The following is a 72,089-nucleotide window of genomic DNA, read 5'->3' as shown; positions in this document are numbered from 1 at the left end:
GAAATATATTTCATACAGTTAATGACTTCTAAGCTGGAGAATTGCAGCAAAATACTATATACATAATTTACGTTCTGCATGCTTTTGAAATCAATGCTTCAAATTCTAGCAATATTAAAATGTACTGGATCTTTCTGCCAAAAGTCAAAGGTTCATTGTTTGGGATTTATGACATATAATGGTTTGGAGAATATAACTTCCTAGAGTTTCTGTCTAGCAATGGATGCTCCATATGATGGCGGTGAAGTAACTGTAGTCATGGAAGAGATAGAAAGCACATACACTTATTCATCCCCAGTGCCATCTAAAAAGAAGAAGAAATATAGAAGTCCTGGAGATCAAGGGGAAAAAACTAAAAAGCCCAGGTGAGTGATTTTTCTATATGAGCAATCAGTTGTCGTCAATTGTTGTTTAGGAATTACTATTCCTTATTTTGTCTTTTTGTAAATATTTTAAAATGCATGATGATACTTTCACACATATACATACTCAGCAAAAATCAACCTGCTCTGTGGCTAATGGCATTTATTACACAATTAATGGAGTTTGTTGTGAAATTATGATTGAGTTTTTGGATACACCCAGAGGCAACAAATAAATTTCATAAATGATACCCTGTTCAAAATGTTAAAATATTGAACTATAGTTCCATATCTGAGAAGTGAACAGCTTTTATTCTTACTCAGCAATAATGAGATTCTTTGAAGAGTTTCATTTTTTAAATTAATAATTTGGTTATGCTTTAAATTACTTAATAGCTTTAGCATTCCACATAAAAATTGTGGTTATAGTTTTTGCTTCTTAAGTAACTATGGAAATATATATGTATACTTTATGTATCTTTATTCTTATGAAGCTATGTATATGTGTTTGTACCTTTAAATTTATTTTTATTTATTGGATTTATGTGCTGCCCAACTCGTCTAGCAACAACATGGAGTTGCAGATTTCTAGGCAACATTTTTTGAAATTGTTTTGCAATTGCTTTTCTCTTATGGCTGAGAGTGAGTGACTGGCCTAAATGTATGCAGCTAGCTTCATGCTTAAGACAGACTTAGAATTCATGGTCACCCAGTACCTTTAACTGCTATACCTAATTGACTGTCTATGATTATGACGGTGTCCTGGGGTCAAGTGATCCCCTTTTGCAACTTTCAGAAAAGCAAAGTCAATGGGGAAACCAGATTCACTTAACCATTTTCCTGCAGTGATTCACTTAACAAATGTGGAAAGAAAAGTTGTAAAATGGGTAAAACTCACTTAACAAATTTCTTACTTAGCAACATAAATTTTGGGCTCAATTATGGTTGTAAATTGAGAACTACCTGTATATGGGATTCTCACAGAGTTTCCACTTTGGCACTGAATAGATTCAAATTAGCTCACAGAGCATGGTCATTGTCAAGAGTGGGAAAAACTACTGCAAAGCATATGGAAATCATCAGATTGCTTGCATCTGCAGTAATGACAGACATATTAATGGAATAGCATCTGTTTGTGACTTGAGTTGAAGTAGGTCAAGGTATACATATGAGAAATAAATCTTATTACATCTTTAGCAAAACTGCAGTAATAATACATTAAATATATAAAACTCTTCTGTGCTTTTATGATTCCCCAGATCAACTGTCTGGAGCAGCCACTATACTTTGTCAAATGACAGGGTTGGCTCTATAGCAAAATAATGGACTACTGTTGGACTGCTATATTAAAAAAGCACATTTTCTATGGACCTGACTTGCATGCAATTGTCTAAAGGTGCTCTAAAAGTTGCTGTTTCAGAGTAATTGCTTATTAACAAAGGCAAGATTAAAGACATAGTTAATAATAGAATTTAGGCCAGCTGACATTTTTGTTTAGAATGAGAATTAACCCAATAACTTTTATTGTCATTTTTTGTGAGCACTCTGGTCCACATTAAAAATAAAATTATGTTGCCTGCTCTCAAGAGAAATTATATATCTGCCCAAACACATTCAGAACACACATATAGATGCTATACACATATATAAATATCTGCCTGCAGCAATGGTGGGTTCCTACCAGTTTGGACTGGTTCGGCTGAACCGGATTTGACGGCCTGGGTTGCTGGAATTGGCAGTGAACCAAGCCTGCCATGCCCCTGAACTGGCCCATGGTGCCGCCATCTTGTTTTTCAGTTCTGCGCATGCGCAGAACAATTTTAATTGCACTGCACATGTGCACACAGCACATACAAGCAAAACAGCAGTAGTGCCTGCTGGAACCCACCCCTGACCTGCACCCATTTTTGTTTAGAATGAGAATACACACACACACAGACGTATTAATCACTGTCCATTTTGAATACATAGTGGAAAGAGGAAATTTGAGAGTTCATAAGCTTGATGCTATATGCAACAAAACTTTGACTCAATCTAGATGTTCTGTTTTGGATACTACGAAGCCTCCTCCCAGAAAATAACAAGGGAAACAGATCATGAAGAGAATATGTAGGGTCCCACCCAGACAAGCATCACTTATATGCCATATCCTGGATAGAAGAAACTGCCAATAAACTTTTTTGCCATCCTCATCACTCTCTGCACCTTCCTATCTGAAGCAGTAATGCTTCAAGAATGCTCTAGAGCAGTGTTTCTCAACCTTGGCAACTTGAAGTCCGGACATCTTCAAGTTACCAAGGTTGAGAAACACTGCTCTAGAGAGTCAATTTTTGTCTGTATTCAAGAACTCATTAAGAACTAACAGAAGAATTTGAATGATATGGGTGTTTTAAAAGTCCCATTCTTTTTCAAGAAATTCTGCTTAAGAGTTTCTCATTCTTATTGCTCTCAACAGTATCCTGAAAAGAGTCCACATCCCATGCTTTTCATTCTAGATAGCAAAACAAGCCATTATCATCTGTTTTATTATTTACAAGAATATATTAAAAGCAAAATCTCTGTTCCATGGACCATGGATTAAATAATGGTGCATGCCATTTACTTGTGTCTGTTTCAATTTATTTCATGCCATATTGTAATTCTTTTTTGAGGGGGAGGGGGGAGAAGATGTACCAATACTTTTGGTATAGTTGAAAATAAGACTTTCTGACATCAATAGGACTTGTAAGGGAATAAGGTTCTGTAGAATTTGCTTGCACACATAGTTTTGGGATGTTAATTGAACAAAGCTTGTAGTCCTAGTCTTGGTATAATTCTGTTAAAAACTTTTTATCATTGTTTATTGAAAATTCGTGTGAAAATGCAGACCAGGAGTAGATGAATAATTTGCTTACATTATAATTTGTGAGGAAACTAGAAAAGTATTTTGCTTGTTTTTCAGATCTGCATATCTTCTGTATTATTATGATATATATCTGAAAGTTCAGCAGGAGCTCCCACACCTTCCTCAGTCTGCAATTAACAAGAAGATCAGTGAGAGTTGGAGGCTGCTTAGTGTAGCAGAGAAAAGTTATTATTTGGAGAAAGCTAAGTTAGAAAAAGAAGGTCTAGACCCGGTAATTAATTTGTTTATAAATATGCTTGCAAGTCTGCAGGTCCTTTGTGTGCATGTATGTGTGTACCTGCATATTTTATATGATGTATGTATTGGAAGCTCAAAAACAAATAGAATGCTGTTCTTAGAGGTACTCAGGAGGATAATTAGATTTCCATTAATTTCTATTATAGATTTGTAGTCATAGGATGTTACTATATGGAAAATTCCAAGTTCATAGGAATCTAAATACCTGCAATATTGGACACTAGTATTCTTTATTATTGATTGCAATGTCAAAGAGCTAATTAATAGCAAACAGTAAACCCATTATAATATTTTATATTTTGAATTCAGTATTTATTGAAGATTGATTTTGGCAAATACATGTTCTCTATAGGAAGCTGCCAGATAGAAAAACTACTGCTGGAAGAATACTATGTATGAGATGACTAATATATCTCAGGAATTCCATCAGTTTCATAGTTTAAAGTGTTAATAACAGTAAATAGAATATAAGTTATTAAACATGTATGTTTAATACATGTATTAAGTATGATGCCTGATTCTTGACATCACTGGGTAGCTCACAAACAAATTACAATAAAAACAATAAAAAATTAAAAAAAAATAAAGGTGCCAATCACAATAAAATGACAGTTTATATTTATATTTATTTATCTGGCCTTCCTCACAGAAGGCCAGATAAATATAGTTAAAATTAGAGAAGATGTGAGGGTGAGATGAAACATTTGCTTAGAATAAGAGTGTGGGGGTGGAGGTTTGCCTTAGAAAGCTGGCAAAGAAACCACTGAAATAGAGCCAAGCTGATGACTCTATATTCTGTCTTATCTTTTTCCATAGAACTCAAAGTTGTCTTCCTTGACTGCTGTAGTTCCAGATATTCCAGGTTTTCGTAAAATCCTCCCTCGTTCTGATTACATAATTATTCCTAAAGGAAGTCTGCAGGATGAGAAAAATAAGCCACACGTGGAACTTCATGTGACCCAGGGCCAAACAGCACTGGAAGGACAAACAGCTGCTGCTAATGTCACAAGTGTTTCCCATAGTACTGTGCAGAACATACTTTCAGTGGACTCCAGCCAAATTGGCATTTCTGAGCAGTGCATTGCCATTGAAGGGGTATCTGAAGATTCCACCTCATTTGTTCAAGCAGATACAATAGAAGAAGTTGTCGCATCAGAGATCTTGTCTCGTTATGTCAGACCTGCTGCACATAAAGTGGCTGGCGATATCTTCCTGGATGAAGAGGCCCCTTTAGAAACAGGCGATGGATATCCCTGCCAAGCAACCAGTGTGGTTATTGAAGAAACTTTGGTTAACACCTCAGAGGCAGCAAATGGGAGCATGACTGTGGCACAGCCACAGGCTTCACATGGCCTTTCTGTGGTAACAGTGGTGACTAGGAGAGTAAGTAAAATGCTCCCTTTAAAAGAATTGCATTTGAGATCTTAATGAACTACTTGATGTGAGCTGTTTTGCCAGAAAGTGTCCTCGGAATTTTAAAATTGAGTACAATGTAGAAAACAAGCAGTTTCATTACCTCTATCTTTTATTTCTAGGATAGACAAGAAAATAATTCTGCAAGCCCCACTGCACAGTTCATTATGATGCCTCTTACAGCCCATTCTGTTTTGGAAAATCCAGCATCAATCAAACTGGTCAGTAAAAGAAATGCTGATACCAGGTGTTTTGGAACTGCATATTCAGTAACTGAATCATAATGTATCAGTAGATCGTTGAATATGTCTAGGATAAATTGAACACGATTCTAAATTGAAGCATTTTTCTGCGGTCTGAAACTTCCCCGTATATAAGTTCTGAAACCAAACTTTTACTTTCATCACTTTACAAAGAGGAGCACATTTGAATTTATATTGAAATATGTGTTTCCTGAATGTTTAATATAGGCCGCCTGGGTTGATTTTCTTCTGTTACTTCTACCTGAGGAGCTGACAGATCAGACAAACCAGGTGGACTGTGTCCTCTGATACTATATCCCACTTTATATAAAACCCTTCTCTTTAAACAGTTTAAATGGAAAATTGCTTTATGTTTTAAAGGTTTCCGAGGAGAGATATAGTTCAACCAATAAACAGGAATTCCATTTTCACTCTTATTAGGAATAATCATTCACAAATAAAATGAAAAAGGATTTTAAATGCATCATATGTACTATGTTAACAAAGGGGTAGGCAATATAGTTGGTCCAGGTAGTTTAGATTTTAACTCCCATGAGCTCCAGCAAGAAAAAAGAATGGAAATTTTAATCCTGAATATAATAATGATATTTAATTATTTCCCATTAGTTATGTACATGAGATCCTGAATGGACAATAGAATGAAAATGGTTTGGGACTAGCTTAATTTGAGTAAGATTCTTTAAATAACACCCAGTTATTGCAGTGCTACATATAAAGATGATCTTATATCATTCTGATACTGTGCACCAATATGATAATGAAGCAAAACCACAATAATTAAAAAAGTCTATATGATAACAATAAATCAAAGTGGGCAATTAATAAGAGTTTCTTTATGATCCAAGATTCATTCCTATTAATACCAGTGGTGCAAACTATAAAAAGAAGGGGAAGAAAAATTGTTAATATTCAGATATTAAATATAAACCCATTGCCCTCCATAATAAATGTGATTTGCATAGCTGATGCAATGTAATTTCTTTTTCCCCTTGGGGCTCAACAATAATCATGTCCTTTGCATTTGACTGCTTTACATGCAGAGCAAGTATACTGTCTCCCTTTCTCATGAATAAAATAATTTCAATTTACATTGCAGTTGCTGACTCAATATTTTGAGTTAAATATTCCTGATTTGTTTTTGTAAAAAATAAAATTCCAACAATATCTCTGATTTTAGATTCTCTTGTTAAAATTATACAACCATTTGAAAACATAACAAGAGACATTATAATACAACTGGAAATAAAATATGGATAATGAAAATCAGTCAGCATAATACAAGTATAAATAATAGGATATAATAAAAGCAGCTGTCTCAACTATTTGTTTATTCTGCTCCCAAATCTTAAAATTATAATTCCTGCTATATGCAAGGAGCAATGCAATACTTTAATATGAGATTATCCTAGATCATATAATATTTGTCTTGAGCAATAACTCACAACGACATTTGAAGTAGAAACAAAGCTACATATCTCTTCTGTTGGAGCAAAACTTCTTGTTGTGCCTTATGCCATTTAGTTTTGTAAAGTAATCTATATCCTTTCACTTCAGACAACTACTTACACTCGGAGGGGGCACGGAAATTGCACCAATCCTGGCTGTGCCTTTACTTACGTTACCAGACATAAGCCACCAAAATGCCCCATGTGTGGAAACTTTCTGGGAGGGAAGTGGATCCCTAAGGTATGTGAAATTAATTTTAAACATATGACATTGCATTGAGGGACTTTTGTTTGTTTTGGGTTGGGTCTGTAAAATGTTTATTTCTTACAACATTATTATTTGTACAAGTAATGTTTTTAAAATATACAATATACATTACATAAATATATGTAATGAATAGCATTGAAAATTTATTTGCTGTTTTAACTAATTTCCAAGGGAAAATGCTTTAGGATGTCTTCTACCTTAACTGAACTAAATTTAATTATGAAATAAATTATTGTTTTGAAATTCTAGATTTATTTTAAAATACAGCTTATTTTTTGGGTATTTTAATGGGTTATGAAGATGGATTTGATTTTTTTATTCAAAGTTTTGTATTTTACTCTTTAATGATTTACAAAATGATTAATTATTTAATATAAATTAAAATCAAAGTCATAACAATATAGAAAATCCTGTTTCAAAGTATAATTGTCATTGTTTGATTCTCAAAATTTAAGAGAATTCTGCCTCCCCCCCCGAAGATGACGTTAATTTTTCACAGGGTGCCATGTACAGTATCTGTAGCAGATTCAGATATTACATATTTAATGCTAAATTGAAATGTTAGAGAAGTTTAAAAAGCATGATCAGATCTACTTGTTTCTTATTTCTCTAACTTCTTGATTAAAAATAAGGAAGAGTGAATTGTTTTAATTTGTCATAATCTTAAGAATTCTGAAGAGTTCTGAGTTTGATGTTTTCATTGCACTATTGTTGATGTGGCCCAGTTTTTCTCATCTTTGGCAACTTTAACATGTGTGAATTTCAACTCCAGAACTAATTTGGAGAGCTGTTTGTTTTTGTTTTGCAGGAGAAACCTCTAAAAGGCAAATCTGAACCAGGTTCAGGGCTACCGATAAAAACCTTGGGCCTGAAAAAGAATCAACTACCATTAACCTTTGGACAAGCATTGGTTCAAGATAATTCTGCTAAATGTGTGCTAGAAAGTTCAGAAGCAGTTACCCAGCTTCTCAAAGCATCCCCCGTTGAGGGGCAAATGCAGGAGACTGAATGGGAAGAAGTGATAATCTCTGAGGCTCATATTCTTGCAAACAATGTACAGTCAGAAGAGCAAGGAGGTGCCACTACCATTATTCAGCTTCAGAAGAGCCTTGCACAGGTAGAGCCATCGTTAGAACAGAAGGAGAGAGAAAATGAGCCATCTGCTGAGACAACAAATGTTCCCAGTCCTATTTCACACCCAACTTCTACTGTGAAAAATACAACAGGGTAAGTCAAATTCATGTGGACCAAAATGGGGTATAGATTAACATTGTGTCAGAGTGCAACACATAACTTAGATTAAAATAAACCTATGTTTTATTCAGTGTTCTCCAAGAACTTTTGTTTTTCCAATGTTTTCAGATAAAATTTTAGTTCTGAATCTATACAGGTAAAGGTTTCCCTTGCACATATGTGCTAGTGGTTCCCAACTCTAGGGGGCGGTGCTCATCTCCGTTTCAAAGCTGAAGAGCCAGCGCTGTGAGAAGGTGTCTCTGTGGTCATGTGGCCGGCATGACTAAATGCCGAAGGCGCATGGAACGCTGTTACCTTCCCACCAAAGGTGGTTCTTATATTTCTATTTGCATTTTTACATGCTTTTGAACTGCTAGATTGGCAGAAGCTGGGACAAGTAACAGTAGCTCACTCAGTTACGCGGTGCTGGGGATTCAAACTGCCGAACTGCCGACAAGCACTGATCAACAAGCTCAGCGTCTTAGCCACTGAGCCACTGCGTCCCTTTCTGAAGCTATACTCAAGAGTTAAAGCTAGCTTTAAAAAAAAATGTTTTCCTGTGACTCGTAACAAAGTAGATTAAGAGTCAAAATGTTGTCTTTGTCCTTTAAGTAAGTTGTTATGTACTGTTATGGCAGGAATTTCCTGTGAGATTCTTAATTACATTTCTTTCCTTTTCAGCGGTGATGCGGTTGGTGCTGTACCTAAGGGTATGGAGCAGAAGAGCAAAGCAAAACCCAAGCCTTCCTTGCTGGCTGCTGCGAGACCCATGAGAGCCATTTTGCCCGCTCCTGTTAGATTGGCAAAAGAAACTAACCAAGAACAGATCTCTTGCGGACAATCATTTAGAAACAGTGGTAAAAAATAAGTCAAATTTATGCTACAGTTTCTGAATTGTAGGCTTTCATTGTATTTGATGGGTAAGCTTAGATGTAATTTAGATTTAAATTCTAAGTTATTTTTTAATTACTTCATCACTAGAGCTAATGAATAGTGCAACTGAAATTACAAAAATCAGTGTAACAAAATGAAACAGTCATAAAAAAATAAAAAAATTACAGTTGAGTTCTGTAAAAACATTAGTTAATTTACAGTTCAAAATGTGTGTCTAAATGCTTGAAGCAAAAAAAAAAAGTTTTGATTTGGTGTTGAAGAGAGCAGAAAATCAAATGAGATTTACAGATGATTTGTCCCATTCCATCTTTCCTGGAGCACTAATTGTAAAATTTGACGTAATCCAGTATGTTGCTTACTAATGTTAAAATGTCCATTTGCCTGTTTTTTCAAGAAGAAAGTTCCCCAATAAGAATCTCAGGATTAAAGCCAAATACTCTGAAGCAGCTGGGTCAGAATCCTATTCAAGCATCCAGTGCTGAAGATCAGAAGGTAATTTTAGATTTTGCCAAAATGCTGTTCTTCAATTTACTAGTTAATTAGTTTGAATTCAGCCTTCTAATGGCAAGCAGTTAGAACCAGTTCAGAGACTTTATACTGTAGATACTTCTCTACAGTACCAAATGGGAGAGGGCTGAATTGATTTCTCCACGCTTCATGGAATCTTGATCTAGTTTGGTGAAACCCCACACATATTGGAATTTAGCAGTTTTGAGTGGATCAAGTAATGTGAACTTTGACTGTGATGATGTATTTTTCTGTCAGAAAACTTCACACTACACCTCACTTCATGTTTATGTCTTGCCTTCTTGTTCTCTGTCTAAAGCTTCACTGCAGCACAAACAGCTCAACATCTCAGGTCAAAGTGGTGGAGGTCAAGCCAGATGTTTTCCCTTCTTATAAATATAGCTGCACTGTAACCTTGGTAAGAATAATTGACAATTGGAAATCTGTAATTGCAGTACCCAAATGCTGTGTGTGTGTATGTGTGTGTGTATGTATGTATGTGTGTGTGTGTATATATATATATATGTTATATTTATGCTGATAAATAAATAAAGGGAGACTAGTATAGATCTATTTCAAGCTATTTAGCTCTCATCAGCTAGCCACACCCTTACTGGGAATCGAACCTGTGCTCTATTGCCTCTAAGGCTGATATTTATTTATCAGCATAAATATAACAAATGTAATAAAAAGGCAACAGTAAAAAATATTGGGTTTCTGTCTGGATGGTCTCTTGTGACGAGCCGAAGACAGAGAGTGGAAGTGTGACCTTCCTCCCATATTTGGGCATACCAGGGGTTGTGACTTTATATATATATATATAAGTGATGCTTGGCCAGAGTCCGCAGTATTGTCTGGGACGCTACACATCCTCTTCATGACCTGTTTTCCTTGTTACTTTCTGGGAGGAGGCTTCATGGTATCCGAAGCAGAACGTATTATATATTTTTATATATATAAATATTATATTTATATATATAAAAATAATATTAATATATATAATATTATATATATAAAAATATATAATACGTTCTGCTTCGGATACCATGAAGCCTCCTCCCAGAAAGTAACAAGGAAAACAGGTCATGAAGAGGATGTGTAGCGTCCCAGACAATACTGCGGACTCTGGCCAAGCATCACTTATTTGCCATGTCCTGGATAGAAGGGAGTGACCTGCCAAATCATATTTTGTGCCATCCTCACCACTCTCTGAACCGCAGTAATGTTTCCAAACCTGACAGTAATGCTATTAATACGTCAGGATGCTCTCAATCATCCCTCTATAGAAAGTGGTAAGGACAGGGGAAGAAAGATGTACTTTCCTCATACAACACAGTAAATGCAGGAGCTGCTATACCTGCTTTTCCAATGTTTCACTGTTGAGCAACCAAGCCAGCCTAGCCAGCCTACCAAGCTCACTACCAAGAAAGCGAATAAGAAATAATAAACCAAAGAAATCAAAGGTGTAAAGCAAAAAAAAAAAAGGGGTGGGGTGGGGTGGGGGTAAGTGTAACAATCTAGTTCACCATTCACCAGTCCTCTTACAAAGAAAACCAGTTTAATGTGTTTTTCTTATCTTTCTGTGTGTCATAATAATGCAGTGAAATGGAAATTGTTATCTGACTTGATATTAATCCATAATAAATATGTTTTTTTTCTTGGCATTTTGGTGAAATTTTAATACTTCTCTATATTTATACCAATATTAATAATTTAGATTTGTTTGCATGACCCCTCCTGATTAACTACGTTTCGGATGAATAGCTTCCCCTGATTGACAGCATAGCAACCAATTCCATAGTTTTGTACTGCTGATATTTGAAAAGATATTCTGGAAAATGTAGTAAGTTAAAATAAGAGTGGATAAACATTTGAGTTTTCTTTATAGGATTTGGGATTGGCAACCTTACGTGGCAGAGGGAAATGCAAGAACCCTTCTTGCACTTATGTGTATACTAATCGGCACAAGCCAAGAGTCTGTCCCCGTTGTGGCTACAACCTTGCCAAAGACAGAACTGAGAAAGCAGCAAAATCTGTGGTGAGTTACGGTTACTTTAAGCTTTCTTCAACTGAGTCTGTGATTTTGAAGTCCATAGGACCTTATATCTGAATAAATCTGTATAGGATAGACCTAGAGGCAAAGCAAATCTCTGCCTCCCCGCAAGGTTTGACTTTGTTGTAAGCAAGAGCTTACAAACTCTTGCCAAAGAGGATGAGGCAAAGAAACAGGATGTTTTCTTCTGACTTTCTCATTTATTGTCCTGAAACAACCCTGCTCCCTTTTATTTTTCCCTTCATTTTTAATGATATCTTCTTTGATGGCATGTAATTTATGGCTAAAAAATGTAATGCATTTCTCAGACTAATTGTCCCCATGCAACAATGTTATGCCAGTTTTATTGGTTTAGAATTCTGTCCTTTTACAATAATAATTGACAGAAAGAATCAGGGGGATAACGCTGAGAAGTTACTGATTTAATGAAGATATTTCTGCTTCCATCCCCATCCATAAATTGAATGGAAATTTGCAGTTTATTGTAATAGGAATCATTGTGAATAGTAAAAGGTGACCATGTACAGGTAGTTCTCGACTTACTATCACAATTGACCCCAACATTTCTGTCGCTAAGTGAGACATTTGTTAAGTAAGTTTTGCCCCATTTTATGATTTTTCTTGCCACAGTTGTTAAATGAATCCCTAACTTGTTAAGATAATCTAGCTTCCCCATTGATTTTGCTTGTCAGAAGGTCGCAAAAGATGATCTCATGACTATGGGACATTGCGACCGTCATAAATATGAGTCAGTTGCCAAGCATCTGGATTTTGATCACATGACCATGGGGGAATACTGCAAAGGTTATAAGTGTGAAAAACAGTCACGAGTCACATTTTTCAGTGATGTTGTAACTTTGAACAGTCACTAAATGAACTGTTGTGAGTTGAGGACTAGCTGTATTTAGAATTTAGACTTGTATGTGAGCGATTTCACCTTTGGACTTTTCTTATCTGCATACCTCTTTTGTTCAAATGTTTCCAGTGACTCATTTTGATTTTTCAATACATAAGTTCAGAAATCTGTGACAAAATACAGATCATTGCCAAAATGGTCTAATATTGAGTGTTTTCAGACACTCTACTGAAGCAGTTCAGTTTGTGAAGTCTTTTTCCCTTGGGCTAACAGGAATTGGGAATTCAGTAGCAGTGCAGTTGTAGGACATTCTGATTTTCCAGCAACTGGATTTAAAACCTTATCTTTCTTAATTTATTTTTTAACTAGTTTTCCTTGAAAGGGAAGAGAATTGATATAGCCACACTATAGTGCAATAATTAGTTCCCTCTCTTTATCAAGCATACAGCCTGAGATCTTGTACACTAAGTCTTACAACTAAATAAAATAAAATTTAATTGTGATAAATGGTTTTTGTTATTCAATTTTTATCATTCTTTTGCACCACTGCCGGTGGATTGACTGTATTTTGTATCCATTAGCGGTTTTCTCTAAACATCAGAAAGATGGCAGAAATTTATCCTGCCAAGAGTAAGATAATTATTAACAAGTGGCTTGACAGATAATTAAGATGATATGTTTTTTTGTAGGAAGTAACTTCTAGCCCTGCACATGTACTAAATACCAATGAACCTCTAATTCAGTCTCAAAAAGAGATCCAGCGCCAGTCCACTCTGCAACTTCTACGCAAAGTAATTCAGATCCCTGAAAATGAATCTGAACTCTCAGATGTTTTTGCACTGATTCATGAGCTCAATAGCTCACGGCTCATCCTGTCTAACATGAACGAAGAAACAGTTACCATTGAGCAGACTTCCTGGTCAAACTATTATGAGTTTCCTTCTTCCCAATGCCTTCTCTGTAACAGCCCTTTATTCAAAGGAGGGCCAAAGTAAGTGAAATTACAATTATTGCCACCTTTCTGAACATTACCATGGTACATTTCCTTTTGAAAATTCTCCACAATGAAACTTAGAAACAATGGCTGTTGCATTTGTATTTTTGTCACATTAATGACTGAAATGAAATGAAACTGTAAGAAGAACAACTTGTCCATACCCATCAAGAATAGGCTATTATGTTTATTTGCTCTTTTCCCCATGTCTTTATCCCAGAACCTGATTAAATCTTTTTTTTATCCTGTAGCTTGAGAAAATTACTTGGCTAGTCTAATTTTGTTAATTGAGATTTAGAAAGCTTTTAAGAGCCATATAATCACAGTACAGGAAATATAATCTGAACAGACATGTCAATGAGGTACAGCTCATTTTTCTTCAGAAAGGAATAGAAGATAATTTTAGTATCTGCTCTTTTGCAATTTTTCTCTTCAACTGCATTAGCAGGATGAGGTGTTGGGTTTTTTCCCAAGCTGATCAAAAGGCTGATACTTATCAAAACGGAGCAAAAGAGGCAAACTTCCACCCTTAAATGTTAAAAAAAAGTATGAAGAAACAGATAAGAGCTGTACTAAAATTTATCCCCAAATTGTTGGAGATGTAGCCACAAGTCTGGAACATTCTACCATATGTGGTGGACATGCCCCATCACAAGGAAATACTGGTGCAAAATTTGGAAATGGTTGGAGGAAATTACAGAGCAAAAAATAGAAGCATTCTTATTAGGACTATTAGATCAAAAAATGGATAAACAACTTCAATACATAATAATACATATTCAATACATAACAACTTCAATACATAATAATACATATTCTCACTGCAGCTAGGATTGCTTTTGCACAAAACTGGAAAAAAATCAATACACCTGTAGATGAAACAATAACCAGAAAAGTACTCGAATGTGCAGAGATGGACAAAATGACAATAGAACTAAAAGAAAGAGAAGAATCAGATTTCTATAAAACTTGGAATAGAATTTATAAGTGGCTAGACAACAGAAGCCAAAACAGAAAATAGAGAATGTAAATATAATGGTGATATAAATAATTAATATTATTATAAGTGTTACTACTACTGTTGTTATATTATAGGACAAAGTAAAAGCAATAGGAAGGCAATGCAAAATAGAGAACTAGAAAGGCTAAACATGAAAGCCAATACAGAAGACTGTATAATTGCTTTACATTATTATGTATGTTTTGTGTTTTGTTTTTTCTTGTGTTTTTCTTCTGTTTTTTTTAAGACAGATAAGAGCTGTGTGTGATCCTCAAGACAACTATGTATGGGTGTCTTATTTGAATGTAGAATGCTCTTCCTGAAATTCTTGTCTTTTAACTAATCTTTCAGATATATAATACTAATCTGAGGCCCTAGATTATTGTACCTTGAATCAACCATTTCCACTTTAGTTTGCCAGGAGGAAACACAGATAGATGGTTACTTAACTGTGTTTAATCGAGACTTAGTAGGCAGCTATATCTAGAGAGGCTTGGCTGATACCAGAAACTCTGCAGAATTAGCCATGGTTATTGTTTGAATGGGGTGGTAGTGGTAGGCTGCCTGGAAATTCCAAGATTGTTAAAACGGGGGAATGAAAAAAAAAGGCCTAGTAGTATAATATTGCCACAAAATTACATACATACAATCAAGATTAGTTTTACCTTAGTGGGACTGAACAGTACATAGTCCAAGAGTACATAGTGTTGCCTGCCTCATCAGTAAGATAGCTACTTTGAAAATGCTTTGATTTTACTTCTACATAGTTAAGCATTATAGAAAGACCCCTCTTCCATGCGTTTCATGGGTCAATATACATTTTTCTCTTCTGTTTCCATAGCTCCCTTGCAGGCCCTCAGGAATGCTGGTTGTTAACAGCTAATCGGCTGCAAGTCGTCACTGCCCAGCTCAAGGTGTGTGTGAATGTGCAGTGCTTGGCCCTTCACAGCTTCAGTGATATCTACACTGGTGAGTTAAAAGCATGGAGGCTTTTATAAAATTGGAAGCTTTGAGGGGCAGAATACATTTAGAGTGTCCATTTTCTTCCTTTATTTACTTAGTGAAGCCGGGTTGTGCCTTTTAATTTATTAACTTGGAGTTTGAGATAACATTATTTTATGGTCTGTGTAGCTTTTTCAAATCCATAATAACAGCTGTTCTGTTTTTCAATTATAGGTTTGTTTAATATTGGTAATAAGCTTTTAGTGAGCCTAGACCTTCTGTTTACAATAAGAAACCATATAAAACTTGGTGAGGATCCTAAAGTGACAATTAGCAAGATTTTGGAAACTGTGCAGGAATACACAGGTACTCATATTACATCTTTTTTTTCTGCCTTTGCTGCAGCTTTCACACATTACTTTGTAATACATTAATTTTGCTCTAAGTGAAGTTTAATATAGATAACTTTTCCAACCAAATCTGTCCAAAATGCTGGTTGTTTGATGATTTTGAGAAAAGAATCGTAAATTATCCAGAGGTGGTGATATAACTGCCTTTTAATATTTCAACCTTAAAGAACAAGGAAGAAGCCTTAAAATTTAAAACTGTTTTAACGCCTGATATGAATCTTTGGTTGAATAGGGGAATGGAGAGATTGCAAAAAATATTCTTTAACCAAGTGAGAAAGTCAGTATTTAAGACACATGGTTGGTGATGGTGTAATTTAAGACTGAATACCTTAATACTGTGACTGCTGGGTGCAAAGAGTGGCAGGCTATAATTTGTGTATGGCCACTAAAAACAGAATATATAATATTATGGAAGTCTTATTTCTTAGGATAATCTGTGAACCTTCAATAGAGAATTACTGAAATATAAATCTTCCTTCCTTGAAGCAGTTATGCTTGCTTGTTCTAATAGCGGGGTATGAAAGTTACTGAATTGTACTGGCTTGCCTGTGGTTCAGGCATACCTTTCAAATCATTGTTAGTAACCTGGGTTCCTGACCTGAGTGAGTGATCAGTACTATCCTTATCATCTTTAAAAACCACTACAAATTTGAATATTCTAATTTATCTGATGAGTAAGAAGCATTGAGTCTGAGCAAGTTATAATTAAACTAATGTCTGTGATTCCATTTGAAGCAAAAGTTTGAAACTCCCATTTTGGTGGTTTGTCATTATAGATAGGGATGACTTACATGAGCCTTCTTGACATAAATTATTCTCATTTGTTCTCTCCCCTCCCCCTGCACTTTCCTCAGAGAGAAACCTGAGTACTGAAGAGGGGAATCAACTTGAGGAACTGCTGTGCAATGGATACTGGGCCTTTGAGTGCCTCACTGTCCGAGACTACAATGATATGATCTGTGGTGTCTGTGGCATTGCACCAAAAGTTGAAATAGCTCAGAGGAACGTGGAAAGTGTTTTGTCACTGAAAAACATTGAGGTAGACCAGGAATGCATTATTTTAAAAGCTGCACTTGTTTGTTAATGTTGACGTGCATATTTTGTTCAAACATCTTCATCCTTCTACTATAGAATCTATAAAGGTGGGCCTTTTTATTTCAGCAAAATTGATGAGTTGGTTTTAACACTGTTAACACTCCCTTTTAAATAAAAAGCAATGCAACAACGAAAGAAACAAGAATAAAAGGTGCTAACGGTTTCTTGGGAAAGATTAAAATGATATGTGCAGTAAAAAAATAAATATTGATGCTTTTCTTTCCTCCTTTTTTCAATGCTAGTTTACCTGGCCAGAATTCTTGGCATCTAGTGAAGTAAATGTGGAAGATTTTTGGTCAACCATGGAGACAGAAGTCATAGAACAAGTGGCCTTTCCCTCCAGTATACCCATCACAAAGTTTGATGCCTCCATCATAGCTCCCTTCTTTCCACCACTAATGAGGAGCACCATAGTAGTCAACACAGAAAGGGAGAAGAATCTTGAATCGCATGTAATCCCAGGTGGCAATCAACGTTCTTGTCTTGTTTACCTTTTTAAGCAGTAGTTTTGATAGTATCCAAAGTGGCACTAAGATTAAAAACTCAGTATGCTTTGCTGTAAAGGAGTGTGCCTTAATGAGACTGTGCCATCTTAGATTGCACACTACCCCCAGATGTGCATGTACTGGGCTGCATAGGGATAAATATGTAATAGTTAATCTTTTTCCTGTGGAATATAGGTGTAGGGACAGCTTTTAAAGCAAGGCTTTCATGCTCATAATAGTGCTTCCATTAACGCTTCCAGCGTTTATACTAGATATGGTTTTATTTGATGAACATGACATAGATATGGCTTTCAGACATGGGATTAAAGCTGTGTCCTCCCTTATGGAAATGATGCTAATCTGGGTGCGTGCAATTACTGAGAATTGTATCTTGCGTTTTCAGGTAATGCAAGTATTCTAGTGAGGCTGATTCAGGATGAAATTTGTAAAGTGGAACAGATTGGTTCCTACAGTGAGGAAGAACTGCAGAATTTCTTGACACAGTGCAGCATTCCTTGGGAGGAGGGCGACTCCAAGGTAATCACAGTGTTCTTCAAGCATTCAGCCATGCTTCGCTTTTGAAGGGAGCACTATTTCTGTGCAATGCCTGCATAATGTAATGTCCCTCTTGCTATAATAACAGCAACGGTACTTAGACTTATATACCGCTTCACAGTGCTTTACAGCCCTCTCTGAGCAGTTTACAATGTCAGCATATCCCCCCCACCCAAAACAATCTGGGTCCCCATTTTACTGACTTCTGAAGGATGGAAGTCTGAGTCAACCTTGAGCCCATCAGGATCAAATTCCAGGTTGTGGGCAGAATCAACCTGAAATACTGCATTCTAACCACTGTGCAATCATGGGTCCTTTCTATGTGTATTAAATCTATAAAATTAAATGATTTTAATTTCACAAATGATCAATAATGATGAAGTGCATTTCACCATAAAGCTGCCCATTTTTTGTGGCATTCTGAAGCAAAATAAGCCCTGTGGACCACTGCTTAATCACCTCTGCTAGATGACCAGCAGTTGTGCCACATTTTGTCTTCCTAACCTTTCTGTCTCTGCATGCTGATGGCTATTTGTAAGCTAGGACTGTTTGAAAAACTCAGCTGTCTATATTTTCTCTTTGTTTCTTAGGAACAGCTATGTCTTTCTCTTCTGGCTCTTTATGATTTTGTACAGAATGGGACACAAATAAGTCAGCCTCCAGAATTCCTAACAGGAGGGAAAATCTACAAAGTGTGTCCACATCAGGTGAGGCTGTCAAAAAACCAAAGAGATACTAATATGTAAAGGTGTTCATAATGAAGCTGGCCACAGAGAATATTCCAAGAGCGGAAACAAACCGATGTAGTTTAGAAGTTTTGTTGAAAGCCTGAAGCCAAAGACCATTGTTGTGTTGGGAACATGGAAGAATGTTTGAAGAGGCTTAGTTTTGAGTGTTCCAGCTGTTCTTTAGTTCTGAAACGGGCTGTAGTTTTGTGACTCATAATGTGGCTGTTTTTTCCTCCAGTCAGTGTAACAGCAGGAACCAGTCATGTCACTGTTGTTGTTGGTTTAAACTAGATTAGTTGGAGTGGCATCTTAGATAAAATATGGGACAGAAAAATGGAACTGTGCACACAGCCAGGCAGAATGCTGATCACAGCTGCATAACTGCTATTCTGCCCTACAGTCATTGTGATATTTTTTTAAATAAAACTTTGATATCCAGAAGTTAGAGTTAATGGGGATGGATGGGTGGGTTCACAAAATTTATTTTGTAGGTAGGTGATGCAAAGGGTTACTACAAGCTTGCTTCACACATATGTTGCTAATGTCCCTAAGACTAGATATATCAGGAAGAATGCCAATTGCTTCCTTAGGTTTGGGCCTAACAGGAAAGCTACAAGAAAAAGAAAAGGCTGTTGCCTACAAATAATTGGTCAATGTTTTTTTTAAGAACCAGTTTTTAAGAATAAGTGTTTAAATTAGTAAACGCTTGTAGGAGAGAGATGATAATGGAAAGGCTTGTTGTTTGGTTTAACTGCTATTTGTTTTGTACCAGATTGCACGTCTGTTTTCTTATTGTTTCTTTTGGGGTTTTATTTGAAGGTTTTCAATTTTCTTAAAAAGGTTTCCTTGATTGAATTTTCTGTGATTTGGTTGGTAATTTTCATTAAGTATTGGCGACTACCCTTTTTTTGACCCTGAAATATAAAACAAAGTAATAGCAACAGATGCACCCAAGGTCTCAGTGTTTTCTGTGCTTAAAGAGAAAAAAGAGAGCGAGATAGAAACAAAAATCCTGGAAGCCACATGAGTTTTAGTGAAATGAAACAAAATCAATTTCACATGTTTTAATGAATATGTTGAATGGGTTTTTTTTTTAATGTGACTTTGAAACAAATCACATTTTCTACTTAGTGCCCTTTTCTTACTAATATGTCACTCCAGAATAGGTATGGATGATTTCTATAGTAGAAAATGTACTTTTAAGGATAGTGAAACAGGCATGGACACATACTTTTGTGTTGTTCCAGGAATGAACAGTGTTACAAGTAAGCAAAATAACTAAGTCTGGAGAGAAGGGAAAAGAAAAAAGAAAATTAACGAAATCTAGTTTAAAATTGACATTCATTGTATTGTCATTCTACCATTCTATCCTTGCTCCCATCACATCCTTCTACCTGAATATATAAAAGCATAACAGTATAAAATATGAATGTATTTTAACAAATCATATATTTTCTGTTTTAGCCAAGTAATAATGGATCACATAAGATGCTTTTTTTCTTCTCTTCTATCCCTATTTGATATTAATAGTATTTTGATATAATATGATGCTTGCCTAGAAAAAGATTATTTGTAAGTTGTATTAGTATAGCTTTTACAGATTGTAAAGGAATAAGCTTCTATGAGATGAAAATTACATTGAGTGTTCTAAAGTTTGAATTACAAGTGGAAAGAGCCGAGGTGGCACAGTGGTTAGGGTGCAGTACTGCAGGCCACTTTAGCTGACTGTGATCTGCAGTTCAGCGGTTCAAATCTCACCGGCTCAAGGTCGACTCAGCCTTCCATCCTTCCGAGGTGGGTGAAATGAGGACCCGGACTGTGGGGGCAAGTTGCTGACTCAATTTGCTAAAAAAATTTGTAAACCGCTTAGAGAGGGCTGAAAGCCCTATAAAGCGGTATATAAGTCAAATAAATAAATAAATAAATAAATAAATAAATAAATAAATAAATAAATAAATAAATAAATTGTCAGGATTACCTTCGGAAACTGAGTGAGGGTTTGTCCCCAAGTTCTTTTGTTCTATGATCTTCCTTCATCTTTTTTTTTCTTTACAGGTTGTGTGTGGTTCAAAATATATTGTCAGAGGGGAAAGTCCCCGAGACCATGTGGATCTACTAACCTCCTCACGTCACTGGCCACCAGTCTACGTAGTAGATATGGCCACTTCCGTAGCATTGTGTGCGGATATCTGTTATCCTGACTTGACTGCTCAAATGTGGGGAAGAAATCAGGGCTGCTTCTCTGACCCTATGGAGCCTTTAAAGGTTAGTTGTCCTGTTTTTCTTTGAAGATTAAACTCCTTGACATATCTGGAATAGTTATCATGCATAGTTTTTTCTTTGTTTCTTTGACAAAATCATAATTTAAATCTTTTGATTACTTTGATAATAATTCTCTAAATGATATTCTCTAAAAGTGATGCTATTAGATGATCTATGTAGCTCTTTCGACAGTACTTATTCCCATTTATTTAGAACACAGTGTTGGAATAAGTAAAGATTTTATATATTGTCTCCATCTTAAATTCATTTTTTTAAAATCAGCCAAAGAGTGAAAAACATGTCACCTTTCCTAACACCAAGAATGGATCTGTATTGATCCTCACAATTTAATATATTGATAAGAATGAAAAAGACAGGCTGATATGTTTTCCTTAATCACTAATCATGAAGGAATTTTTTTAGGGATGATCACTACAGTGCCTTCTTCTTCCATCTGAAAATTTGGATCACTGCCCATTTCTTTTTCAATGTACTTTCCCCAAAAAGCTATATAAATATAATTCCAAGTTTTAAACATTACATCACTTAATTCATATATTCAAGATGTGTATTTATGTCATTTGTTCTTGGTTGAAATATCCTTAGAAATGGTCAATTACTCTTCCAATTTTATAGAAGTACACATGGTATGAGAAGGTGAAGGTTATTTAAAGAGTCTTCAGCCAAACAGTTTTGAACATGAGTTCAAATCCATTGTGCTCTCTATTGGATTATTTTGAATTATGTTCATATTTTTCTTATTGCTAAGCCAACTTTGAAGTCTATAAATACAATTTCCTAATGCATACATTGCTTTTGTCTTGCTTTTTCCCCTCCATCAGTATGTGTCCTGCCCAGAACTCCTTGACAGGCACTACAATGTGGATACAACCACTGATGAACATTCTGTAGAGCATCCAATCACTAAATCAACATCTCGCTTTGTAGTTCACACTGGGACAGAGCAGAAGACTCAAAGTGATCCACTGGCTCAACACCGTTCCCTCTCTCTGTGCCGGGAATTGGAACCCTACGGTGCTATCATTACAGCCATCAATGACAGCAAAACCAGTAATGTCCGCCAAAACCCTATAGCATTTGACAGTGCAACCCACTATTATCTCTACAATCGTTTGATAGATTTCCTCTCCAGTCGTGAGGTTGTGAACAGGCAGATCCACGAAATTGTTCAAAGCTGCCAACCTGGTGAGGTTGTAATCCGGGACAATCTATATCGTCTCGGTGTTGCCCAGATCAAGACAGAAATGGATGAAGATGAGATACAAGAAGAAGAAGAAGAAGGTGTTGTCTAATGTATTGTGAGATTATCATCCCTGAATCATACATAATAGCTAAGCAGTTTGTTACAGAAAGTTCCAATCCAGCACAGAGCTAAGAGTCATGGCCTATTGATTGGGCTTCTGATCTGTAGACAGATTGGTATTGAAGAACAAATTTCTCTTTTCAAGAGGCTGGGTAAAGCTAGAAGCAACCCAGGATAATCGTTCAAAGACAGAAGAATTTTCTATTGCTGACAAGAGAAAGAAAACAAATATACAGAACATTACTTTTTTAAAAGTGCGCATGTTGCTGGAAATGCATAAAAGTGGGGGGAAACCCAGCATAAAACATGCATGACTGCTCCAATATTCTGAACTGGCCATCATAGATTGAAGAATATTTGGAACCTAGATCTTTATGTTTCTATTCTGAAAAGACTTGAAGTTTGACTTGGGCATTGGTGGCGTGAGAGTTTATCTGCTTCTTCAGCTTGTTTTGTGTCAATCTGACAAAACCACGCATTATTTAATGGTTGAAAGCTAAACTGGCTTGCATATTAAGTTATAAGCTGCTAGAAGCATCATTGCCCTGGCTAGCATGGTTATTTCAAAGGTTCTTCAGGGGTTTATATGTTTTGGATAAAGGATATGGTCTAATGGCCAGACGGGGATATTCAGGCACTTTACTTTATAATCCAGTTAATGGACTTAATTGTTTATTCCTCTGACCACAGATGCTACTAAAGATATTTGTGGAATAATGTGGTTTCCATGAATACAATCTCACGTTTTTTCTAATTATTTTTATGGCTAAAATTGTTAGACATGCAACATAACACTTACCTTTAAGGGCCACTTGGAAACCACTACATACTCCACTATTCCAGTGTTATAAATCTGACTTGTATGAGTTCATACTGTCATAGTCAATTATATTGTTTTTCCTGTGTAATGTGCTGAGCCATGATGTGTAAGCTCTACACAGTTCACTGATTTGTGTTTATTCTTAGCCATCTATAAATTTACAAAGGAAAACAAAATAGATTTCTGCTACCATTGAAATGTGGGGAAACATTTCCTGACTGAGGTGAAGTTTTCCACTATGTTTCTTCAGATTTGTGGTGTGGATTTAAAAATCTCTTCTATGAAGAGTTCTAGTGTGTATTGTGCTGTAGAAACAACAACAACAAAAAGAAACTTATTGAAGTTCTGAGCAAAACATACAACTTGCTGTTTAAAATGCTAATTTATGAAATACAGTTTTTAAGACAGTGATAAACTTTAATAAATTATCTCTTCCTGTGTTGGAGAGTAAAACTATTTGGACAAATGAGTTTTCCTTATTTTGTAGTTTCAGGAGTTTGAAAGGTGCGGGGAAAGATGCCTCATTCTGTTGCTAAAGAATAGAGTTACCAATCCATATGGTGGAGTGTTTATCAATTGTTTGCATGGAAAATATTAATTTTAGATGTGTTGAAACAGTATTAATATTTTATTGTCTTTGAAAACAACCCTACAGAATCCATTGGTGCTGAATTTAAATTGCTTTCGTTATAGCACTTAAAGTTTGGGTAATTCGAGCCAGCATAAATGCATGTTTTGTTTTCTTAGCTTTATAATCTGAGCTCATTTAGACGTTATGAAGGATAAAAACTGAATATGAATGATTTGTATCTATTTTTAATATTCAATTAGATTTTGCAAATCTCATTTATTATGACAGGTTAATACACTCCACAAATGATTTGCAGATCTAGTTTAGCAGGTCATGCATACTGCTTATGCTTCTATTTTTTTCTCTCATTCAAAAAATTAAATGTGCTTTTATTCTACAGTTTTGTTTTATTGTGTCTGTCTGGAATAGTATTATTAATTTCAGTGGTTTCTAAACTAAAGAAACCATATTCTGAGTTTCATCTATTAATCATTCCACTCTTGTAGTACTGAACTATTTCACTTCCCACTGCTCAAACAGCAGAGGGGGCTATCAGTGCTTCAACATTCAGGATAGAATAATGCTTTCTATATTCTTGGTTATTTATTGAAAGGATCTGTATGACTGCTCATGTTATATAAAGTAACTCCTGGTAGCTAACAGGTAAACAAGTAACAATATAATACAAAACTTTATCATATCACCAAACATAAAAGTTCCATCCCAAAACCAAAAAATGACAGGCTTTCTCTCCCCCCCCCTTCCCCAGGTCCTAGAAGCCATATTAAACATAATTATATAAGAGTGTATAAACTCAGACAATTAAGTTGCTGGACTTTGTTTCTTAACACAATTAACTTAGCTAGTGCTGCAATTAATATAAATTGGTATTTACTATTGGGAATTTGTACAAATCAGCCTTGTAGCTTACTGCTTTTTCTCAGTAATGCAAAGGGCAGATAAATACTAGAAACTAAAAGATCAGTTTAATCACAGAATAAGGAATGATAAGAGTAATAAAATGTTTACACGGGAAATAAAAAAAAAGATTGCAAGTTACTTGATCAAATTGATTTATTTTTCATGATAGTTTAATTACAAATAAATTCACATTTATGCAATTGTTAACACAAAGATGCTTGAAACAGCAGTTAATTTTTTAATAACAATCTGGCAATAACTGAGCACTAGTAATCTTGGTTATCTGGAGTTTTGTACAGTAAATAAAGCATGTTACCTGTCCTTAAGTCTATCAATGGATTTTGTAATTTACATAAAGACAATTGTGGCTAAGCGCCATGAATATTCCCTTTCATTTGTGTGAGCTTCAGGGATGACTGCTTAGCAAAGTGAATAATCTTTTACATAAAGCCTGTGTAAAAATTATTAAACAGAGCAATTATTAAACTGGTTAAATTGTTACAATTATTTAGAGCTGTTCAGGTCTACTACAAGTTTTAAAGTCATCACTGTGGGAAACAAACAGTAGGAGAACCTCTTTTTAAATAGAAAAAGAATGCATGGACTTTGTAAACAATTTTATGGGCTCCATGAACTTGGTAAACAATTGTTCTGCTTTAATAATTCTAAAGAGTAGTGCTTTTCACAGCCTTATCAAATAGAAGTGGAGCTCAAAGATAGTAAAACATCTGTTCCAGCAACTTGTGTGTAAGAGCTGCAATACGTATAGATACCACAGTGTTTCAGGTATACTGTGTGGAATGCATGCTATGAAACAAACACTTGTTAAATGTCTCACACCGATTGCCCATTTGTCCTCTTAATAGGATATTTTTAAAATCCTTTATTTATAAAAATAGCTTGGAAAAAATACCTAACGCCAGTAGTCTTATGTTGTCAGTAGTAGTTTGCTTTCCCCTCTTGAGTTTTTAGAACACTATGTAGCTATGCTTTTTCTCAATAATGCAAAGGACAGGTAAATACTAAAAATTAAAATATCAGTTTAATCACAACATAAGGAATGATAGAGTGAAAAAAATCCTACATAATAATAAAGACTATATCTAATACGGTAAAAAGCCTGACTGAAATAATATTAGAATTTTGCCATCTGTTTGTCTTCTGTTCCTGCTGAGTTCTAGTATGTTAGTTAAATGATACTCGGAAATGGAATGGCAGTTTGGTAGCTCATTGAAGTGGCAAGATGACCACTTTCAGCTCATAACTTAGCAGCTGTGTGGTGTAACTGAGATTCCAATTAAGACTTCAAACGCTGCCTACTGACTAATATGTTACAATAACCTAATATGAAGATAGAATGTAGCTGCATCTTAATTCAAAAGTGTACAGTTTTATCGTTTCACTGAGCTACAATTTCAGATACTACTACTCTTTTACACTCTCGCATTACTCTAATTTAGTATTATGTGAAGGATTAGATTCTCCTTACACCTGTTGGGAAGACTGAGTGGCATCATCTTTCCATCAAATAAGCTGTCCATCAAGAGATGGACACTATTTTCCAGACTAAGCTAGTAGTCAAATTAAGCTAGTATTGTAATATATACGTTAAACTCTAGAATGATTGATAACATGGAAAGTAGAGGAAAAGTAGAGCTTCCATTTTACCAATTATTCTAAAGTTGAACACGCAATTTTGTATTTTGACCCTTCCAGGATGTGACCCAAAATAATTTGCACTTATTCTTTATTCCCATCTAATAGATAAAAACATTGAAAATCAGTAAATTTAAAGGCAACAATCCTAATACATTTGGATAAAAGTTTCATTTCATTTTGAACTGATTTGAATAAAGTATAAAGTATAAATGTTGTAAAGTACTCATTAATAACAAGTGGGAATATATCTAAATCTAATCTTAGCTAACAGACTGGTTTTTACAGAAAATCGTAATACAGGTAGTCCTCGACTTATGACAGTTCATTTAGTGACCGTTCAAAGTTACAACGGCACTGAGAAAAGTGACATGAACGTTTTTCACACTTATAACCACTGCGGCATCTCCATGGTCACACAATTTACATTTGGATCCTTGACAACTGGTTCACAGTTATGACAGTTCCAATGTCCTGGAGCCATGTGACCCCTTTTGCGACCTTCTGACAAGCAAACTAAAGTCAATGGAGGAAGCCAGGTTCACTTAACAACCATGTTACTAATTTAACTACTGCAGTGATTCACATAACAAATGTGGCAAGAAGTCACAAAATGGGGCAAAATTCACTTAACAAATTTCTCACTTGGCAACATAAATTCTGAGCTCAATTGTCGAGGGCTACCTGTAATTAATTTATTGGGGGCTTTATGCCAGTTCAATACAGAGGGTCAGTGAGTAGCTTATATTCCTTTCTTTCAGTAATAACAGCAAAACAATGCCATGTAATTTGCATGTTCTGAAATGGTAATGCCATATGAGAGAAAAATAGAGTTGCTACCTTGAAGCTTAAAAAAAAAAAGTTTACGAGAATTAGATTTATTCTCTTTCTTATAGGCTCAGCAATTTTCTTTTCTACGATGGATGGGCAACTTTTGGCTCATCCTTTCAACCCATGCCAAAACTCAGTGGCAAAATGGTACAATTTGGGTATTTTTTCCAGCTTTGGAGGTTGTTTCAAGGATGAGATGAATGCAACGTGTCTCGAGAAATCTTCCCACGATCCTCCTTATCTTTAACAATCCCTCATGTTGCCAAAGACCACCTCTTCCAACAATGTCCCCTTTTGGTTTGGTTATTTGCCGTGGATTTCAGTCTGCCCACCTATGCTGCAAGAAATGACTGTAGAACAGCAGGTTCCCATGGGAATGCCTCTACTTCTTTCTGTTCCCTGATCTTGCTCCGCAAACCTCCCCATCTGGTTCGAAATGTGGGTAATCTAACTTTTTTCCTCTCCCATATGATAGTTTATAGGTTTGATAGCTTGTAGCAGAAAAGTGTAGAGAAAATAAAAGAAGTCCATCTACTTTGTTAAGCCTTGTTTCTGCGTTTGCACTTAACAATCTCTCCCATTCTGCAAAGATGATGCCCCGATTCTCCAACGTCAAATATAGCCTACTTTAAGACATCAACAGTGATAAAGCCCTGCCTGCCTGTAGTTAAAATCAAGAAGAATGGAGAATTTAGGAATCTGCTGTCAGTGAAAGGCATGATCCCAGTCTGTGACTTACGTATGACTGTCTTGTTTTCTGATGCAAAAAGCCTCAAAAAGGGATGGGGTTGCATGAAATCCAAGTTCAATCTCAGCTGGCATTTCATCATCCAGGCGGGCCAGAACACACACACCCTAACAAAACTGATAATTGTTGCTGTTAAGAAGAGGCTGCTCCGCTTCTCCTGCCTCACAGGATTCTTCAAAATCGCTGGCAGGCTCACATCCACTGTCTTCCTCCTCTCTGGGGCAGGGCAAGTTTTTATAATCCTTCATATGATATGAAAGAAAGAGAAAAAGAAATGCAAACATACTTCGGAATCTGAAATGTGTTATTCTGAAAAAGGTAAATTTAATTAAAATTAATTCAAATAAATTTACTCTGGCCTTGAGGTCAATGTTACATTATTTATATATTTATCTACACAGAGTACCCAAGCTGTTTTTTAATATCATTTTCCTTTCTTATTTTTATTTTACCATGCATATAAACGACACTGTTTGGGTGTATATGGAGAGAACAGGGTTTAAAGCATAAGGTGTTTTGGAGGGCTTTTTAATGACAACTTTTATGACAAAATGAAAAAAAATGTGGAAATAATCTTGGCTGAATCAGCTTCTTGTTTTTGAATTTTGTAAAATAAACCATTCACCTGTTCCTTAATGGCATCCAGCTGTTTCTGAATTAAGGTGCAGATTTGACTGAAAGTTGGCCGTTGAGTGGGCTCCAATTTCCAGCATGCCGTCATTATATTGTACCTGTATTGGACATGGGAGGTGGGAAAGGAATAAAAATCTAAGTATGATACTTTCAGAAGCAAATTGCATGATAATACGTGACAGCTAATTGGACAGTCACTGGCCTATAATTTTTGCATCTTTGATCTCCTTGGCTACTATTGTGCCATCCCATTCCTCCTTTGCCATGGTTCAGGCTCCATGACCCATCTCAGTTTTCTTTGAAAAATATCATGAATGAATGGGAAATTAGCAATTAGATTACTGATGGGTATCATAAAGCTTCTATTCCAAACTTCCCACATGTGCCCATTAAGTTCAATGAGCTGAACGTCTGAGTAGATCAGGGGTGGGTTCCTGCCAGTTCTAACCTCTTCTATGGAAGAGGTTCCACAAATCTACAATGCCATTTAGAACAGGTTCCAGCTCCCTCCCCCCGCCCATCCGCATATCATCAAGATGAAGAGCAAGAGGAGGAATTCTGGGAGTTGAAGTCCACAAGTCTTAAAGCTGTCAAGTTTGAATACCCCTGGTTTTTTTTCTACAGGGTTAGGGGTGCAAGGGTCTTGTAACTTGACAGCTTTAAGATTTGCATGCTTCAAATGCCAGAGTTTCTGAGCCAACATTTTGGTTGCTAAGCAAGAGCGTTGTTAAGTGAGCTTCACCACATTTTACAAGTTGGCCATGCCCACCCAGTCACATAGCTGGCAAGCCACTCCCACCTGATTGCATGGCCAGAAAGCCACTCCCACAAAGCAGGCCACACCTACAGAAGAGGTTCGAAAAATTTTTGAAACCCACCACTGGAGTAGATATACCATTGTACTGCCAAAGACAACTAGCCAAGATGGCTGGGAGTCTATCCTCAGCATAAACATCAACCTTTCAGAACTGAGGGAAAGGAGGTAATCCCATATAATCAGCCCTGAATAGATCATTTTCAGATTTACAGGTTATAGACAAAATGAATGGAATTCAATTGTACACAAATTATGTCCATGACACCAGAAGAATCTGTAAACAGCTGGGCAGATTGACAGAGGAAACATCCTGAGCATTCTGAGAAATATCTGGAAAGATATCAAGATTCCCTCAGCTTTTTTTGAATAAATGAATGAGTGGGTGAGTGAATGGTTTGGGTACCTGGAGCTGTAGTACTTTTACTTACATATCATCTGGAGCAAAATATGGTTTCCCCATATGATATCCTTGTTTCACAAGGCTATAAAACTTATTATTCACTTTCACACCAGGATAGGGACTTCTTCCTATGAACACAAGAAAATGGACAATGCTTATATGAATGAAGGACCGTGCAGTTTTAGAAGGCTCCCTATAGGACTAGCTAAAATGTCTTAGGAAGTAGTTTCCCTTTGGTCATTCTTGGCAGGCAGTTTGAGAGGAAAATCAGAGGAAACAGAGGTATGAGGAGAATGGACAAACATTTTTCCGCCATGGGGCTACACTTCATCCCATCCTGCTTGGGCTTTGCAGTAGTCATGGTTAATGTTTGGAGATGAACGTTTCTGATTGCCCCAAGAGTAAAAATATTTAATTTTTGGAGCAGGGTTTAAGGGATGAAATCTTGCCCATTAAAACATACTGACAATGTGATACATCATCCTGATTTACGGTGTTAATTTGTTTAAATGAATGCTATAAAAGCCTTTCATTCCTTAACACTTTTCTCAACTCCTCACAAATGAAGTGTCTTCTGCTATTTGTCTGCAGCAAGCCAAGACTACATTGAAATGATAGCACACATATAGTCTAAAACTGCTCTGATATACAGGCATCTCTATATACAATGCAAACATGTATGTAAGTGTTGCCAAAAAAAAAGCCAATTCAATCCTAGGCTGCATTGACAGAGGGACAGAATTAAGATCACTTGAAGTACCACTTTACAAAGTCTTAGCATGGCCACATTAGGAATATTGCATCCACTTTTGATCATCACAATATATTGTGTCTATATATTGGGAGTCTATTTTGAGACTCTGGAAAGAGTGCAGAGAAAAGCAACAAAGATGATTAACAAGCTGAAGGCTAAAAAATATGAAGAACAGTTGTAGAAATTGAATATTTCTATTTAATGAAAAGAAGGACTAGGGGTAGTGGGATAGCAGTGTCCCAATTTTGAAAAACTTCCACAAAGAAGAAAGGGCCAACCTATTCTCAAAAGCACCTGAAGGTAGGACAAGAAGCAATGGATGGAAACTAATCAAGGAGAGAACCAGCCTAGAACTAAGGAGAAATTTCTTGACAGTAAGAACAATTAACCATTGGAATGGCTTGCCTCCAGAAGCTGTGGATGCTCCATCATTGGAGGTTTTTAAGAAGAAATTGGACAGCCATTTGTTCAGAATGGCACAGGGTCTTCTGCTTGTGCAGGTGGTTGGACTAGAAAACCTCCAAGGTCTCTTCCAACTCTACTATTCTGTTATTTATATTTTTGCATCATGATGTGAATGCAACAGTCATGAATCCCAAAGCTGCATTTTTGACACAGTCTTTCCGCATAGAAAAGGCAGGCTTAAACAGGCAAGCATAAACAAAGAAACAAATATAGAAATGTTCTTTTCTTACCTAGGGAGAATATCTCCCAGAGAAGGATGCCATAAGACCACACGTCACTCTGTACTGTGTAGACACATTCAAAGATGCTCTCTGGTGCCATCCATTTCACTGGGAGGCGAGCCTGGAATGATATGGTCTAAACTCAGGAGGAAGCCCTTAGCATTCTCACCTGGACTCTTTAGAAGTTAAACATTAGAGCATGTTCTTTGCACACAGATGATCCGTGCGTCCAGGTACACCTCAGAGGGATGCTTAGACAGTTGCTATCAATCAATAGAGACATTTCAGAGCCAGGTGAAACTACAGCTTGATTCAGCTTCATGGGATGCAAATGTATAGATTCATTCCAGTTACTTACATTGCCCTTCACAACATAATTGCTGTCATTCACAATATCTCTAGCCAGGCCGAAGTCACAGATCTTGGCCACTAATCCATCAGCCACTAGCACATTCCGTGCTGCCAAATCTCGATGGATGCACTGGATTCAAGAATGAGAGAAAAAAAAGGAGGGAAAGAGGCAAATTGATTTTCTTCTCATTGTATTTATTTAGTTTTACCTTTTTTAAAAAAATAAATAACTCAACTAACACTCCTTCCTTCTCCTATTTTCCCCACATCAACCACCCAGAGAGGTGAGTTGGGCAAAGAGAGAGAATGATTGGCCCAGGATAACTCAGGCAGCTTTCATGCCTAAGGCAGAACAGGAAACTTACAAGCTCTTTGTTTCAATTTATTGATCCTATAATTTGATTAGCAGCAAGGCCGATTTAGTCCAGTTTTGACCAGTGCAAGGGCAGTCAAAAGTCTTCAACATGGTATTTACAAATGTTTTTATATGGTCTAGACTCTAGGCCAATGGAATTAATACAATCTAGAGTAAAGGGGAACGGAGGAACCTGATTATGGTCTTGAATGCCTCCTCCAAGCTATAGTAATCCATTACCTATAGTAATGAAAAAGTGCCATTTAGAACACCTTATGCAAAATAAATCTACTTACTGATGCCAATATATCTACAAAAGATTGAATCATACGTGGATATGTTTGGCTAATTAAACTATTTGAATTAACTATTGCAGAGTTATTATTCTGAACTCTTCCATTGTCTTTTTTGCTTGATATGGAGGTGGACATTAAAAAAAACCAAATAACACAAATACACTTGGTTGTTCTTTCCTTTCTTATAAAGGTTACTTTGCAAGTTTTCCTATCTCAGTGCATCCATTATTTAAAAGTTGACAGAGCTATTAGGGTACCACATAGGCAGTGTCCCCAGCCATACAACATCAGTACAAACTATGTATAGGAAGAGAGGGGAAAGACCTATTATTTTATAGAATCTGTGTCTTAACCACTAGATTTCCTGTTGAATATAATGAACAACTTCTGCTATAACAAAGAACCAGAGAGAGTGCATTATAAGACAGGGTCAAAAATCATCAACTATCACTTTCAGTTGCTATCATTGGAAAGGATGGAGGTTGCTACAGCTAATGTTTATGTCAGATTACTCCTTGTTTCCCACAACAGCTAAGCAAACACATATTCAAATGGATGCTCAAAGTTTATATGTTAAATGCATAATCATATAAATGTTTTCAACTGATCAATCGATCAATCACTCACTCACTCAATCAATCAATATGCTTCTTCTTTTTATGCTGGTTAGAAAAGAGGGAACACAGTATTCATATTATCTTTAACAGGACTATATATTCACTCTCACACAGACGCTATTGTTCTCAAAAGCCACACAGAGTTGTGTGTGATTAAAGACACAATCCAAAAGAATACTTCCAAGTAGTACACTCTTTAAGAACACATTCTTAAATTATACGTGGATCACCTCAGGAATCACAGCACTAGGAACTGGTAGGGTTGTAGAGGTAGTCCTCAACTTACGATCACAATTGAGCTGAGAATTTACATTGCTTGGTCAGTTTTTCCTCATTTTATTACTTTTCTTGCCACATTGGTTAGGTGAATCACTGCAGTTGTTAAATTAGTAACATGGTTATCGTTGTGGCCCAGGAGGCGCTGTTGGAGCTGCCACCAGACTGACAGCGAGGGGCCCTATGAGTCGGCCCTGGAGGATGTGGAGGACCCTGGACAGGGTTCCGACTCCGAGCAGGTCGCAGAGAGACTGGTTGGCCACCAGGTGGCGCCTGAGCCTTGGACCAGTGGGGAGAAGACAAGGGAGAGTGATCCAGAAACCAGCAGTGAGTTGTTCCTGGCTGCATGCCATCGAAGAGCAACTCGGCGTCAGGAACAATTACGCAATTACAGGAGGTAATTGCGCTCAGCTGGTGGTCATTAGACTCCTCTCCAGACTATAAAAAAGACTGTTTGTGACATGCCCCTCTTGAAGAAGTCAACGCATTGACTAAAGAGAACGTAACTAACTCGGCAGGCTGGATTGCTGCCAAGGTTTGTCTGAATTGCTGCCAAGGTTTGTCTGACTTGCTGCCAAAGTCCTTATCTGTTTGTTTGCTTGGCTTTCAGCCACCGAGATTTTGGCTTCTTACTATTAAAAGTACATTCTAGTTAAGCTTGTCTCGGCTTTCCTTACTGGATGGAGGAGGGGGTCAGAACAGGTTATTAAGTGAATCTGGCTACCCCATTACCTTCGTTTGTCAGAAGATTGCAAAATATGATCCCCTGACCCTGGGACACTGCAACTGTCATAAATATGAAACAACTGCCAAGCATCTGAATGTAAGTCACGTGACTATGGGGATGCTGCAAAAGTCATAAGTGTGAAAAATGGTCACGTCCCTTTTTTCAGTGCCACTGTAACTTTGAACGGTCACTAAACAAACTGCTGTAAGTTGAGGACTACCAGTATATTATTCTGTGCAATAACAAAAAAATTCCTGGTAGGCAGATAATACAGGAAATCAAGCTTGGGCCTGAACTCCTTTTAGGATGGTGATGATGATATACGTTGTCAGGAGAATGTCCTCACATTTTTTGAAGCCAGGAAAGTCATTCCCTGGGCCACTTGGTTGGAAAACTGCAGCAAATCAAAGAGATCAAAAGAACAGAGGCCTTCTTTTCCTTCAGTTGATACCAACTTTGTTCCTGGATTGGGAGAAAGTTCACAGAGATCATTGAAGATATCCCTTTTTTTCTAATATCCAAAGGGTTTTTTTATTATTTTTTAATATAAATTTACACAAAGTGTTTACTTTTATATCCTCTCATTTACATAATCCATTTTACATTATACCTTGGTTTTCACTTTCAGCCAAATTATTTTCTTCCATTATTTTCCCTTTTTTTATACTTATTTTTTCTTAATACATAAGCAATATCTTCAGTTGCCCCTTCAAAAATTACACCAAATTATCATTTCATATTTCTCTATTGGTCTATTTTACTACAAACAATATATATCTTCCAATTAAGTTTTAAATAGAGAGCACTTCTTTCAATTTTTTCTACAATTAACAATATACTACAATTTATTTATTTTTTAATTAGTTACATAGTGATACCAATCATACTACTATTCACTTTAATCTACTAATACAACTCCTTTTCCCTTTCTTCCTCTTTTATCCATTTTTTCTTGGGCTCTCACGAATTCCACTTTTAATCAATTTTCTTCTTCTCCCCTTTCTCCTAATTTCTTCTTTTTCCTGTTTTTATGGTTAGAGTATCTTTTCTACTGAAGGTATGCCTTTGAAGGATAGGTAAGGATAGCCACAAAGAGGACCAGGAAGGCCAGTTAGAGTAAGCCATTAAGATAAGAAGGGTCAAAAAATATAATCCTCAAGTGAAGTGAACTCTCTGAATTTGAAATCACCTGTCAGCAGACTTCGCTACTTGTCAGCACCTCTCCATTTAATAATCAGGAAAGAAAACCACGAGACTCCATTTGTGGAAAATCAAATGTACTTTTACTAATTAAAAATGGTTAAAGAGCGATTGCATAGTGAACTCTGGTTAATTAGGCGCGAAAGCAGTTGATATATAGAATAGCCCATTCCACACCCCCTGGCATCATAGGCCTAGTCCAATCATAAGTCCTTCAAGTGTCAGGTGTGAGATAACTTCAAAAGGCATCACGAAGATGGAATGTCGGTGCCGTTAGTCCAGGCGGGAAACCCCCACGCATGCGTAGTCTGTCCATCCAAAGACCTCCAGAACATTCCTCCAGCACAACGAGTAACCCCACCCAAAAGACCATGCCCTCCCTCCCCGTTTCAATGGCAGCTGAAGCAACAGCAAAGCAGAAGCTGACATCACCCATGATAACAAAGGCCTCCCTATCTAGAGACTAAATATAAGTAACTCCCAAGAAACTAATGGAATTAATTTTTCCAAGAATGAACTGGAAATTGCTGAGCAGAAGGAGATTTAATGGTTCTTGTCTCTTTGCTCATCTATAATTGCTCTATTTATGTATTGGTTTTGCTTATCTATGGACTTTACATATAAAGAACTGCTTTATGGGGGGGTATTTGGTGCTCCCTGAGCTTGCTAGCCCCGATGATGCTACCTAGTTTGGGTAATGAAATAGCTTTAAGAAAGCTCAGTGAGAGCACCAAAGACCCCTCATTTCAACTCTGCCCTACAAATGTTCTCCTTCATTGGAGCTGATTTATATTTGGAAAGAATTCGTGACCAATAAATATATAACACCCAAGCAGATTTAATTGTGCAATTCACCTTAAAGGATGATGATTAAAGAATATAAATAACAAAGGTGCAAGGGGTAAAGATGCAATTCATGGACAATTATTTGCATGCCACATGACTTCCAGCTGAAAAGGGTAAGGTTATATAACCTGCTTCAAAAATAATTTGAAAAAGGTGCTTTAAATTTTGTGTGGGTGGCTTTCATTAAAGCAGCTTGTTATTTTTAAAAATTGTTTTGTGCATAAGTTTGGGGGGGGGGGAAAGTTGCAGCCCTTTTAAGAAAACCTCTCATTAAAGTTAATGCAGCATGAAACAAGCTGATCCTGTAAGAAACTTGAGGAACAAAGCAAAGACTGACTGAATGGTGTAATCTATTAAATATTGCAAAATAAAAATAAAAGGGAAGTAATAAAATACCCCACACTCCCTCCACCAGCATATAGTAGGATCATGTCCAGATCTGGATTTTCTGACAGGGGTATGAAAGGAATGATCTGATACATACCCTGTGCATATTGAAATCTGTCTCATGTCTGCAATTGAGGAATTTAAGTGTAGCTGTACAAAGAACATTATAACAAAGAGCAAGCAAGCTTTATCTATAACTTTAACATCTATATCTGCTGTATTATTGTTATGCATAGCATGCATTACTGGGAATATGTAAGGATTGCAATTATAGGCAATAGCTATGTCCCAGTCACCCTAGAGATGAAATGTTCCCTTTTTCCTGGATCACACTGAGTTGGCTGGCCTGAAAACTTTCCAGAAGTAAATCATTCAGAATAGGAGCCTGTTTTTAGTGTTCCAAACAGAGAACAGCCAAACTGGCATGGTTTGGAAGGCAAATGTAATGCTTTAGAGTTCTCCAGATGGCACATATTTATCCAGTGCTTGCCATTCCATTAATAAGCGTCCTTGGCCAAAGACCACAATGAATGAGCCACCAGCAGGAGCGGCTCTATAAAAATTTTCTGCTGTGGGGGAACATTGCTTATAAGGCAAAAGAAAAAAAAAAAGGAGGGGAAGGAGAATCTAGATGTACAGACCTATGGTATTTACACTTTAGATCAGGGGTGTCAAATTTGATTATATTGAGGGCCGCATCAGGGTTGTGTTTGACCTTGGGATGGAGTGGGCATGGCTAGGGTGGTTGTGGCCAACTCCGCAGTTGGGCCGTCTGTGGCGGCCTGAGCAGTCTGCCACTGAAATTGGGCTTGCGCGGGATCCATTTTTGGCTGCCAGAGCCTCCTGCAACCCTCTGCCAGTGAAAACAGGGGCTCTCCTGACGGCTCTCCCGAGCTCCATTTTCACTGGCAGAGGGTTGCAGGAGGTCCTGGAAGCCAAAAATGGAGCTCGGGAGCCTGTTTTTGCTGGCAGAAGCACCACGGGCCAGTTCTTCGCTGTTCCCAGGTTGGCCCCATGGGCCAGATCTAAGTAGCCTTGAATTTGACACCCCTGGTTTAGATAGATGCTAATTTATAAAATATTTGCAACAAGGATCAATGAGGGAGAAAGAGTAAGTAAAACTTAGTTCAATTGATACATGATTAAACAACAACAAAATGTTGGAAAATAATATATTGTGAAAGTAAGGGAAGAAACAGGAAGATTTAAAAAAAGGAATGGAAAGTTGGATAGACAAATTGAAGGATCTTTTTTAAAAAGATCCCTTGCAAGAGAGACACCCCCACACAGAAACTGAAATATTCAGATACAGTGTCCAGATAACAATGAAGTGGTGAGTGCCAGAACAGCAAATAAAAAAGTTTCTGGCTGTCCAACTCCCACAATCTTGATACTAATCCAAAAAAGGGGGGTAGCATAGTGGGGCATAATTATCACCCTTGCATCAAGTTTGTCTTCCTCCAAAGGAAAAACCCCTGCAAACCCTATAGTATACTATTAAAAAAGAAAGACGCAGCTGCTGTTTTTAGTCTACAGAGTTCTCACTTGATTCATCTAAGACCAAGTTGTCCAGAAGAATTTGAATTAGGGGAGGGTTTGAATTAAGAGAAGTCTGTCCCGTCTCAAATGATTCAGCTGAGTTTGGGCTTGTCTGAAATGGTGTAGGGTTTACTGCCTGAGCAGGAGGTTAGACTAGAAGACTTCCAAGGTGCCTTCCAACTCTGTTATTATCTTATTCTGGTTAAATCAGAGCAGAGCCCTAATTTATCAAATCTTGTGCAGAAGTGAACTAATATTACTAAATTTGTAATAAAATTAGTGTTTAACTTAATCACTTATTGCCAGATTTTAAATACACACACACACACACACACACACACACACACACACACACACACACACACACACACACACACACACTATATATGACATATCCTTATGTTTTACAAACTATTTGGAATCAGATTTTTTAAAGTTCAGCTAATAAGTCGTGAGATGTTTAAGATTTAAACTAGAAGTTTTGTCCCCCAGTTCCAAAAATGAGTGTGCCTGGTCACTGAGACAAGTAGGATATGAACCTGTTTAATCTAGTAGATACACATTTTTTTCCTGAATTATATCTAATGTTTTGTTGTTCCATGCTGAATAAAATAATACATAAAACTTTTAGAGCTGAAGATGAGGAGACAAACAGGAAGTGTGTCAGAAGCAGCCAGAAGATCCTGGAAAGATCAGAGGATAGGCAGGAGGAACGAGGGGTAGCATCAATAGGAAGATACTAGAAAAACTTGGGGACAGAAGGCAGCAGTAATCAGAAGACAATGGGTAGGATTGGGAATGGTGGTGTTCGCATCGGAACTTCTTGTTGGCTGATTACACCCTGGCACAGAATCAACTCTCAGCCAGTTACGCCTATCTTACATAACCATTATGAAGATAAGGCCAGGTTGCACTGAGTTCTCCAAAGAGAGAAATGCATAGTAATAAGCAAACAGAAATTTAGCCAAAATATTAGTAACAATGTTAAATTTCTAGAACAAACATTTTGCTGTGTCTGTCCATTTCTCTTAGCAGTGATCTTTGAGCATTACCTTGTGGTGGCATAGGTACCGATGCTATGACCGATTTCATTTCCAAATAACTGTCAACACTTTGGCATCCAAATCCACTATCACTGAATTAAAGAGATCAAAAGAGGGGGGGGGGAAACATTAATAGTTTCTATCAGCTTTAAGAGCAGATCTGCCCTGCCAAATAGTTAATAAGCTTTGATTTAATTCTAGAAGGTCTACTGAGGAACTGAACAGACCTGGTTCACACACAGGGACAAACAAGACTGTCTCCCTCTTCACTGCTGTAAGTAAAGGAATATTTCAGAATTGTACATAGTCAGGTTTAGGCTAAAATTTCTCTGTGTTTCTTCGCTTAAAATGTTGGGGAACTGAGTCAGAGGTTTCGTCAATTACAGTTGGAATGATCTCCAACATTTTTAAAAAAAGGAGATTTGGGTTTTACATGTGGGCCTAGAACTTCAGATTACCCATCTGTCTTAAAATAGAAATTGGAGTCTCTACTGGAGATTGCAATAGAATAATTACTTACTATTTCAATTAATTAAATGTATATGCCACCCAACTCACTCTCCAAAATCATTTGGGGCAACATTTTGCACACTTAATAAATATGCTGTGATTCAATGCCAGTATATTAACAAAGTCTTAACACAGTTTTACATCTCATACCACTGATGATTAATTTATTACCTTCTTTGGACATACTTTTTTCCAAGGTAGATATTTTTGTAATCAGCTATCAAGTTATCAAGAGTGCATTCCAAGGTTAAACCCTCAATTATGAGATGCTCAGCTTTTTCTCTCAGGAAATTCAGCAAGTCTCCAAAGGGACAATACTCAGTAATTACAAGGACAGGGCCTAGAAAACAGAAAGGAAACATCACTTGAAAGTACAATTGTTTTTCTGCCACATGGGCCATCTAGTTCTACTCTTTATTTGGATCTACCATACCAGGGGTGTCAAACTTGCAGTCCACTGGCTGGTTGCATCATATGCTGCCCTTGCCCTTGCCTCGTTTAGTGAAGGGGAAAAGAATCTTGATATGTCATGTGAAGTTGCAAGTTTGACACCTCAACACAAGATCATATTTCTCAACCTTAACAACTTCAAGATGTGAAAGTGGAATTATTTATTAATCTGTTTTATTCATTCAACTCAGACAGCTCTGAAGAAGGATATAAAAATCAATAATCTCTCAAGCTGAGTTCAATTTACAGTATGCTATATGTTTTAACTTCCGGAATTAAACCATTGGTGGCTTTTATAGTTTGATGGGTATCTGATATTTTCAAACAAATATTTGTTCAAGTAGTAGCTGTCATCTTCACTTTGAAATCTATGATTCAACCAATGATAGAAAAGAAAGGAAACAATATTTTTGTGAACCAGAAAGGAAATGCTGAGAAGAATAATTACCTCCATGGGTACATGCTCCTAGAAGATTGACAATATTTTCATGGTGACCCAAATGACTCATGATTTTCAGCTCAGACATAAGAGCTTCTTGCTCATCTGTATGTGCAGTTGCTGAAATCCAACATAAGAACAATTAATTTGAAGTCAAATATGGGAGCAGAATATAGGAAATAGACATGACGCCTGAAATGAAAATACCAGATGATGGAAAGGCTTGAACCATTTAAAATAATTGAATGGAGCTTGTTCAAAACTTATTCAATGTAGAAGCCCACTTCTGCAACAGTCATGGTTCGGAAAGAGTGACTGTGGGCATCCACATACATTACATCAGGGATGCATACTTCCCAAATATTCTTCTGTGTCTGAGTCACTGAAGTGGGTGGATCAAACAATGGATGAAAATTAAATTCCCACGGTGGAGGAATGGATTGCGAAAATGTCAGAAATGACAAGAATGATCAGCTCACTCAGAGAAAAAAATAACAAAAATATTTTTTTTAAAGACTGAAAACCTTAAGCATTTGCTGAAAGATGAAAAATCAATTGATGATTTATGGATTTGAAGATTAGAAAGGTGTGGAACACACCTTCCCTTACTATTGTAAGCCGCCCTGAGTCCCCTCAGGGAAAAGGGCGGCCTATAAATGCTAAATAAAATCTAAAAATCTAAAAAAATCTAAAAAGGGGGGGTGTTTGTAAAATATTTAAGGCAATAAGCATGTAATGATCTGTTGAAAAGGAGAGCAAAGTGACATATATTTTTTAGGAAAAAGGAAGCTTTAGTTAACACTTGATAAGACAAATCAAAATAGAAATACAGAAAACTGCCTGAAAAAAAGAGAAAGAAAACTTATTGTACTTTTCTTTTTTTCATGCACTTTTTCTTTTTCTTCTTTTGATTTGTCTTTTAATGCAGCAGCCCCCAACCTTTTGGGCATAAGGGATTGGTTCAGAGGTGAAATGCTCTGAAATCTGCTATCTGTTTTGCTTCATGTGCGCATGTGTGGTTCATGCACATGCACACTGCATGCACTACCATGCAACACTGAAAATGGAGGATTAAGAAACCCTTTCTGAATCTGCAAAGGTAAGTAGAACAGCAAGAGGGGGAAAACAGCTGTGCTGCATGATTTAGATTTGCTAGAAAGCAGGATTTCCTGCTTTCCAGCTAATATAAATTGTGCGGCACAGCTGATCATCAGAATTACCGGTTTGGGCAAACCGTTAGCATTTTTTTACTACCAATTTTGGCAAATCATGTACTTAAAAGTAAAGTTAAAGGTTCCCCTCGCATATATGTGCTAGTTGTTCCCAACTCTAGGGGGTGGTGCTCATCTCCGTTTCAAAGCTGAAGAGCCAGCGCTGTTCGAAAACATTTCCGTGGTCATGTGGCCAGCATGACTAAATGCCAAAGGCACACAGAACGCTGCTACCTTCCCACCAAAGGTGGTTCCTATTTTTCTACTTGCATTTTTTACATGCTTTCGAATTGCTAGGTTGGCACAAGCTGGGACAAGTAACAGGAGCTCACTCCATTAAGCAGCACTAGGGATTCAAACCACTGAATTGCCAACCTTTCTGATTGACAAGCTCAGCATTTTAGCCCCTGAGCCACTGCATCCCTTGATCTGGTACTTACATTTCAGCATTTTCACTGCCACCTTCAAGACAGAATCTTCCTTTCCCAGCCCAAAAGCTGTGGCTTCAATCACCTTCCCAAAAGCTCCAGCTCCAAGGACTTTTCCTGTGAAGTAAATACTGTCTTTTAATTTTTTCTTAAAATTAATTTTAATAATATGCATTCATATATATTATTTTTTAATGATGCAGATTTAAGATCAGAAAAAGTAAAGAAAAGCATACGCAAAGAAAAAAGAAGAAAAATGAAAAAAAGGGAGTAGAGAAACACAAAGTAGATAAATAAGGAATTTACAGGCATCCACAGAATTACTTACAAAAAATTAAATTATTCATTCTTCTGCAGAAAGAACCATGCTTACTTTCCAATAGGAAACAAAGAATATTTGCAGCAGTTACCAGGTGAAGATTTATTTCTGTATACTTTATGGGAAATAATAACATTTAATAGACAAATACAAATATTGCTTTTCTTATTTAGTTGTTCCATGCCAATCTTTGCCCTTGTTGATCAAATGATCTAATATTGAAACATATTGCTATATGTATTCTGTTATCAGTTTTAACATATAACATTTGTCTAAGCAATTGAAAGTACAACATCAATAATGCATTATTTTAGTTTCTGAGTTTCCAATTTAATTCCAGTTGTGTTTTTTTTATTTTGGCATATATTCTTTGCCAGTGACTCTAATGCCAAACAAAATAAGGAAGGAGAAAGGAGGCAGCTTTTTCTTGTCTCCTTATATAAGTACATTTCTGCCATAAATATTCATGATCTTGGCTTCTTAAGTTTTTAAAAATATACTCTGTATCCATGTAAAAGTAGTTGGAGCCACAATTCATCTTCTGCAGACTTGTAAGCATGAAAAACCATTTAAAATGGTTTCAAAATTTATTATAGCCCTGAGGTCAGATACAATTTCAAATAAAAGCAGATTTGTCTATGTTTATAGAAAAAAAATTGCATCTCCAAGAATCAGAATGTCTCGTTTGGCACTTTCAAGAATGAGTTTTAAAAAACCTTTATTTTATTGTCATTTAGGGTGCAAATTGAAGTAGCCTGACCATTGCAAATGCACTCTACATGGGGCTATGCTTGAAGAGTATTGGAAAGCCATAACTGTTGCAGAAGGCAGTGTCGTGGCCAATTCTCGGGGCGCCTAAATTGGCACAGGTTACACTCTATTCCACAAGCTGCAACAATGGCTGCTGTTTGCTTCCAGTGGAATTCAAGGTATTGGTTATCACTTTTAAAGCATTGATTCAGGCTATCTGAAGAACTGGCTCACCCCACTGGGATTGCCCCGCCCTACACATGACAACCAACAGAAGGGACATGCTGAAGATATAATAAATTAATAATAAATAAAATAATACATTTGGAAAAACAGCAGGATTTTAATTCACTCTGTGTGTATGTGTGAGAATATATGCTTGAAAACATGATCTTGAAAACATTTTTAGCAGAGTCTGTTAATAGTGAATAAGTCAATATGGGCAAGATGAGCTTTTCAAAAGCCAGTTCTATTTTTCCATTGTGCCTTGCTTTAGTTATTCAATCTCAACAGGGTTTTTCAACAACAACATTCCAATGATATAAATACTCCACAGCTTATTTACTCTTGGATTCAAGAATTAATTTTTCATTTGTCTCATTTTTCTGCTTCTACAAGACCTCAACATTTTCACAAGAGTAATGCTACAATCCTACCCCACAGTTAGATATTTTCATACTGTTGTATAATTTCAGTATCTAATCTGCTGGTTGGGCCAAATGAACTTTTGGTTAGAGATAAAATGTAGAGGTTCTCCTCACCAAATTGCAGGTTGTTCCTAGGAAATTCCCATTTCTCATTGTAAGGAAGCTGGGTGGGGTCAATAAAGATGTAATTGTTTCCTTCAGAGGCTTCAATAATCTTCCAGTGGATTTGATATTTTGGTTTCTGAGAAGAGAAATTATTTAGGAATCATATGTTGTTTCACAGTATTTTGGTATTGTGCTTATATGGCCCAATCCTATTATGGTAATCTCATAAAATGACATATTGTTTCATTGAAATGTGAATAAAGATTAATACAGCTTTTCCTTAGGAAGAGCAATAACTGAAGACATAGGATAAGAAATGAGGAAGATAAAAGGAAAAATAGAGGAAAAGAAAAACAAGAGATAATAATTATATTGAAAAAAAGACATACATGCATTTTATGAACATGAAGTTATTATTCTGTAAATTACTTATTTATCAAACATATTGGCCATCCATTTTACCACTGGATAACTCTGGGTGACTTTCAAAACTAAGACATATATTCACAATATCTGTACAACACTGTAACTGTTAATGACGTAATATCACTTCATAGATAAAACAAATAAAATTAGAATTGCTCCTGAAGAATTGGTCCTTATTCCCTGCTCTCCCTACTTGCACTTTAGAAAAAGAGACAACAAGAGAGAAAATACTATCAGAAGAATCTTTCCCACATTTCATCATTTGTGGGTGGTAGTAGGGAGATTTTAAATTCCCAGAATAAATATACAGATACTCCTCGCTTAACAACCAGTTGCTTAATGACTGTTTGAAGTTACAACAGCTTCCAAAAGGGTGTAATATGATTTGTAAAGCACTTCCAGCAGCCTAAAATCTCAGGCTGCCTCCTACAGTCACATTGACTGCATATTTGGCACTTGGCAACAGGCTCACGTTTACCACTGGTTGCAGTGTCATATGACTATGATTTGTGACTTTCTTTTTGGATGATCATGGTGACTCAGTTTAGGAGCATTGGAAAATATGGCCAGAAAGTTGAGTTAGGTCATGTGCAACCTGCTTATTCCCTGACTTATGAACAAAATTCCAGGGCCAATTGTGGTTTTTAAGCAAAAGAAATTTGGTAACACCTGTTTTGCCAGAAATATGCCATTCTATACATTTTACTTCTGGTGTTGTACTAATGACTGTTTATATATTGTAATCTTAATCTTAAGGAGGTTGTTTGCTTTAACTGATTTTCACACAGAATATCTTTCTTCCTTTCTGCTTCTTTGGGAGGTGGGAAAAGAACATATTGAAAAATTCTGTTCTTTCCCCTTTCTTCAGCCTATTGGCATATGTGTGTTTTCTAAGTAATTATTTCTCTGAATTGCAGTTCTCACAATCACTCAGCTTCCTTATTCATTGGGGATGATGGAGATTGTGGTTCAAAACATATCCAAATGACACCAAGTCATTTGAGTTTCAGAGCTTCTTTGGCAAAGTCTTGATTATTTTTCCTTCCATACAAAAATTAAAAAAAAAAAACCTTACCTGTTTATATTTATAGGCCAAGATGATGATACACAGAAGAAGGAAACCCATTGTGCCTCCAAAGCCTGCACAAAGTAGTCTGGAGATTTCATTCTTGTTTCCTGGAAACACAAAATGCAGAAGGAAGAGAACAGTGGCAGGGAGTCCCAACATCCTTGAGACTAACAGGAGAAGGTTCTGTGGTTGGTTTGTCAGATTAGGGTAAATATAATCACGTGACAATAGCATGCACCACAATTTTTCTCTGAAATATTGCTGAGTTTGCAAAGTGAGGTCAGCTGCGAGGCAGTTGGTTTCAGGCACAGCATGTTATGCCAACCTAGACTATTGTGGTTAATTGAACAAGCCATTATTTGGCATGATATATGAATCAAGCAACTCTTTTAAATTTGTCATACCTGTCCTTGTGCTTTATACCTTTATGAATGGCATTGAGTTCATTCATGCTGAAAATGTATCCACGTATTTTGGACAATAATTCACAGATTGATGGGGTGATGATTTTACTTTTTATAAGTTTTTTTGTTGTTTATCAAAATATAAAATACTGAAAAAATGAAAATAATGGGAAAATAAGGGAGAAAAAGAGAAGAGAGAAAAGTGTAGGACAAGGGAAAAAAGAAAGAAAAGCACTGACTTTCTACTCTTTTTGGTGCAATATAATGATAGTAGAGATGTATTTTCCAAAACAGTTGGGGAAGGTGGAATTAAATATTCATCCACCATGTCACTCTTTCCCCCAAATTTCAAAAATACTAGTCCTTGATAAAAAGATGAAAAATTAGCCCAGAGAACAGAAATTAAAGATGGAAAATGTGTATTTATTGTTAAAAACCTCCAATAGTTTTTTTAATGTAAGTTACTAAATAAATAAATAAATAAATAAATAAATAAATAAATAAATAAATAAATAAATAAATAAATAAATAATAAATAAATAAATAAATAAATAAATAAATAAATAATAAATAAATAGAATAGAATAGAATAGAATAGAATAGAATCAAAATGTGTACGTTTTAAGTGGAAATCCATTCCTTTTGGGATGTTTTCTTTTCTTCATTTCTTTTTGAATTTTTGAATAAATCTACTACTCTTGTTTAATTTTCTCAACCTCAAATTATAGCAGTCAATGTTCACTTGAAGTGAATGGAAAAATACTAGTTTTTTCTTTAAAAGATGATGGTGAAATCACACAGAGTACATTGAGAAATTACTGAAATGCCTCAGGAAAACTATTTTTTAAAAAATCCAATGAATATACAAATTGATCTTACCAATAACCTTATCGACAGAAAGTATGATGGAATCGGAGTCATTTCCAGCGCTATTAACTGCAAAACAGCAAATGGTCTCACTGTCCTCTCTCTTCACCTTAAGGACACTCTTCAATGACACTCTGACAAGGGGAATGTTACTCATGATTTCTAAACTCGAGTGATTCAAACTCAGGGCCCCATGTTCACCACATCTGATCGACAAACAAAAATGTCAGAGATATTAGTATGACAGTTGAATGATAATTTTATTTGCCAGAATTTCTAAGGATTGATGTATCATGATGTATTGATGTTTCTTACCTTCATCCAAATGATGAAAACAACGGGGGAAACAGCTAATTTATCAAAGAGCTACTGTCTAATACAATGGTCCCCAACTTTTTGGCACCAAGGACTGGTTCCGTGGAAAAGAATTTTTTTCCATGGACCCAGCCCCGGGGTGTGTGTGTGTAGTGATTTTGTGCACTACTTAGATGCCACATATGTACAAATAAAGCTTTGCTTGCTTGCTTGTACTGGTCTGCAGCCCAAGGGTCTAACATAGTGATGGTGAACCTTTTCGCCACTGAATGATGAAAAGGTCCCACAGAAATGTTGCATGCGTGGTCGATGGGGCCACGTTCCAGAAAAGCCAAACTTCTGGGTTCTAGCGTGCATGCGTGCCCGACAATCAGCTGGCCGGCGCATGCACAGGCCAGTTTTTGGCACTGCCACACCCACAAAGGGATCATGCTCTGGAAAAGCTGAACCTCTGGGTTCAGGTACGCATGCAAACCTGACAATCAGCTGGCCAGCACGCATGTGCACACCGGTTTTTAGCACTGCCATGCGCGCAAAGGACAGCTGATAATGACGTGCACATGCACACCAGAAATCCAGAGGACAAATAAGCAAGGCTCTATGTGCCACTTTGGGCATGCGTGTCAGAGGTGGATTCCTACCGGTTTGGACTGGTTTGACTGTATAGGTAGTAACGTGGCGTGCCACGCTCCCAAACCAGTTCTTTTGGAGGTGCCATAGGCGCCGCCATCTTGTTTTTTGCTTATGCGCATGTGCAGAAGCATTTTTTACTACTGTGCATGTGTCTGCATCCTGAGCAAAGTGGCAGTAGCAGCAGAACCTCGGCCATAGGTTCACCATCACAGGTTAGGCGCTACCATTCCTGATCTCACTGCCATTGGCCGTTATCATTTTAGATCATTTGAATTAGCAGCAACCAAATGGATGAGAATCATTCACAAATAAGCATGATCTACAAATTAGCAACAGTTTCTTATGGCAATCAGCTTCATAAACCCATTTTTCCCTGTACCCGTTTGTCTTTTATTGATTGCCTTAATCATTCTATAATTTTAATTCAGCGTAAATTAACTACTCCAGAGATTACATAATAGGAAGCTGAATTTCAAAAGAAACCCAAACCAACAAATCAGCCCAGTGGGTTTCTTTCATTATAGATATATAAAATATAGCAATAGCACTTAGACATCTCAACCAATTCATGGGGCTTTACAGCCCTTTCTAAGCAGTTAACAGAGTCATCATATGGAGAACTGAGATGTATCAGTTCCATAATGATGGTATGTGACAACTGCCATTGCACCCCTAAGTCTGAGCAGGCATTTTTGAATAGAAATGCATTGGCTTGTGCTGTGATTCTGTTAACTTACCTATCAACGTGGTGGGGCAATTTGTACCACTGAATATGTGGAGAAGGATAGCCAGTTACTTCACATTGGAGACTATTGGAATTGTTGGTCAATATTCTAACTTTTGGTTTAGCTATAAAGCAAATGCAAAGGAATAATTAAAGACAATCGACAGAAACATATCTTCTTCATTTCAATTCTCATTAGCAGCACTAAAATGGCAGTATACTGAAAAACGGAACTCAACAAAGGAAATCAGATTAATAGCATGCTCTTTGCAATTTAGTTCCCCATCATTTTTTCTCTACAGGGGCATAAAGTCAAATTATTTTTTTCACCTGAGTGAATTGATGCAATCATAACTAGGAAAGACTACTTCTGATAAGAATTCAGGATTACTTCTAAAACCAAAATAACACTTATAAGATACAGGTTTGTTGAAAAGTATAGCTGGTGTTTGCTTTGCCAGAAAAAAAGAAGATAATTTCCTTTTGCTTACTTACTCTGAGATCAGATATAGTTAAGGATATGTTTGGCTTTAAAGGTAACTGGATTTTGTTGTGGCGTTTGAATTTTCTAGCGCTATAGGCTGGAAAATGTTAGCCTTTCCAGAAACACCAGATAGGAAGCATGGCCAGATGAGTTAATTCTACACTCTTTGTCAGGCATTAACAGAATTCCCTCATCTCCTTTACAGCCCAAGAAACTAGAGAGGGTCCCTTCTGTACTGCTTGCCCTCTCCACATTCCTAATGCTTCTCTTTTATCTCACCATTAACCCATCCATCCCATTGGCTGCCTCTCTGGTTCCCAAGGTTATTCCCACATGCCATTACAAAAAATGAGTATCATAGAACATACTTTTCACAGAGATGTTAAAATGAATAGATGCATTGGCTTCCCCGTTGTCTGCAAAAAATATGTATTCGCCACTGTCTTTTTCCTCCATACGATTCAGCCTCAGTGTATTGTTGTGTCTGCCAAAAGAAAGAACAAATATGCATAACCGGGTATGCAAATGTTTGTAAATATGTTAATATGTTAATTGTAAATATGTTAATAAGCAATTGTAATCTCCATAGCAACAGATGATTATTTTGTGAGCTTTATTTTGAGCTATGCTAGCTTTCCAAAGTACATTGAACAGAAATTTAAAAGAAAGCATCATTCAAATAATATCTAAGATGATTATCTTATATATTATAAGAGCCAAGGTGGCGCAGTGGTTAAATGCAGCACTGCAGGCTACTGCTAGATCAGCAGTTCAGCGGTTCAAATCCCACCGGCTCAGGGTTGACTCAGCCTTCCATCCTTCCGAGGTGGGTAAAATGAGGACCCAGATTGTTGGGGGCAATATGCTGACTCTCTGTAAACCGCTTAGAGAGGGCTGAAAGCCCTATGAAGCGGTATATAAGTCTACTGCTATTGCTATTGCTATTGCTATTATCAAGCAATCTTCTCATCTGTCACTATTCAGTACAGGGCACATTGTATTGAAACTTGCAGCAGCTTCTTCCTGGTAGAACTAATTGGTATAGTCAAAACTGGGTGGAGAAGTAAGTCCTGGGAATACCTAGCAAACCATGGATAGCATTTGTAGTTCAAAACTTTCAATTAGATAGCGAAACCAAATAGCAAACAATGCAGGGACTTCAAAACTGGTGTTATATGCTCCCAATGTTGAAGCTGAAACTATACAGGCCACTGCATTTTGAACCAGCTATAGTTTTAAAATACTCTTTAAGAGCAGCCTCCTATAAAGTGGATTGTACTAGTCTAAATAGATGGTAATGACAGCATGAGTAGCTAAATCCTCCTGCCCCAGGTCAGATAAGCACACTTGATGCACACTTGATGCAACGTTAGGCATACGTTCCTGTAGGGATAGTTTCCATTTGCTTATTCAACAAGCGTCTTGAGTTAAGAAGAACCCACAATTTGCAAACCTGCTTCCTGTTGGACCATCAAGGAATACCTCTGGTGCTGGCAGGAGATGTTGACATGTGAAGACTGAGCTTCAGTTTATTCTCTCCCATCCAGACCCTGACAGCTTCCTAGCACCAAGAGATTGATAGCATCCTCTCATGGCCCGGGCTAGTGATGCACAATTGGGTATTATCACATATGCATGATACCAGAAACTGAACCAGAGAATGATCTCTCCCAGAGCTTAACATAGATACGAAAAAGCAAAGACGACAAAACTTAGCTTTGAAACATCATCTGTCAACGTCTGACATGGCCAGGGAATTGCCACACAGGGAAGGAGGTCTCATCACGAAGGGAGATGGTAGGGGAGAGTGAACAGCCTGCAACAGTGGTGGGATCCTACCAGTTTAACAACTAGTTTGGTGATCACGTGCTTTGCACGCACGTGCAAAGTTTGAAAAAAACTTACCTTCCACATTACTGCTGAGGCGTGGCAATCCACTCTGCCATGTGAGGATATAGGTCAGTAAAACACAAGGGCGGGTGGGCAGGCCCAGCTGATCATTAGAGCGAACTGGTTCACTCCCAGCTGATTGTTGGAGCTACTGTTTCACCTGAACCGATCTGAACTGGTAGAATCCCACCCCTGCCTGGCAGAGTTGGAGGTGGTGACGCCAGCACTGTGAACAGGAGCAGCATTGGCGGCGAATGGAATGTGGAAGAAGCTGGAGTGGTTGGAGCAGATAATACATGCAAGGGGCAAGGGGCTCTAAGCCTTTTTAATAGCTGGTGAGTGGAGGCCCGCAGAGCTAACTTCAACTCATTCAGTGCCGAGTCTCTGTTTGAAATAAATGGTGTTTCACTCTGCCTAGCCGCCTGTACGAGGTCTACTTCCCGTTGTTGCAGGGCTCAGAATGGTGGCATCATGCCTAAGCAGGGGTAATTTCATGTATTGTATTACTAGGACCTGCTCATTCCAGTTCACCCATTAGAAATCTAATTTTAAACAGCAAACCACACAAACTTTGAAGATAGACAGACCCAATGAGTTTCAGATGCCTGAGATTTTTCACAAAGTCATTCATCAGTACGGAGAAGTCCAGGTTCAAATTCTTCCTGTTTTAATCAGGGAAATTTCTTAGGTGGCTGTATGTGCAAATGTTTGAATTTATCCTGTTATCCTCTAACATTTATCTCTGATTCTTCTCAGAGAAAGACTCAATAAAGCACATGCTGGCTTTGCTGCAATGATACGGGGCAACCTTATTGGACAGTTTTCCTCTCCTTGAAGGCTAAATTAGGACTGACAACAGAACTATAATTTGAAGAGGGAAGAAAAAACTGAAGGAAGGGAAGGGAAGGGATGACATAGCCTTTACCTCTGATGACCAAAAATCATGTGGCTGGTGATTGTGGACTTTCCTGATGGGTTCACACGTATCCATCTATACGTCGACGGTCTAGGGTAAGCATCAATGAGCACCTGAATATACAGATTTTGATGCAAGTTTGTCTCCTGAATTCTGTTCTGTAATGTGGACAAGCGCAGATACCCTTTCTCTGGAAAGCAAAGTACAAAATTAATCCATAGAGAAGTGGAAAGAGAAAAATCTTTCATTTTGAGAAAAATAGCTAGGCTCTTAGAAGAGTTCTCCATTTTGGAAGCTATGATGATGATAAACACTGAGGAGTCCAGCAGCAAAACAGCAGCATTCCAAAGCAAAAATAAAGTACATAAAGCTGTCATCCCCTTTCTACAGTTTAGCTCCTTAGAAACAACCGAAGTGCCTGTTTGGAAGGGAAGAATGACTAGAATGTATTGGGTTTGGATTTACATGGATGTATGAAGGATCCCAGTAATTCATATTATTCAATAATTTATTGAAATGTGGTCCAATGAGGTTCACTATTTGTAAGGGGCATGTATATTTTGAAGGGTAGACCAAACATTAAGTAATTCTTCCAACATTCACAAGGAGCAGCCATAATGCACTATTGCATACCTGTGATTCATTATCTGTCACACTAAATAGTTACTTTTGCCTGCAGAATTTAAACATTCCATAGGGAGGACTTCATTCAATTCATTATCTCTGTCCTGGTGGCCTTGAAATACATTTAAAAATAACTTCCACAACCCCATGTAAATTATGGGCCAGTACAATGAGAAGATATTTAGGGAAAGGTGATTTACAACCTTTGGTAATTCACACATCCTGTGTTTATTAGTTTCTGATTGGTTTAACTGATATTCCATATTTCTATTCATGAAAGCCTTGTGGTCAGCTAACACCATTTAAAAATCCCACGAAACAAAAGAAGACAACATTATTTATGGTTTTATGGTTTTATGGTTTTATTTGTATTTGTAGGCCGCCCTTTTCCCTGAGGGGACTCAGGGCGGCTCACAGAAAACCAAGGGAAGGGGGAATACGACATTGAGATTACAACACATAATAAAATAGCAAACAACATGCATACTACATTCGGGCGGGGTAACAGTCCTTATCCCCAGGCCTGACGGGCGAGCCAGTTCTTCAAGGCTATGCGGAAGGCCTGGACGGTGGAGAGAGTACGGATCTCTACGGGGAGCTCGTTCCAAAGGGTCGGGGCCACTGCTGAGAAGGCCCTCCTCCTTGTGGTTGCCAGCCGACACTGGCTGGCCGATGGAATACGGAGGAGGCCTAATCTATGAGATCTTATAGGTCGTAGGGAGGTAATTGGCAGAAGGCGGTCTCTCAAGTATCCAGATCCACTGCCATGTAGGGCTTTATGGGTGATCAATAGCACCTTGAAGCGCATCCGGAGATCGACAGGTAGCCAGCGCAGCTCGCGGAGGATAGGTGTAATGCGGGTGAATCGAGGTACACCCGCAATCACTCGCGCGGCTGCGTTCTGCACTAGCTGAAGTCGCCGGATGCTCCTCAAGGGCAGCCCCATGTAGAGCACGTTGCAGTATTCCAGCCTAGAGGTCACAAGGGCCCGAGTGACTGTTGTGAGGGCCTCCCGATTCAGGTAGGGTCGCAACTGGCGCACCAGACGTACCTGGGCGAATGCCCCCCTGGTCACAGCCGCTATATGGTGGTCGAATGACAGCTGTGGATCCAGGAGGACTCCCAAGTTGCGAACCCTCTCTGAGGGGTGTAAAATTTGACCCCCCAGCCTGAGTGTTGGATTATTGGTCAAATCTTTGGGAGGAAAACACAACAGCCACTCGGTCTTTTCCGGGTTGAGCACAAGCTTGTTAATCCTCATCCAGTCCATAACGGCTTCAAGCCCCCGGCCCATCACGTCAGCCGCTTCATTGATTTGGCACGGGGCGGACAGATACAATTGAGTATCGTCCGCATATTGATGGTATCTGATCCCGTGCCTGCGGATGATCTCCCCCAGCGGTTTCATGTAGATGTTGAATAGTAGGGGGGATAAGACCGAACCCTGCGGCACCCCATATTTTAGGGGCCTTGGGGACGATCTCTGCCCTCCCACTAACACCGACTGCGACCTGTCCGAGAGGTAGGAGGAGAACCACCGTAATACGGTGCCTCCCACTCCCACCTCCCGCAGTCGTCGCAGAAGGATACCATGGTCGATGGTATCGAAAGCCGCTGAGAGGTCAAGGAGGACCAGGATGGAGGAATGTCCCTCATCTCTGGCTCTCCAAAGATCATCCATCAATGCGACCAAAGCGGTTTCTGTGCTGTAACCGGGTCTGAAGCCTGACTGGAAGGGGTCTAGATAGTTTGCTTCCTCCAAGGACCGTTGGAGCTGAAAGGCCACCACCTTCTCAACAACCTTCCCCAGAAAGGGGAGGTTGGAGACCGGGCGATAGTTGTTAAGGGCAGCTGGATCCAAGGATGGTTTCTTCAGGAGGGGTCTCACCACCGCCGCTTTCAGTGCGGCGGGGAAGTTCCCCTCCCGAAGGGAGGCGGTTACAACCGCCTGGATCCAGCCTCGTGTCACCTCACTGCAGTTAGAAACCAGCCATGAGGGACACGGATCCAGAGCACAGGTGGAGGAACTTACAGCTCTCATGGCCTTGTCCACATCCCCGGGGGTAACTTCCTGAAACTCAACCCAGAGCTGTTCTACTTGGTCCCCCTGTGCCTCGGCTGGAACTGCAAGTGTGGAGTCCAAGTCCGCCCGAAACCGAGCAATTTTGTCCGCTAAGAATTGGGCATATTCTTCAGCTCTGCCCTGCAAGGGTTCCCCCGTCTCCCTTCTGTTCAATAGGGAGCGGGTTATCCTAAACAGGGCGGCTGGGCGGGACTCAGCGGATGCGACCAGGGAGGCTATGTGTGATCTTTTAGCTGCCCTAAGTGCCCTAGTATATTCCCTGGTGCAGGTGGTTACCATTGCTCGGTTCGATGCGGACTTATCGGACCTCCAACGGTGCTCTAGGCATCTCCTCCGGCGCTTCATCTCCCGGAGCTCCTCGGTGAACCAAGGAGGTCTCCGGGATCCGCTGCCTCGGAGGAGCCGCAGTGGCGCAATCCGGTCGAGGGCCTCTGACGCTGCCGAGTGCCACGCAGCAGCCAGAGTCTCCGCCGGACTGTGGGCGAAAGTGTCAGGAATAACCCCAAGCTCTGTCTGGAACTTTGCTGGCTCCATAAGACGCCTGGGGCGGAACCACCTGGTCGGTTCCTCCTCCCTACAGTGGGGGTTTGGCCTCCGGAAGTCGAGCCTCAGTAGGCAATGGTCTGACCACGACAGGGGTATGATGTCACTCCCCCTCAGACCAAGATCACACATCCACTGCTCCGAGAGAAATACAAGGTCAAGCATGTGTCCCGCTGAATGGGTTGGGCCTCGAATTATTTGGGTCAAGCCCATGGCTGTCATGGAAGCCATGAACTCCTGCGCCCCATCAGAGTTTTCACCGAGCGACGGCAAATTAAAGTCCCCCAGGACCATCAACCTAGGGAACTCAATTGCCAGCTCGGCTACCGACTCGAGGAGCGAGGGGAGGGCTGCTGCAACGCTGTTGGGAGGCAGGTACGTTAGCAGCAGACCCACTTGACCCTTGACCCACTTGACCCTATAAACTGGTAGGGTGTTTTGGATACACAGAATCTATTTTTAATGATTGGCGAGGAGGTTTTCCCTGTGTTCTCACCTACCTAGCACCTGGAGAGTAGCTGAAACGTTCACAAATAATTGTCCAGCTTCACCAAGGCAAGTATATATTCCACTGTCTTGTAACTGCACTGCTGGAATGAATAGGTTGTAATCAGTGATGTATGACTGAGGAACTCCAGAATCTAATTCTGATAAATTGCAGATGGCCTGTGATAAGAAAAGACAGATATTATTGAGCTGATTGGGAAATATGAGCTCTAATGCCCATTGCTATTATCTCCAATCCTTTACCAGACTTTAGGACTTTTCCTTGAATAGGGCTGGGAACCCACTGGTCCTCCACTAATATTTTGTTAATCCCAATTGTTCATGCTATTTCATTATTCATATATATTTAAGATTATGCTAGTGCCTAAATATTAAGCCATGAGGCCAATGACTTCACATCTGTATTTCTATATAAAAATATACTTAACAATAAAAAAATTGCAAGAGTAGGAGAGAGGGGAGGAAAGGGAAGAAGAGGGGAAGAGCAGAGGAGAGGAAGGGGAAGGAGAGAAGGGAAAGGAGAGGAGGAAGGAAGGAAGGAGAGAAGAAAGGAGGGAAGGAAGGAGGGAAGGAAGGAGAGAAGGAGAGAAGAAAGGAGGGAAGGAAGGAGGGAAGGAAGGAGGGAAGGAGAAAAGGAGAGAATAAAGGAGGGAAGGAAGGAAGAAGAAGTAGGATTGTTGTAAAATAAGATGGGTGTATGGGATGGTAAGAAAGCAATCTCAATTATATTGTCAATTGTAGGAGAGAAAAATTGTTATAAATACATATTATTAACAACAGTTATGAGATTATATAATTGTGAATGTATATATGAGAAATAAAATTTATTAATTTTCCAATAAAAAAATAAAAAAAATTGTTTTAAAAGCCAGTTAAAGTAGCTAGGAAGCTAAGACATAAGATTCTGTAGTACATCCATTTGATACCTAATTATCCTTTTTTTGCTTCTGTCTCTTACCCTTGTTTATTAGAAATGACTGAGGTTTGGGCTTATGAGGCAGTTTCAAGATTGAAGACAATCAGTATACTTTGTAATGAAGTAGTTCAGTGGTTCCCAAATTTGACAACTTTAAGACTTGTGGACTTCAACTCCCAGAATTCTCCAGCCAGCTCTGCTGGCTGGAGAATTCTAGGAGTTGAAGTCCACAAGTCTTAAAGTTGCCAAGTTTGGGAACCACTGAAGTAGTTAAAAGACAACCTGGATGAAACCATCAGGACGCAAAAGCAAACCAAGGTACAATATGCAGTTGAAGCAGCTTCCTTCAATTTGAATCACTGAGGACTACAACCCCCATCATCCCAGCTAGCCAATAGGTTCACGATGCCTGCACCTAGCCATGACGATGCCAAAATGATGACACATGGTGTCATTTTGCAAGCGCTGACATTTTTTTTAGCTGTGCATCACAAAGTTGCACCCAAATATCTTAGGAGAAGAGTTTTCATTGTGACATCGCAGCACATATTAAATCATTGGATGCCCATGAACGTCTTGCTGGTTAGGGATGGTACACATTGTTGTTCAACAGCTCCGGAAGTCTAGTCTTGCATGAACTGACTTATACAAGCCACAAGTAACTCTGAGCTCATTAAAGACAAACAATGCTAGCTAAGGCTCACGTCTAAAACCCTTAGAAATGACTTACATTTTCAGGAGAGGGATAGATCCATCTGCCATTATATTCATAAGAGTAATATTGTATTCTGCAGGAAATGTTGAATGGTTCTCCTTGTAACCGCACCTGGTCTGCTAGTCCTCCAATAGTAACTGTCAAAGGCTGATTGTTGTCTAAGAAAAGTCAGACGTGTCTGTTAAATACAGACTGAGCCGAAGCCATATCAGTAAAAGAAACCCAAATGTCTTCATATTTTCTTATGCTGTCCCTTTGCTATTTTTGCTTAATAACAGTGCATTTTTTAAAAAGCTCCTGACCCTTTCAGCATCTTTTCCAGCAAAGCTTGGACACAATTAATTGAGAAATTATTCCAGTTTTTCATGGAGGGGGTTTGCCATTTTACTTTACCAAATTTCAAACCAGTTTGGCAGTGACGGTAAAGGACAACTAATGTACTGAAGCAGCTATTCGTTGTCCTTCCTTGAACCTGGGATTTACACCTGTACCAACTTAACTGTCAAAGGCTGAAGGTTGTCTAAGAAAAGTTAGAAAAGTCTGTTAAATACAGACTGAGCTAGAAGGCTTGTCAGCAAAAGAGACCTAATGTCTTCATATTTTCTTATGCTATCCCTTTGGTATTTCTGCTTAATGACAGTGTATTTTCCAGTGCAGTTTTGACGCAACGGGTTGAAAAGTTATCATGGATCCAAGTCCCCATTTTACCTTACATTATTTCAAATCAGTTTGGCAGTGACAGTGAAGGACGACTAGTGTATTGAAACAGCTATTCATTCTCCTGCCAATATGGACAATTCTTCTTTGTTGGTTTATATTGATCTAGCATTGCACAGCAAAAAAGAATATAGAGAAGTTGGAATTAACCTCTCCACATTGAAAAAAAAAAGAACCACGTTTCTAACTGCTGCCATAACAACTGTCCTGAAAGGCTTGGAAACACGTGTTCAAATTGTGACAAAAGAGTAGTTCCTACCTACCAGAGACGGAAAGAGCAATTCTGCGTGAAATCACCCACTCTCCTTGAACCTGGGCTTTACACTCATAGATCCCTATATCACTCAGGTCTACTTGGTGAATCCATATTCCTTCCTTAGGACTGAAGGAGACTCTTGAATGAACTGGAGAAGAATTGTTAAGGAGGGTCATGTTGCCTGTGAATCCTGGGTCAGCAATCAGGCATGGAATCAAGGCATCGCTGCCCCTTTCCACAGAAGGATATACGCCGTGAAGGCCACACCACACCGATTCAGGATCTGTGGAAGAAATATGTTGGGAATCCATGATACCTTGGCATACATAGAAAAATAGCTAGAATTAATCTAAAATAAGGTTGCCTACTGCTGACTTGGTAGTCAGAGCAAAATCTGAGAGCTCAATAGAGGCCTCTTGTGTGCATTTGTTTGCTTATGAGATAAATCCTTTGCCTCAACCCAGCATAGACTCTAGAACAATGTACAGATATTAATTATAATAGAAGTAATAACAGGCTCCAATTTGGATCAGTCACCAGGACCAGAGGTTTAAGTTTTCTAAGTTTTTGGACTAGTGATGGAGCCCATTCTCATGGAACTGCTCTCTCACACTCTGGTGACTCAGATTGGATCCTGTAACATTACCAGGGACACGTATATTTGCCTTCATTTATAAAAGTAATAACATAATGCTTATAGTAGCCATTCAATATCAAGTAGCTTGGTGTGATGGCTCCACCAATATTTGGTAAAGTCAGTCTTGCCTCATATGGGCAAGTTGTTTCTCAGGAGAAGAGCTCCCTCTCATTGTGATTCATGATAGGAAAAGTTCTTCAGCAGGTTTCGGTCTCCGTCACTGAATGGACAGGCCCTGAATTGATCCCAGGCTCCAAGACTTACAGAGCTTTATATGTGAAAACTAGCATCTTTAACCATGCACAGGTAATAGGTAATAGCTATAAAGCAGTAGTGCAATGTAGCAGTAGAAGCATTTTGCAGCAGCTAAAGAATTTTCAAGGGAAAATTTCTTGGCCATGGCTTCTATTTGCTCATCAAGCAGTAGTTGTGAATCCAGAGTCATTTATGCCATCAAATCAACTTTGGCTCTTTAAAAAAAGATTTTCCCTAGGACACTTTGCAACCTCATCCTTCAGATCCTCCAGTTGTTAATCTAAAATTACAGATGTATTATCTTTGGGATACAAATTTACAATCTGTCCAAGAGTCAAGGTTGATAATGTCCTCAGATTGTTGGCATCTGAATTAACAACTGCCTCTTTCGCTTGAAAGGACTCCATTCTATGAGTCATCCAAATGAACTAATTTCCCATGATTGAACTGGACAAATTTACAGCAGGGACTTCCCATGATTGCTTTGTTTCATGTATGAAAAAAAATATTGATATACGTAGTTAAACCTTGCTGTAAAAAATTCTCAAGCAAGGGGTCAATTTCTAATCCTACGGGCCCATCTTTTCTATCTCCCACCAAGTGTCTTCACTACTTGATGGAGGAAGACCCTAACATATCCACAGCAAGCTTCACACTCCATACTTTACAAGCCCTCCATCCTCTGTAAAAAACACTGACAGCTGAAAGTGGAGGTATAGGGAATACATCCATCCCCCTAATTCTCAGTCAGTGTTTACTTAGCATACATAATGATTCATTTTCAGAACATATGAGAGATACTAACGAGAAATCTGGTTACCTGTCACAGCCACATATATAGTACTGATCCCCTCTTCTGGTTTGTTGACATAAGCACACTGGTAGCTTCCCATCTGGTTGCAACTAGTGTTAGGCATGTAGAGGATGCCATTGTCATACACCATCACACTGGACCCATTCTGGATACCGATCCACTCAACAGGGAATTTTCCTGAGCAAAGTAATTCAACCGATTTTCCTTGCTTCACTTTCAGAATGTCACGATTAGGGTAAATTCTGGGAGAAGCTGAACCTAAAATGAAGAAAAAGACTGATATTGTTTTTTGTGATTTTGCAATTCTTCATTCTGAGAAGTGGCTGGAATGCTATTGCTTTGTACTCATATAGACACACACACAATTTGGCTGCCCTTTTCACAACAGTGACTCTGGGTAGCAAACAAAGATGAAAAAAAAACCAAAGTTAAAAGCAACGTCCCATGAGATAAATCAATCTTAACATGGCATTAACAACCAAGCTTGCTTACCCTTCTGAGGACACAGTCAGGCCTTTGGAGTGTTACAAAAGATTCAAAGGAATAGAGTCATCTGAATCTCTGGAGCAATGTTTGGTCACAAAGCTATAGAAGGCTGTAGACATGATTGATTATAGGAGAGTTGTCTGAAATTTTGGGAAAAACTGACCAATCTAAACCAATTACTCTCTGGATGAAATGTGAATATACTATGCCACCTACCTTCAACATAACCATTCTGAATTAGCAGAATTACCATATTTGGAAGACATTAAACCATGTCAGGGTCAAGATCACCTGGAACTGCCAGTGTTAAGATAGGCAGTGCCACGGTGGCTTGCTTCCCACTGGCCCAACTGTTCCACCAGTATAGAAGAGCAGGTATCCCCCGTAGATTTATAATCAACCTGATCTTATCAATGTGTCCATTTAATTGAAGCTTGTTGTGTGCTGGCATCTTCAGGTCAGCAATGACTTTTCCTATAGCAAGCAGTTCCACAGGTTGTTCGGTTTCATCTTTCTCCTTGTTGCCTGATTTTATTTCTCACTTTTGAGAACTGGTCACTTTTTGATATCTCCTTAAGTCTACAGTACCCACTATCTGTCTCTTTTTCCCTTGGTCAGGCTGCCTTTTGCTAGATCTATGTGAATACCTTAACTATTTTGCTTCTCTAGCTGTTGCTTGCTGCAAATTCACTTCTACATGAACTTACTATCCCTTGTAAGTTCTCTCATAGCAGTGCTGGTTTTAAACTACCGTAAAGACAGGGAATTGCAAAATAATAGTCTCTACTCATGGTTGCTGGGCCCATAATCTTTTACCAAAGAAAGCCAATGGTCATTATTGATATTCTTCCAGTGGGTAGAGCCATAATTTCATGCCTTTTTTGTGACAGTTACATGTCCAACCACAATACCCTATTCCAACAATGGTGAACCTATGGCACGCCTGCCAGAGGGGTCACACAGAGCTGTCTCTGTGGGAATGTACGCCATCGCCAGCTGCTCTTATGGTTTCCAGAACACACATGTGCACCAGCCAGCTGGTCTTCGTGGGCACATGAGCACCTGAAAGCCACCTGAAAATGGCCCAGAAAACGGCCGAAACCAGCCTGAAAACAGACCATTTTGGGGGCATTTTCAGGCCTGAAAAGCAGCCTGAAAAATGGCCCCAAATTGGCTTAATTTTTTTTTGCAGCGTCAGTAATTTCTTTGGACCCCAGCATATATTTTTAAGGAAAAGATGGGGAAGTGAGAAATATCTCTGTGACTCAGATCTGCTGAGGAAGGCATCTGAAAAGACAAACTTTTTAGTCCCTTACAGCAACAGAGGAAACACATTGAGACTGGTGGCCGCTGTCCCTCTTCTGTGGTTGTCTCCCCTGCCTCATCCTCCCCTCCTCATTTTAACTCTCCAATGCTGCTGTTCTTTCACTTCTGTTTTTTTAGTGCTTGACTTCTGAGGGAGCAAGTGGGGTGGGATGGGCCTCTATGACATACTCATGGCAGTCTCCTGAAATGAATTCTGCTATTACCTCGGGCAGGGGGCGGGGGAAGGCTCCCCATAGATTTCAGCCCTTTAGTCTGTGATGTTTTGTTTTTTAAGTGTTTAAAAGGTTTTTTTTAAACAGTTGGATCTTTTTATTATTTATGTCTATATTAAGCTTTGACTACATCCTGACATGTCTTAAGCTTCTTTGACGAGAAAAGTAAAACACATAAGTTACAATTATTAACAATATTTTTTTTTAAAAAAGAGTGAATAAACATGAACTATGTGTAAGCTCTGATTCACATAGTGTCAAAGAGGACATCAAAATTCCCTAGTTTTAAGTTCTGCAAAAACAAAGCTTCTCTGAATGTCATGGCTGCAATCCAATGAAACAAATTTGGTTTTAACGTGAGAAGTAACTGTTGAGATGAATGTGGCTGTGCAGCTAGCTGGCCTGTTGAGACTGAGCTTGCTGAAATGTTCTGATGGATTAATAAAGAAATATGTTGGTGTTTCTAAAACAGGATCTAGATTTGGGTGAGGCAGCTTTTGCAGCAGTTATAAGCAGGCCAGAATTATGCCTCCTCTCTTGGAGAAAACATACATTAACACTAAGGTTACATCTCGTTTATCATATTGATAATCTGCTTGTGTCTTGCTAGAACCAGGCCAATATTAATTGTACTATTTGCTGACATATAAAATGAAAAAAAAATCCTTAAATAAATATTACCCTGTCTGATAGGTTGCAGTTGAGTGAAAATCAGTGGTGATATTCAGCTGGTTGGTAAATCACCCCTTCTTCCGCTATCAAAGTGGATCCTGGGTGCTGTGCTGCAATGGAGAAATGGTCAATGGAGCGGCCAGCATGAGGGAAGAAGAAGGCCTCTTTTCCTCTTTCTTCTCTCTCTTCTTCCTCCTTTTTCACCAGCTGCTCTATTGCCTGTTTCTCCATTGCAGCACTGTGCCCTGCATCCACTTGATAATGGGGTGATGGTATAATTTAACAACTGGTTCTCCAAGGATCAGGTTGGCTGTCACAGGAGGCTCAGTTTTCTAAAGCACAGGACCAGAAGTAACATATGGAAACTAATCAATGAAAGAACCAACTAAAACTAAGGAGCAATTTCCCAACACTTAATCAGTGGAACAACTTATCCCCAATAGATGTGAGTACTCTAACAATGGAAGTTTTAAAGAAGAGATTGGACAATCATTTGTATGAAATGATATAGGGTTTCATGCAGGGGATTGGAATAGAAGACCTCCAAGATTCCTTCCAACTCTGTTAATCCGCTATTACATTATCTTGTTTTATATGGCTAACTGGTTATACTTGGTTAATATCTTTGAACTGGAATTTTAATTATGATAAATATCTTTGCAAGTAACATTTCCTTGCTTTCCACTTTTGTTTGCTGAAAGCAACATAGAATCATAGCAGTGGAAGAGATCTTTGGGGTCTAATCCAGCTCCCTGTCCCATGCAAGGATCCTCCTACTGCCCTGGACAATCTTTTCTTGAAAACTTTCAATGATGAAACAATGAAAACATTCTTATCTTTGGATGCTCTAGAGAATAAATCCACAACCCCTGACCTATGATTGGGAAGTCAAGAACCAATGGGTAGCAGCTTTATAGTGAGACATCCAAACTTCAAATAAGGAAGAATTTCTTGACTTTAAGAGCTACTGTGTTTCCCCCAAAATAAGACAGTGTCTTATTTTCTTTTGACCCCTGAAATAAGTGCTTGGCTTTATTATTTTTGAGGTGCATGAGGTGGCAAGCATGGTCACCTCATGGCTACTGCTGTGTTGCAATATTTTTGGGGTGGACTTATTTTCAGGGGAGGGCTTATTTTAGCGCATGCACTCAAAAGCCCAATTTTATTATCCGGGTCTTATTTTCAGGGAAACAGGGTATCAAGGTATTGAACAACCTGCTTCCCGAACCTATGGATGTTCCAAGCAACATGTGCCTGCATTTTTTTAACAGCCTGTTCTTCCTTGCTCAACATCCATTTTGTATTGTGGCAAACAAGACTAGACACAGTATAGGTAGCCCTCACTTACTAATCACAGCTGGGACTGGCAACACGATTACTAAGTGATGGGGTGCATAATGCGGAATGTCTTGTGACTCCACTGACTAATGGTACCTGACTGAGACAGACAAATTGTAAGAAAGTAGATTTTGGTTGGCTGCTTGCTAGAACACTGAGAAATTTCCCTTCGGAAACCAATTTGATCCAGTAGACCACTGGGATGGATCATCTAAATGTGGTCCTGCAGAAATCATGGATGACTAACAATTGCAACTTGATCAATGCATGATTTGACCATGGCAATGGAATATTAGAAATCTCCTTCATTTTCACATCAGCTAACATCTTCCCTGAAACAAAAACAAGGTCCAACAATACGTGTTGGGTTCAAGATTACTTGAAAGGTGTCTATGATTACTATGGAGTACATAAATTCCTCAGCCAGGATTCCTAGCTCCCAGATCCTTCAACACCAAAAGTTGTGGGTTCTCTGCCAATAGCTCAATTCCCTGACCTTCCAAGCTTGACTTAATTTGGAATTATCTTACTGTAATTGTCTTAGTGGCATTGTATTAATTTCAAATTATTTTAGTCTTCTTAATGGCATTATCTTAATTTGGAATTATCTTACTTGTTTTAATGGAATTGTCTTAATTTGGATCTATCTATCTATCTATCTATCTATCTATCTATCTATCTATCTATCTATCTATCTATCTATCTATCTATCATCCATCTCTCACCTATCTATCTAGATCTAGATAGATAGATAACCACACTAACAATTAGCTTTGTTTTATTTCCATGATATAATCACATAACCAATTCAGATATATCTCTATGACACCTATATATTCATTTTATGGTTTTTTTATTCATTGGGATTAGTGTGAGAAGAAATGACAAGCAGAGAACACATACTGCCCAGGAGAAGGATACTGGAATATTTTGCATCAATTAAAGTTATTTTAGCCCAGATTAAAACAACAAATGTGTTCTAATCTATCATGACAAATAATCTATTCAGACAAGAATTTAAAAAGAGATAGACTTGTTCATAGAAATTGATACATTATTAACAAAGCACCTTTCCTTATTTCAATAATACAGGATTAAAAACAATCATCCTACTTGCCAACTGTCAAAAAAATAGTAAGCAAAAGAAATTGTATAGTAATTGAAATAGAAATAGGACTATATGAAACCAAAACTAGCATACGTTGTTGATTCTAAATTTATAAATTAATCTGGGACAAAACATTTAGAGTTACTCAGTGTTTAATAAACCAGGTGCATCTTTATATGACCAAGTTGAAAGAAGCACAAAGGTCAATCCGGTATATAAAATTTTAGAACAAATAATAACCAGAACCATAAACAGTACCCTACACATTCAACTATTTCAAGTCTTATTTCTTTGCATATTTATTTTGTCAAGGAACACTTAATTTATTTGTATAGAAGATTCCATGGATTGTTCAAAAAGATGGACTGGTTATTTTGTAGCCCTTGGTAAGCTGAAATGGAACAGTACAGTCCCAATTGCTGTTTATATCATCAATAAGAATTGTTTAACTTATTTATTTAGGAAAATTTGTTCTCAATTTCTTAAGCTTCCAAAGAACTGTTGAGTTTTCAGACCAGTGCAGAAAATCAGACAGCTAGAATTTAGATTGACTTTTTGATAAAGAATGGAACAATCTGATAAAGATTAATTTTGAAATCCACCAAATATTTGGATAAAGACTGAGAATACAACAGATTGATTTGTAGGTTTATCATGTATAGCAGATAAAGTAGAGCAGAGATCAAGAACAGATAAAAAAAATTGGTAATATTATTAAGAACATCTTTGCTCACCAATAGGGTAAAAAGTAAATAAGCTTCCAGATTTAAAGAAAACAATCTAATAAAACATGATTTTAAAAGAGTTATAGCAGAATGGAACATGGACATTTATGTTCACGAGTATTAGCATAACATGTAGAACCAGTTCATGTAGCCACAGAAACTTGGTGTTGGGGAGGATAATATTTAACAAATATAAACTAACAAATTTGAACTAATATGGAACAGGTTTGTGTTTATTTTTGGATGCGTGTGTATACGTTTGTGTGTAATCTTTATCAGCACTCAAGTTTCTTATTATGAAATATCAGACTCTCATACTGTAACTTACAGTCTGTAAGTAGAAGAATAAATTGCAGGAGCATTCCTAGAAAATTCTACCTAATTTTCCCCACCATCCATCAATTCAATTTGTGCATTTATTCTGAAATAAGGCCTGGGGATAAGATCCGAACCTCGCCCCACCCGAATGCTGAATGAATGTTGTGTTTTATAGGTTTATTTTTTTATTCACATTTTGTTTTCTTTCTTGTGTTTTGTCCTGCACTCCCTTCCCATTGATTGTAAGCCGCCCTGAGTCCCCTCAGGGAAAAGGGCGGCCTATAAATGTCAATAAAACTAAAACTAAACTAAAATTATGTCAATTCAGAGATTTTGTAAACTAGATTAGGGTTATAGAGGTGCACACATTAATTTTTGGTGACAATCATTTTACCAAATTCAATAGCAGTTGTAGACTGGCAGGAATGTTTGCCTCTGAGGCTTGAGGGAAAGCTTCCTACTGGTGTTTTTCTCCTGCCCAAATCAACTGAATGGCAACAGGAGGTTGCTACAAAGCAACTATCATTTCATCATGTTCAAAAATGTTGCGGAGTCAGCTTATGATGGTGGAGTAGGAGGAGAATATCAAAAAAGTAGGTGGGTGGGAAGTTGCTACCAACTTCAGAGCAGGACAGTTTTAATGCTGTCTCTGAATTTCTCTCGCCAGCAAGTAACACTGATATGGGATCAACATATCCTTTTCCATCCTTCAGCTTTCTCCATTCATATGTCCATCAAATCTATTCTCATTACAGGTTTATCAATAGTAATAGCCATAAAAGATATTAAGTAGAGCTTATCTACTTAAGAAGGAAAGATAGGCTGTGAGGTGTGAACTTGGCTGCCTTTCCAATATCTAGTTCCATAATTTTCACTCACGCTGAAATACATGTTCAGATATTCTCATTAAAAAGGTCTTTGCATGGTCTGTTTAAAAAAAAGGCACACAATAAACCACGATTCCCCTTTCCTATCTCTGATATTAAAAGGTGAAAACTCTGAAATTTGGGGTTACAGCACTGAACAGAGGAACAAAATATTTAAACTTTTTTTTTTTAAAAAAGAAGCCCATTTGTTAACCTGGTTTTGACTTTTAAAGTTTGCTTGCTGGCAGTGTGTCCTCTGTAAAATTTGGGGAAAATTTGAATGGCAGAGGGAATATGTTTCATCAGTACAACAAAACTAGCTAGGCATGAAGGAAGTTCCATCTCTTTCTTACTTGGAATTGGGTGATTAATTTTCGAGTTTTCATCTTCTCCTTACAGGTCTGAGGAAACAAGCTGTCCAGAAAATGGCCAGCACCTGTGCTGCTGTCCGCCTGTCTCTTTAAGCCCTCTCCCCACCCAGGCGGGAAACCTTGATTATAAAAGCTGTGCTGAGAGGCAGCTCAGAGTGCAGTATGTGGGGGAGAGAGAATAAGCTTCTGTCTGTGTGTGGAAGTAAAGTAGCCAGAGAGTAACCAGAATTTTCTCTAGCAGTACTCAGAAGAAATAGGAGTAGTAGTTCTCAGAAGAAATAGTAGTTACTGTGGGAATAGAATTGTGGAAGAATGGAGTAGGATGGAGTAGTAGTGCATAATAGCTTATGGAATAGGGGTGAGTAGTACATAATAGCTTGTGAATGCTTGTGTGTGTAGCACTTATGTTGTTGGCTTCAGTGGATCCCACTGAAATAGATATACTAAAAAAAAACCATGACAAGAGAGGGGAGGCAGGGTAGGATATCTGTAAAACAGTGGGATAGCCAATGTAGGGTGGCAACTACACAAATAATAAGCTCAAGAGTTCATTAAACACTCCATGAAAGGAAAACAAACCCTAGATACAAAAGGAAAAGAGGTTGGTCCTCACAGAAGTCAGACTTTGGAGAAAATGACTAACAATCCTGGCTGTAGAAACCAGATCTCTTAACCAAAACCTGCACCACACAAACAGACATGGAAAAGAGAAGGGATAGATTCTCCCTTAGAAAAACTACTACCTAAGGTATCCACTCTCTGCCTATAGTTAAATCAAAGAAGATAGACCAGCCCGAAATGGAGCTGGACTCTGATACTTTGATGTTGCGGAAATATTAAAGCAGCCTCAAAAAGAAAGGCTTCAACTAATTAAAGAGCAAAAGAAAAGCTTCAACTAATTAAAGAGAAAAAAAGAGCGGCTTTGAAGGGAGGCAGAAAGTAAACATAAGCTAAGATGGGAAAAGAGTGAATGAGGCAAGAAAGAGATGAAGGGACTGATAGACTTAAAAGGAATGCTCAATAGCAAAAGAAAATGCTTTGACTAAAGAGAAAGAATGCTTTTGGAGGGAGGCAAGGAGTAAAGATATGCTAGAATAAGAAAAGAGTGAACAAGAGATAAGATGAATTGAGGGCGGCTGGTAGACTTAAAGGAGGGCATCAAATCATTTGTAAAAGCCGGCTGCGTGATCTTGAGCCAGTCACACTCAGCCCATCTCACTCAAAGCATAATTGTGGGGAAAATAGGAAGGAGGTGTGTTGGATATGTTCACTACCTGAGTTGTTTGTGAAAATAGGGCAGGATAAGAATAAAAAAAATTCTAAGTTGATAAAGACAGAAAAGCCTATTTTATCATGTTTGAAAGTGTTGCTATCTCTTGTAAATTCCCTGAGGGTGAATGGCTGACCAGAATACTCCATGTTTAACTGGAAAGATTTTGAGAGCTTGTAGTAGTCTTCCACCAAGAGAAGTAATGGACTACACCCATATTCAGGAGATAATTCTATATAGGCATGGTATCATTCCCTAAACCTATAGACAATAATTTAGAAGCTACACATACAGTTAGGAGCTAAAATATAATGAGGGATTCGTGAATTGTGGGCAAGACTGGAGGACATAAAGCAGGAAATGGTTGAGGTTGGATGGAAGGGAGCAAAGAAAAAGTGATAGAAGTAGTGTTGGGACAGTTTCTACCCTTATCAAAGTGAGGTTTGGAGTGGAAGAACACTGCCAGAAATGGGTCAAAGGGCACTAGACCTGGCAGATTTTAAATATAACCTAGTACTTGATACTAATGCATGAAGATTGCAAAAATCGGTGGCAGCATAGCGGAATCAAATGTGCAACACTCATCTCTATTATCTAAATCTAATTACTCTTATTACATTCAATTATACTACTAGTTTTTACTGATGGTTGTTACCATTGATATAACCCTATTGCTATAAAACCAGCTTTTCAGTTTCTTCAAAGTATAAAAGAAAAATCTCTCTTGCCAATTCTAATGCTGACTTAAACTAGGTTTTTGCATGGAGTTTCAGAACATTTCCAAGAAGTGGCCTATTTCCTTCATATTTTCAGTAACAATTGGCCACTGGCTTTGCCACATCACTGTGTTGCATAATAGTGACCTTCAGTTTGAAGCATATTGTCTTTTTCTTCCACCAAGGCATGAGCATGAAACAACTACTACTATTACTACTTCTTCTTCTTCTTCTTGACTTTTGGAAACTAAAAGAAGTACAGTCAACTTTTTGTACAGTGTGAACTTTTCCAGTTTGTGGCTGTAAATGTTTGATGCTACCAATTTACTAGGAAGAAATTACTTGATGAAAATTCACTCTCCCCTTTCCCTTTAGTTAAAATTTCTACCAGAAAAAGCAGACTGACAATCAAAGTACAGGTTAGTTGTACCATTCATGGTGAAGTGAGAAACCATCCATGGTTAAAGCTTGAGAAAAGATTACAGACATGCTTTAGTCATGTAAAATATTTCCAAAATTTATCCTTCCTTTAAAATATTTTGATCAAATCTTCATTTAGATGCTGAAGATGCTATACATCTTAAGTGTACTGATGAAGTACACTTAAAAATCAAATATGAACCAAAAATTTAAATTAAAATAAAATACTTCTTGGTGAAGAAAAACCTTCCTCACTTCCAAATGGAATAACACATTACTGATTTTCTGAACAGAAAATAGTCATTTGTCCTAACTGAACTGACTGATTCAGCTTCTATGCTTAATTTGTTAGTATTCTAGTCAAAAAATTAATACTTGAGATTACAAAACAAAAAAAACAAATGCCCAATTCTAAAACTTATTTTTTTCCAAAACAGGCATTGTATATACATAAAATGAACATTGTGCTTGAATATTCAACACATTAATCAATTTATTCAAAAAAGAATGAAGAAAATGGTCAAAGTTTTAAAAGTAAAACTGAAGGCATTAATGCGATATTGGACGTATCCAACTGGCAACCATAACAATAAAAGCAATAAAAGATTTGGCTAACCATATAGTTTCCTTCAACAGAAAATTTAAAAACACATTTTTAGTCTTTATCCTATTGCCGTGCATGTAAAAACACTAAAGAACTATTACGTTTCTAACTCAGTTTTCCTCATTTGGAACCCTCTAGAGATATTAGATTGCAACTTTCATCACAACAAACCAACATAGCAAATGGCCTTAAGGCTGAAGGGGGCTGAAGAGAGTTGTAATCCATTATAGATTGGTGGGTTGGTTACAGCTGGAAAAAGTTGCTGTTCTTCTCAGTTGCTACAGCTTACTTATGTGTGAATGGAATGAACAAGAAGACCTACCTTGCCAGATAGCTGCCGCTATCAGAACCAAAAGAGGGCCCATTTGCCCTGGAGTGAAGGTGTCCCACCCAGCACAAGTCAGGTGTGGTGTGCTAGGAGAACAGCGCCAGTGCCTTGGCTCAGGGAATCTTTCTAAGTGGAAAACAAAGGATGAGGCAACAAAGGCTGCTAATCCTTCAGTTGTGTATTCTTTGTGCCTGCTTGTTTGTTGGAGGAAGATACTTCTCGTTTTCTGAAAAAGACCACAAGTTAGGAAATTTCTAGCTCCAAAAAAAGAACACGCAAGAATGTGTCATGAACATTCAGTAGAAGGGAGGAGAGAGGAGGGTACAGCTCAAGGAGGCCCCATTTAAAATACTCTTTTAAAGACTGATTCAATCATGTTCTAATAGTACTGGCTTGTATTTGCAATCAGAAGAGATAATTTGGGAATGGCACCTCCTTTTCAGGCACTCACCTAGAGACAATATGCAGCCAAGGAAGTGGGCATGTGTTTATCTGTGCAAATTGTGTCTACCTGTCCTGACCTAACCACCCTAAGTTCAAGAGATCTGAAAGCTCATGGTGGTTCACACAACTGACTATAGTTGGAGGTTTATTGGGGCAATCCTGGTTGCTGAGGTTAAACCTACGTTAGGCTCTGATGCATGTGATGTATCCTATGACTGGACATAGCTGCAATGCATGTGAGAATTTGGCAGTGTGGAGGCTGAGGCCAGAGTTTAGCAAGTGCAGCTTCAGCTCTAGATCAGAAGAGAAATTTAGAAATGCACATCTAAAACAATATTTTGTATATGAAAAATCTTTTTTTTATGCTGTGGTAAAATCAAGTCGTGCTGCTTCAGTGACCCTCGTGAGATAGAAAACATGACTACAAAAAAAGGAGTTCCATACTTCATTTTTTCCCTCCTTTTTCAACTTCCTAGGAAAGAGAAATACTGAAGGGTGGAAAGCAGCTAAGTAGATCGTAAACCACTGAGCATTTTGAATATGATGTACAAATGCAATATATAAATACATACATCACTATCAATTTTTTTATGGCTATCTCTCCCCCCCCACCCCATGGTTAATATTTCATTGCTGTCTGGGCAAGTCAGTGGCACATGGCCTACATTAAGACTACAATTCAGAACATATTCATTAAAGCCTGCTTAGTTAGCAACAAACAGCCAATTCCAAAAGTGGAGAATACTGCATGAAGTAAGGTCCCCAAATAATGCAGAATAGTGATTCCCCCACCCAAAGTCATCCATCAACCGTATATCTTCAGGTATTCTTACATCATCTTTCAATGAATATGGATGAATCTGCCCTCTACTTCTTCCTGGGAATCTGAGGAATTCCTAGGAATTATTACATTATTAAAATGACTTGAGGTTAATTTGCAGCAGAGTGTATACCACATGGTGGCTTGTTTGCTGATACACTTATACAGGAATATTTTGGTAGCCAATACTAGAAGCAAAATAGAGGGGGGGAAAGCATCTCTAGGTGAATGTTTACTTGAAATTAAATGCCACCTTTCTCACATATATATGCCCAGCTAGAGAAAAGGAGCCAAGGGCCCCCAGTGCACAGAAGAAAAGGTGGAAATTGAGTGGAAAGTTTTGATTATAACAGACATGGGAACTTCAGTTCCAGGGATGTAAGCAAGGTCTGTACAGAACCTCTGTGCGAAACCAGACTTTTGGCACTGAGGAGAAATGAGGAGTAGCAACTTTGAAGTTGACCCATGTGGAAAAGCCATCAAGACTTGTAACTATCTATAATTGGATGAATTGCATCCAGGGAAGAAAGGTGAAAATAGCCCAAATGGAACAGTTAGATAGTATGCAGGAATTTATCACTGAAATGGTAGAGATCTCTACTTTGTAAACAGCTGCTCTGTCATGCATTGTGGTCAAATCTCTAAAATTGGCCATATCATCCAAATAGGAAAAAAGAATTTCATGCTTCCAGCAGAGATAAATTCT

The 72,089-nt window shown here is 38.0% G+C and overlaps 2 protein-coding genes across 5 annotated transcripts in view; one reads left to right on the top strand and one right to left on the bottom strand.

The window, feature by feature from the left end:
• The window catches only part of HMGXB3 (HMG-box containing 3), a 25,119-nt gene extending 1,100 nt beyond the window's left edge, over window positions 1–24,019 (top strand). The window contains exons 2-20 of one of the 4 annotated variants that reach the window (XM_087709460.1): window positions 218–365; window positions 3,304–3,478; window positions 4,321–4,887; window positions 5,040–5,138; window positions 6,735–6,866; window positions 7,702–8,120; window positions 8,808–8,983; window positions 9,415–9,512; window positions 9,847–9,945; window positions 11,416–11,565; window positions 13,126–13,427; window positions 15,272–15,399; window positions 15,607–15,738; window positions 16,637–16,821; window positions 17,120–17,339; window positions 17,766–17,899; window positions 18,514–18,624; window positions 20,701–20,910; window positions 21,750–24,019. In XM_087709460.1, the coding sequence (XP_087565586.1) occupies window positions 220–365; window positions 3,304–3,478; window positions 4,321–4,887; window positions 5,040–5,138; window positions 6,735–6,866; window positions 7,702–8,120; window positions 8,808–8,983; window positions 9,415–9,512; window positions 9,847–9,945; window positions 11,416–11,565; window positions 13,126–13,427; window positions 15,272–15,399; window positions 15,607–15,738; window positions 16,637–16,821; window positions 17,120–17,339; window positions 17,766–17,899; window positions 18,514–18,624; window positions 20,701–20,910; window positions 21,750–22,220 (3,954 nt within the window). In that variant the 5' untranslated portion in view covers window positions 218–219 and the 3' untranslated portion in view covers window positions 22,221–24,019. Of the gene's footprint in view, window positions 1–217; window positions 366–3,303; window positions 3,479–4,320; window positions 4,888–5,039; window positions 5,139–6,734; window positions 6,867–7,701; window positions 8,121–8,807; window positions 8,984–9,414; window positions 9,513–9,846; window positions 9,946–11,415; window positions 11,566–13,125; window positions 13,428–15,271; window positions 15,400–15,606; window positions 15,739–16,636; window positions 16,822–17,119; window positions 17,340–17,765; window positions 17,900–18,507; window positions 18,625–20,700; window positions 20,911–21,749 lie in introns of all 4 variants that reach the window. The other 3 variants (XM_087709461.1, XM_087709459.1, XM_014065019.2) reach the window with 3 other exon arrangements.
• Window positions 24,020–26,970: 2,951 nt separating this feature from the next.
• Window positions 26,971–70,302, bottom strand: CSF1R (colony stimulating factor 1 receptor). The gene is made up of 21 exons (XM_087709462.1): window positions 70,114–70,302; window positions 59,366–59,617; window positions 57,661–57,936; window positions 56,696–56,838; window positions 55,043–55,208; window positions 51,302–51,482; window positions 48,855–48,970; window positions 48,016–48,127; window positions 46,343–46,536; window positions 45,066–45,166; window positions 43,574–43,700; window positions 41,756–41,860; window positions 40,114–40,224; window positions 39,387–39,555; window positions 38,715–38,797; window positions 34,037–34,152; window positions 31,427–31,549; window positions 31,078–31,189; window positions 29,657–29,756; window positions 28,404–28,509; window positions 26,971–28,020 (listed from the first exon to the last, which is right to left on the bottom strand). Exons 1-21 carry the CDS (start codon window positions 70,154–70,156, stop codon window positions 27,886–27,888), a joined length of 2,871 nt encoding a protein of 956 aa, XP_087565588.1. The 5' UTR covers window positions 70,157–70,302; the 3' UTR covers window positions 26,971–27,885.
• Between the last annotated feature and the right edge of the window lie 1,787 nt (window positions 70,303–72,089).

Source organism: Thamnophis sirtalis, unplaced genomic scaffold (assembly GCF_051295495.1).
Source record: "Thamnophis sirtalis isolate CommonGarterSnake01/CBP01778 unplaced genomic scaffold, rThaSir2_p1.2 scaffold_3, whole genome shotgun sequence".
In the NCBI taxonomy this organism is placed as follows: domain Eukaryota; kingdom Metazoa; phylum Chordata; class Lepidosauria; order Squamata; family Natricidae; genus Thamnophis; species Thamnophis sirtalis.
Note: the sequence above shows the minus strand (reverse complement) of the source record. Positions and strands in the feature narration are given on the sequence as shown.

What these genes read in the sequence shown, in the direction of transcription:
- CSF1R (XM_087709462.1), bottom strand. Translation starts at nt 70,156, where the DNA reads ATGGGCCCTCTTTTGGTTCTGATAGCGGCAGCTATCTGGCAAG. An exon ending in TAGGAACAACCTGCAATTTG is followed by an intron (nt 41,861 to 43,573) that starts GTGAGGAGAACC and finishes TTTACTTCACAG; the next exon opens with GAAAAGTCCTTGGAGCTGGA. An exon ending in ATTATGTTGTGAAGGGCAAT is followed by an intron (nt 31,190 to 31,426) that starts GTAAGTAACTGG and finishes ATATCATTCCAG; the next exon opens with GCTCGCCTCCCAGTGAAATG.